Source organism: Alosa alosa, chromosome 15, assembly GCF_017589495.1.
Source record: "Alosa alosa isolate M-15738 ecotype Scorff River chromosome 15, AALO_Geno_1.1, whole genome shotgun sequence".
In the NCBI taxonomy this organism is placed as follows: domain Eukaryota; kingdom Metazoa; phylum Chordata; class Actinopteri; order Clupeiformes; family Clupeidae; genus Alosa; species Alosa alosa.
The window spans coordinates 16860992-16931288 of NC_063203.1; the positions used below are offsets into that span (position 1 = coordinate 16860992).

General features: G+C 40.4%; 5 protein-coding genes across 19 annotated transcripts; 1 reads left to right on the top strand and 4 right to left on the bottom strand.

Annotated features, from left to right (window-relative positions):
• Nucleotides 1-5421: 5421 nt before the first annotated feature.
• On the bottom strand, nucleotides 5422-9066 carry LOC125308826 (serine/arginine-rich splicing factor 1A). 5 transcript variants are annotated; one of them, XR_007195987.1, is made up of 6 exons: nucleotides 8606-9066; nucleotides 7698-7879; nucleotides 7313-7485; nucleotides 6813-7043; nucleotides 6304-6385; nucleotides 5422-5894 (listed from the first exon to the last, which is right to left on the bottom strand). XR_007195987.1 is itself a non-coding variant. In XM_048265437.1 (5 exons), exons 1-4 carry the CDS (start codon nucleotides 8800-8802, stop codon nucleotides 6849-6851), a joined length of 747 nt encoding a protein of 248 aa, XP_048121394.1. In that variant the 5' UTR covers nucleotides 8803-9066; the 3' UTR covers nucleotides 5422-5894; nucleotides 6813-6848. The 5 variants fall into 5 exon arrangements, 3 of the variants coding, with proteins under 3 accessions (XP_048121394.1, XP_048121393.1, XP_048121392.1); XR_007195986.1 differs by having other exon boundaries at nucleotides 6304-7043; XM_048265437.1 differs by lacking the exon at nucleotides 6304-6385.
• A 724-nt stretch (nucleotides 9067-9790) lies between these two features.
• aldoca (aldolase C, fructose-bisphosphate, a) lies at nucleotides 9791-15915 on the bottom strand. Its single transcript, XM_048264587.1, has 9 exons — nucleotides 15801-15915; nucleotides 14698-14828; nucleotides 14066-14277; nucleotides 13876-13930; nucleotides 11558-11718; nucleotides 11273-11356; nucleotides 11000-11174; nucleotides 10621-10820; nucleotides 9791-10486 (listed from the first exon to the last, which is right to left on the bottom strand). Exons 2-9 carry the CDS (start codon nucleotides 14807-14809, stop codon nucleotides 10391-10393), a joined length of 1095 nt encoding a protein of 364 aa, XP_048120544.1. The 5' UTR covers nucleotides 14810-14828; nucleotides 15801-15915; the 3' UTR covers nucleotides 9791-10390.
• An 11381-nt stretch (nucleotides 15916-27296) lies between these two features.
• Nucleotides 27297-40488, top strand: vwa7 (von Willebrand factor A domain containing 7). Of its 4 annotated transcripts, none has more exons than XM_048265044.1 (19): nucleotides 27297-27572; nucleotides 28806-29057; nucleotides 29414-29519; nucleotides 30585-30835; nucleotides 31205-31438; nucleotides 31684-31780; nucleotides 32026-32154; nucleotides 32285-32480; nucleotides 32995-33170; nucleotides 34171-34283; nucleotides 34690-34806; nucleotides 34948-35136; nucleotides 35610-35742; nucleotides 36155-36307; nucleotides 36549-36641; nucleotides 37075-37355; nucleotides 38673-38809; nucleotides 39262-39421; nucleotides 39542-40488. In XM_048265044.1, the coding sequence occupies exons 4-19, from the start codon at nucleotides 30602-30604 to the stop codon at nucleotides 40049-40051; spliced, it is 2952 nt and encodes a 983-aa protein (XP_048121001.1). In that variant the 5' UTR covers nucleotides 27297-27572; nucleotides 28806-29057; nucleotides 29414-29519; nucleotides 30585-30601; the 3' UTR covers nucleotides 40052-40488. The 4 variants fall into 4 exon arrangements, with proteins under 4 accessions (XP_048121001.1, XP_048120999.1, XP_048121000.1 ...); XM_048265042.1 differs by lacking the exon at nucleotides 27297-27572 and adding an exon at nucleotides 27924-28011 and having other exon boundaries at nucleotides 28795-29057; XM_048265043.1 differs by lacking the exon at nucleotides 27297-27572 and adding an exon at nucleotides 27932-28011.
• Nucleotides 40489-41676: 1188 nt separating this feature from the next.
• LOC125308494 (class II histocompatibility antigen, B-L beta chain-like) lies at nucleotides 41677-54005 on the bottom strand. 4 transcript variants are annotated; one of them, XM_048265046.1, is made up of 7 exons: nucleotides 53134-53304; nucleotides 45393-45644; nucleotides 44896-45171; nucleotides 44487-44771; nucleotides 43733-43880; nucleotides 43428-43456; nucleotides 41980-42081 (listed from the first exon to the last, which is right to left on the bottom strand). In XM_048265046.1, exons 1-7 carry the CDS (start codon nucleotides 53192-53194, stop codon nucleotides 42062-42064), a joined length of 1071 nt encoding a protein of 356 aa, XP_048121003.1. In that variant the 5' UTR covers nucleotides 53195-53304; the 3' UTR covers nucleotides 41980-42061. The 4 variants fall into 4 exon arrangements, with proteins under 4 accessions (XP_048121004.1, XP_048121005.1, XP_048121002.1 ...); XM_048265047.1 differs by lacking the exons at nucleotides 43428-43456; nucleotides 53134-53304 and adding an exon at nucleotides 53621-54005 and having other exon boundaries at nucleotides 41677-42081; XM_048265048.1 differs by lacking the exon at nucleotides 43428-43456 and having other exon boundaries at nucleotides 41677-42081; nucleotides 45088-45171.
• Nucleotides 54006-65278: 11273 nt separating this feature from the next.
• Nucleotides 65279-70108, bottom strand: LOC125308111 (major histocompatibility complex class I-related gene protein-like). Of its 5 annotated transcripts, XM_048264376.1 has the most exons (7): nucleotides 69996-70108; nucleotides 69572-69826; nucleotides 68831-68914; nucleotides 68639-68709; nucleotides 68080-68311; nucleotides 67295-67424; nucleotides 65279-66814 (listed from the first exon to the last, which is right to left on the bottom strand). In XM_048264376.1, the coding sequence occupies exons 1-7, from the start codon at nucleotides 70051-70053 to the stop codon at nucleotides 66802-66804; spliced, it is 843 nt and encodes a 280-aa protein (XP_048120333.1). In that variant the 5' UTR covers nucleotides 70054-70108; the 3' UTR covers nucleotides 65279-66801. The 5 variants fall into 5 exon arrangements, with proteins under 5 accessions (XP_048120333.1, XP_048120330.1, XP_048120332.1 ...); XM_048264373.1 differs by having other exon boundaries at nucleotides 68080-68361; nucleotides 68639-68914; XM_048264375.1 differs by having other exon boundaries at nucleotides 68080-68361; nucleotides 68639-68914; nucleotides 69572-70108.
• Nucleotides 70109-70297: the final 189 nt, after the last annotated feature.

The window sequence follows — 70297 nt, forward strand, 5'->3', positions numbered from 1 at the left end:
TAATCACAAAGTCAAGTGTATCGTGCCTGAACGTTCCGCATGGTGAATCAGAGTGTTTGTATGTGTTTATGTATCTATTCCTTTTGTTGTTGTTGTTGTTGTTGTATGTCTTGCTGTTGGGTCTAGAGCCTGTAATAAAGTTTATACCTACTTATGGGTCTATCAATATAATGTATAAACATCTACACTATAAGGGCACCTCAAAGCCCACTTGATGCAGTTTTGTGTAGCCCTGATGATCAACTATCAACTGTGGGACTGTGTACCACTGCAGAACAGTAGCATATTTGTACCAGATAAGACATAAGATTAGCGGAGAAATGACTATTTGATGTGCTAATTTTTTAGGTGTTTATAGCATTATTCCTGAAATAGTGGTAACATTACCACTGCAGTTTCAATAAAACATTACATTACTCAATCCAACTCAAGGCTATTGTTGCATTACTTGAGCCTTGAGCATGATAGCTTCCTGGCAAGATATATAGCTTAAAGATTAACTAAATTTTCAGACCAAAGTCCATAGCTATTTTTGAGAGCTCTGCAATATGACAGCTATCTTGCAACTGTTCGATGAGATGTTTTCATGTCCTAATCAGTACCCTTTTATTTGAGAACATGTTTTGTAGACAAAACCAGTCGACCAGCAGTGAACAGTGGTTTGTATGGAGGTCAGACAGGTAGGCTACAAGGAGCAACAGACCTCGTCAATCAAGGCATCTTTAGCATTCAACTCATCTTTTTAACTTTGTCAGTTTTTGATAGAAAAATATGAAGTCAACATCATCTAACTGATAATATGGGTGGCATTGTCTTTATAGTTCTATTAACAAAAGTGGATGAAGTATTGAAAAACTAGTTGAAATGTTACAGAAACCTTGATTATGCTACAAGACATGTCTCTCCCGATCAACTGTTGCTGTAGCTCTTAGCACACACTCCAGCACTTATCAGTTATTGCCAGACTACTTCCAAATGTAAAATAACACAATATCATTTGCAATTAATTTTTTCAGCATTTAGTGGTGAGGCTTACAACTGACAAGTTTTTTCCCTCAACAGACTTAATAACTCGGTGATCCTCCTCAGCTACACCAGTGAAACTAAAATGATGATGAACATAACCTTGTAACCATGGCACTCTTTTCGTCACATACAGTTATGTGACGAAAAATAGCAGTGTGCATTCAAAAAATTGAATAAAGCTCAAAATCCTCAGAATAGCTGTTAATTCCATAATATCAATGCATTGGGAACACTGCACATTCAATTTCAAATCAAAACATGACCAACATTGATCAAGTTTGTGTTAAGAGTGTGTCCATGAGAGGACCAGGCGGGGGTGACACATGCTAAGTCACCGATTTTGATGAAACTTGGACAGTTTGAAGGGTCCACCTAAAAACTCAAAAAGCCAAAATAGTACAAAATTTGAAACAACCCAGGGGGAGTTAGGCCCCCGTCCTTGTTTTAGGCCAAACAACCTCAAAAAAAGGCCCAAAATTGCATAAAATGTTAACATCCCTCCTGCTGTCAGATTTAAACACAGCAAAGTAACAATCCATGTCATCAAAGGTCCATCCAAGGTTAGTTTAAAACTGGAGTTACAAGGCGTAAGGTGTGACTGGTGTCAGTCCATGACTGCACGTGTCCACTATGTCACATGCCTTTTGGCGAATACCCAAAAAATAGCAATATTCAGACCTGAATATCTCCGATGAGCAACCTCCTTTTTTCAAAATTCTTTCTGCACATGAAAGGGCCATCTGTGGACTTCAAATAAATCAAAAAAAAAATGCTCCGGCCTTTTTTATTATTTTTTGTCGCTGTAACCCGCCTAAATAGTGTGATCCAGCCAGTGATTTCAAATACATATCTATTTCAATGATTGGTTGAAACATAATGTTTAGGTCATTTATGGTGGACAAATGGAGATATATTATCATCAATCATGTCTTCTGATCAAATCCACGCTAGATTTAATGTCCTAAGTGCAATATATTCCTTAAGGTAGCTCAAAATGACATCATTGGGTGACATACACCAGTATACCGTAGGTCATATTTCCAAAAGTGATATCTCCAACATATCTCAGGGCTAGAAACAGTCACTTGGATTCAAATAATAACTTGTAACATTTTGGTAGCCAAAGGTCAAAGTCACTGTGACCTTATGTATATCCCTTTGTGGTGGATAAATCTCAAAAAATCCCTGACATAATTTCATATGTGATACAAATATTCACTTTGACTCACAGATAACAAATATTTTAATCTGGTGGTCAAAGGTCGAGGTCAAGGACCTTGCATTCTTGAGAAAATTATATATCATAAATGCCTGTAGGGATGTTTTTTCAAATTTGGTACAAATATTCACTTGCAACAACTTGTACTAATAAGCAGAGTCTACAGACATGTTTTTACGATGGATGGACATCGAGGTACAGTAGGCTACGAAACAAGTAAAGCCCACCCAATACCCAAAGTAACCATCACGTCCTTGTCCAAGGGGGCAGTCGTGGCCTGCTGGTTAGTGCTTCGGCCTTGTAACTGAAGGGTTGCCGGTTTGAACCCCGACCAGTAGGAACGGCTGAAGTGCCCTTGAGCAAGACACCTAACCCCTCACTGCTCCCCGAGCGCCGCTGTAGTAGGCAGCTCACTGCGTCGGGATTAGTGTGTGCTTCACCTCGCTGTTATGTGTGTTCACTGTGTGCTGTGTGTGTGTTTCACTAAACAGAGACCAAATTTCCCTCACAGGATCAAAAGAGTATATATGCGTATATACTTGTTCGTAAAAATCTCCATTTTGGATGTCCACAGATCCAAGTAAACCAGCATTCTCTTTAGAAGTTTTAAAAAAATATCTGTGTGGGCTAAAACACTGTTTATGTGTGGACGAAAGACCATAACATAAAATATCTGGTTATGTGTGTACAGGGCCTAAGTTGTGCTAAATTTGAAATAACTCCCTCAAGGTGTTTCCAGGATATTGTGTTCAAGGTGTAAAAATACAGTAGGCCCATGTTTTTTTGAGAGGTCACAGTAACATTGACCACTCACATCTAATCAGTTCATCTTTGAGTGTGACTGTGTGAAGAATGTGAGGGCACAATGACCCTGACCTATGAGCTTTGATCATCAAATTCAAATTAATTTGTTATCTGTGAGTGAAAGGCCCTTTCCGAAACTAGCTACACTCTCTCCCTAGCCACTTGCACTCCTAACCAAGTGTTAAAGGAACACGCCAACATTTTGGGAAATTATCTTATTGTCTCTGCCAGAGTTAGATAAGATGATACATACCCTTCTCATCTGTGTGTGTGCAGTACCTCAGTCTGAAGCACCCACTGTTAGCATAGCTTATCATAGTTCATTGAGGTGAGCAGTTCCAACTAGCCCATAGCACCCAAAAGTGATAAAAGAACTCCAACATTTTCCCATTTACATGGAGAACTCGATTTAGCTGTAAGGGTGATTCCCACCTGAGTGCACACTGTAACTTAGGGGAGTGGGTAGGGATCAGCAGACATGATTGGTGATAATATATCTCCATTTGTCCACCATAAATGACCTAAACATTATTTTCAACCAAACATTTAAGTAGATATGTATTTGAAATCACTGGCTGGATCACACTATTTAGGCGGTTGCCAGGAAAAAAATAATAAAAAGGCAGAGCATTTTTCTTTTGATTTATGAAGTCCACAGATGTGCAGGAGGTTGCTCATTGGAGATATTCAGGTCTGAATATTGCTATTTTTTGGGTATTCGCCAAAAAGCATGTGACATAGTGGACATGTGCAGTCCTGGACTTACACCAGTCAAACCTTACGCCTTGTAACTCCAGTTTTAAACTAACCTTGGATGGACCTTTGATGGCATGGATTGTTACTTTGCTGTGTTTAAATCTGACAGCAGGAGGGATGTCAACATTTAATGCAATTTTGGGCCTTTTTTTTTTAGGTTTTTGCCCTAAAACAAGGAGGCGGTCCTAACTCCCCCTGGGTTCTTTCAAATTTTGTACTATTTTGGCTTTTTGAGTTTTTAGGTGGACCCTTCAAACTGTCCAAGCCCACCGCCTGGTCCCCCGGTGGGCTTGGACAGTTCCCCCGGGTGCATGTCACCACCACCTGGTCCTCTCATGGACACACTCTTAATACCTTTACAGAAAGTGAAGAAAAAGTAACGTTACGCTGTTCAAAAAAATAGCAGTGTTCGCATTTTCCTTAGAAAGTCATTTGCTGTATAAGCTGAAAAATATCAAGATCTTGCTTTACTTTGAATCACTGCACTAATATCTAGTTGCATTACAATTATTTCTGAGAATTGCTTCACATCTGTGTTGATTGGATTCCAGCCCAGGATGATTGAACTACATTCCACAATTCCTCTGCATTTCTGGGTTTTGTCTAAGAAACAGCATTTTTGATGCCACCCCACAAGTTTACCATAGGATTGAATTCAGTGCATGTGGGTCATTGGACAAACTGTCTGTTTCAAAACATCAAAATATTTGAAAAGGTCATGTTGTCTTATGCTGAAGAGGAAATTCCTTTGAAATGGGTGTTTCAACAAGACAATGACCCAAAACACACCAGTAAACAAGCAAACATCGACGTTATGGAGTAGCCAGCCCGATCCCAAGACCTCAATCCTATAGAAAACTTGTGGGGTGACATCAAAAATGCTGTTTCTGAGGCAAACCCCAGAAATGCAGAGGAATTGTGGAATATAGTTCAATCGTCCTGGGCTAGAATACCTGTTCACGGGTGCTAGTAGTTGGTCAACTCCATGCAACACAGATGTGAATCAATTCTCAGAAATAATGGTAATGCAACTAGATATTAGTGCAGTGATTTGAAGTAAAGCAAAATCTTGACATTTTTCAGTTTATACAATAAATGTTTGACTTTATAAAGAAAAATGCAAACACTGCTATTTTTTGAACAGCGTAACATTACTTTTTCTTCACTTTCTGTAAAGGTATAACACAAACTTTATCAATTTCGGTCATGCTTGGAATTAACAGCTATTCTAAGGATTGAGCTTTAGTCAATTTTTTTAAAAACACACTAGGCCTACTATTATTCTGCACACAACTGTATTTCAAATGGTTACAGGTTGCACACCTCTTCCGCACTGTTAGGTGTCAGCATGTGTCATTTGGGTTTGAAGTTCAACAGCTCAGCACCAATTTAAATATGCACCATTTTCTTAACCATCTTAGCAATGGCAGAGTCCTAAATCGGGAAGGTATAAAGGGAATCTGCATCAACAAATTAAAGCATCAAAGGAAAGAATATTCCTTGCTGAACTTTTGGTTGATGTTTAAAGTCCATTATTTATCTCTGGTTACTAACAAGGGAGGAAAGCCACAAGTTTAAATTTCACACTCCATACAAACTAGACAAAACTAAAGCGGTCACTTTAATTCAAAAACTTTATTGTGGTGGAATAAAAGGCCTTAATGGAAATGCTTTTAAGCCAGTTTTGAGATTCTGCTGTCTGAAAGAAAAAAGAAAACAGGAAAAAAAAGGAAAGGAAAAATAAACCCACGACAGACCCCAACCCAATTTACCAGACTTATGTTGACTCCATCCAATGCAACTGATCCCGCCTCTCAGTTCATCCTCTGCTTCCCTTGTATAAAAATAAAAAAATATCCTCCAACCATGTGCCATCTAACGTGTTAATCGAGTTGAAGAAAAACTGCCAATTGCAAGAAGTCGCTTGATCTAGATTTCCATTACTGGTGAGGGCTCCAATCCTACGATCCCAGGTAAATTGATCCCGCTCCATGCATCCAGCATTCCCTATGCTAATCCTGATTCTGAAATGATCCAACGATCCGGCTTCACGGATTGGGATCCACAGAGCCACTCCTCCATTCCAAACCTTTAATACCAGCAAAAACCAAAAAGAGGAGGCAAGTTAGAATCACGTCTGTCCCAATTCTTTTCTTCCTCAAATTTCTCAAAACATGCATCTATAATAAAGCTTAATTACGAGATTTCCAAAAGTGGAACTGAGAGCATTTGTAATAAAACTGTCGATCAAAATCTACCAAGTAATTTCAAGCAAGGGGAGGGGGAAAAAAAAAAAAAAAATCTTCTCCTATAACTCCTTAGTTTAAGGTCAGACTTATGCTCAATGGTTATTTACCATGGTCATGAAACAAACAAAAAAAAAACACAAAAGCCTACCTTACATTTAAGTCAAAAGACAAATTCTTAAATGACAAAAGAAAGCTTTTCCCTATTGTGTTACATGTACTCAAACTATTGCCTACACATAATACATCTACCTGCTACTGGGTTATCCTAATGAATGAGATGTGCTCCAAAAAACCTTTATTCCAAAGATTTTTAATCCATCTTGTCAGACATCTATAGGAAGACAGTAAAATCCACATTTGTAATAATGACAACCCACCAAATCCAAGGGACACAAAAACAGTGGAACTCATTACAGCTTAATATTCGAAACTTGCTGGATAAGAAAGACTTCCATTTTCTTTTATTAAAAAAAGAAAAAAGAAAACAAAGCTGAATCAGGTAAAACGCACTTTAAATAGAACCAGAGCCTGACAATTAGGGTCTGAGGACTAGGTGAAGGATATGGGACCAGAGATACAACATACCAAGATGTCCACCAAAAACCATCGAGGATATGAGGGAAGGAGGGAGGAAGGGAAGGATGGGAGGAACAAAAAAGCAAAAAAGGAAATTAAAATATGGACTCATTGAAAAAATGAAGTGGGTTAAAACAAAAGGGAAGGAGGCGGGAGGCGGTGGTTTGACAACAGGGCTCCACCTAAAGCGTCAGTGCTCAGCTCCGCTCAGGTGGCGTTTAGGAGCGGGAACGGGATCGGCTATGGCGCGGGGAGTACTGGGGAGACCCGCGGCCGCGGCGTGGGGAGTAGCTGCGGCTCTTGCTCCTGCTCCGACTGCGGCTCCTGCTCCGGCTACGACTGCGGGAGCGTGACCTTCCATAGCTGGGGCTGCGTGGGCCATCCACCTTCACCCGCACATATGCAGTTTCACCCTGGGGACACGAGAACAAACTGACGGTTGAGGACACAGGAAGGGAAAAAACATTATGCAGCCCAGATTACCATACAGGTACACATACCAGTGGTTTTGGGACATCCTATGACAATAGTTCGTCTGACGTTCCATGCTGGTACGTGTCTAACACCAGCGCGTGGTCCAATTAGAAAACATGGATGGCTACAAGTCCAACCGCTTCTGAAGCAATCGGCTTACCTTAACGACACACATCCCAAGTCTATTGCAACAAGATGCCAGACCTACCTCGTGTGAGCGGAATTTAGTGTTGTCCAGCTTTCGAACGGCGTAGGTCATGTCTTCTTTGCGCACAAATTCCACAACACCAGTCCCATCGCGGAATACATCAGCATAACATACATCACCTGCTTCACGCATGTGATCCTTCAGGTCCTGCCAGCTGCCACTGGGGGGAAGCCCTGTAGAAGAGACAGCACAGATTTGTAGAACTTACTGGGGGACCACACTTTACTCATTTCTTTCTAACACTTCAATTAAAAACAGATCCCAAAAGTCATTCAGCACGTGCTGTATAGTCTCTTCCCAATCCTTATCTAAACAAGTAATCACACCATACAAATGATACGTAGAAATTGAAACTGAAAAAAAAAAAAAAAAAGCAGTAACTCACCTGAAACTATGACTCTGTATTCTGAACGCCTGGAAGGGGGTCCATAGCGCCCCCTGGGGGCCCCACCCATCCCTCCAAATCCACCTCTGCCCATTCCCCTTCCACTCCTGGGAAACTCCACTCGAAGACGGTAACCATCGTAGTCGTAGCCATCGCGTCCGTACACAGCGTCTTCAGCGTCTCTGCAAGAATTCAAGGCACAACTGAGCACATTCCTACGTGGATATATACATAGCTCTACACTGCAAGTTTCAGATCAAGTAAACAATTGCACTTGTCTTAAGAGCCAAGCCACACTGCAACTAGGAATCTAGCGTTAACGAAGACACGTAGCCATCCATTTCATATTAACATTACTTGACGGACAGTTGAAAAGTGGCAGTGTTGAAGCGACACTAAAATGTTTAAGTCACAATGTTCTAACTTGACGGTTTACAACAAACAGGGTTCAAACACATTGCCTGCGATTGCCCAACAACGGACACTAGCTAATATTTAACATAATTGAATTAGCAAAACATTAGCTTACTAGCTGGCCAATGTTGACTAACTTTAAAATCATGCACGCGCGCGAAGAAACTAACTCAACAGCAACCCCACGCAAAAACGCTTTCTGCTAACCGCATGCGAATATACTCCAGGGTATCTACATCTCATTTCAAGACCATTCACAAAAATAAGCTTCCATGGTGCTAATAAAGTTTTATTAGTTTGGCTTAATCATACAAGTTAATACAAGTTGGCGCAATAGTTAGACATTATCTTATTTATTAGCTTGTAATGGCTAACGTTAGCATCGCGGTGATATTGGACTAGCAAGACTACCAAAAAGCTAACCTAGCCTAGCAACACAGATTAGCGCGCAAGCCATAGCTAGCTAACGTTACTACAGCAAATTAGCCCTTTACCTTGGGTCCTCAAACTCGACAAAAGCGAATGGAGGTCCTCCTCTGCGATTTTTAAGGTCGATGTCTCGAATTGCGCCGTATTTGTAGAACACATCTTCGACGTCTTTCGTGCGAATATCGGGTGGCAGGTTCCCCACATAGATTCGGCAGTCGTTGTTCCCAGCTGGGCCTCGGATCACGCTACTGCCACCAGACATGGCTTACAGGCCAATATTTTCTCAGCGGTAGAATACGATTAATGTGGTTGATGCGCAAAATAAAAATCTATCAAAGGCCGCAAAATGATCTTTGATAGCTCCAAACACTAGAGTTGCAGCACCAACACGACAAACAACCTTGGACCTGCGGCAATCTGTTCGCGGAAGGTACTCCACTAACTAGCTATCGGACTATCCGATTCAGTCAAGAGCGTGGCCACACACAACCGAACGTCAGGAACCGCGCTTGGTTAGTGCGGATGTAATGATCACCGGAAATAAGCCTTATTTTGACCTGAAGTACCTCCTATAGTATACATCCGATGAATAAAATAGTTCGTGCAGTTAATAGGCTTTGTTTATATACAACTAAGAAACAAACGATCTTGAACTATAGCCTAGGAAGTGTTTAATGTAGTCTAATATATAACTACGTGGGTTTTAAATGCGTATTTGCACGATATGTAATTTTAATGCAAATAATTAGAAATACAGAAAGATAATGATATGGTTACACTACTAGGCATGCTACCTTATTTCAAACAGTAATTATTTGTAACCTAACTTATTCCAACCTCAGTACACCCGTCCTTATGCGCAGTTTAGTGTGTGTTGCAAGGTGAGCTCGCGCGTCGACAACAATAGACCTACAATTTGCGCGGGAGATGCATGCGTATCATGATTCACTCTGCCCCTGTTGTGCTGGGCTAACATCACTGCTGTTCATTTGTGTTATCTTTTCTACAGCTTAATTACATAAAACTCTCTCTCTCTCTTTCTATATATATGTATGTGTGTGTGTGTGTCTATATATATATATATATATATATATATATATATATATATATATATATATATATATATAATATGTAGGCCTACTATATATTAAGTATATGCTATTACTTGTTGTAAATGTATGTTGTAAATGTAATCTCTAAAATAATCCACCAACCCTTAGATTCTACAATTTTATTAGTTGAACATTTTCACAATAATGTGTAATTAATTAACAAACAACAACCAAAAATTGGCAGTCACAATAAATCTATAGTTCCATTGAGGCCTGTGCCAAACATAGCCTAGGCTACCCATCAAACCAGGACCTGAAGCCATTAGTATACTGAGGTTATGGCACTATGAAAGATAGCATAAACCTAAAACAGCTCACCACTGGTTTCTTTAGTTGTACTACTGCTGTGCTGAGAGTGATGATTTGTAGGCTACCCTTACAATGTCCAATAATATTAATTAATTTCACACCTGTTTAATGCAACTCTCCATTATCATTTCACTGTTCCTGGTTTCAGACACCTGCTCATTTGTTTGTCGGCCATGGAAACTTCCGTGTCTCTTTTTGCATGTCTGAATACTACTTAGGCCTATAGGAAAATATGTGTAGAAGTGATCAGTAAGTGCTAACAGATTCAAGTCCACTCAACACAACACCAATAATATTGTCAATAATATTTCTTCTAAAGATATGGGGGGGCATATGAGCCTGTGCTGCAAGAACATGGTCACGATCACGGCAGTGAGGTTGTCTATTGGCCAACTATTTGGATTGTAAGTGTGTCACTGGCAGGCTTGGTCAGTATGCATGATGAGAAATGTAGTTTGATTGAGCAGCTCCTCCACTGCCATCTTCACCACCGGTGTATTTCCCCTGGGAGGCCAGGCTGTTGACCTGGACAGACAGACAGAAAAAAAAGAAGGAGCAGTTGAGGGTGGTAGAGAGGAATTCAAGAAAACAGAAAAGCAGTGAGTTGTTGTATAGTGAAGCAGAGCTTCCCAATCCAGAGCTGAGGGAGAAGAGCATACCTCTGCTCTCTTGATGAACTCCTCTGTGGCTGCGCTCTCGTTGTCCTTCAGGCCGCGCCAGGTCTTCAGGGCAGATGCTTGTAGGGCTCGGCCGAAAGAGAAGGTGAGGGCCCAGGGCTTCACTAGAGGACAGTTATTGATGGCATTCAGGTTGACAGAGGCCTCTTCCTCACTCTGTCCACCGGACAGAAAAGTAATCCCTGCAATGTGCGGATACCACAACCTTGTTCAAGGTTATATATATATGTATTGAAGAGGTGTGTGGGAAAAATGTATATGAGCATTTATGACTTACATTTGTCTAAAGTGGTGCCTATGAATGAAACGATTGACCTTTGACATAGCTTATAATCAAGATTCATGAACAAATAATTGAAACCTGTGACGGCAGGGGGAACAGTACGACGCAGGGCTGTCACTGTGGCCATGGCAACCTCTTCAGGGCTGAATTTGGTGAGGCAGCTATGGCCAGGAGTTACCATGTTGGGCTTCAGCAGTGTACCTTCCAGATACACATGGTGCTCAAACATTGCTTTGTATACTGCTGTCAGCACCTGGAAAAGTGCAAAGGTTTCAGTGCACATCACCAGAATGTGTGCAGACTACAGAGCAAACACAGGTATTGGGTTTGACATATACGACAGTTCCCAACCTTTTCTGTGACAAACTGAGAACATTTAAGGTCATGATCTCCATCGGGCAAGATTTCAGGCTCAACAATTGGCACAATACCATGCTGGAACACAAATGGGGAAAACAATCAGTTCAATGAAGCACTGGCAATTGAGAAACAGTGACAAATTGCCATAGGCTACATTACCACAAGGTGGCAGCATACATTCATATGGATATGTAGGCCTACTACGACTATGATAATGATGAATCTTAAGCCAATTAGCCTACAATTGGTTTGTGCATTTTGTTGGACAGTTCTTACCTGCTGACAAATGCTAGCGTAGCGGGCAAGAACATTAGCATTCTCTTTGATGGCCAGGTTAGAGGGGGTGCTATCGCTGATCTTCAACACACAACGCCACTTAGCAAAGTCAGCCCCATCCTTTTTGTACTGAGCACAACGCTCTGATAGGCCATCAAGTCCTATTGAAACAAGGACCCGTTAGTGCTAGGCTACAAATGCAAAGTGGTCCATTGTCATCTTTGAGAAACATACATATGAATGGTTCGTTTTGGGGATCTTCTCCTAGCCTAAAAAAAATTCACAAAGTGAACAGAATCTGACTGACTCTCAAATCTCAGTGGTGGACGAAGTACACAAATCCTGTAGGCCTACTTGAGTGAAAGTAGAGATACACATGTTCAAATGTTACTCCAGTAAAAGTAGAAGTCCTTTTACATTTCCACTTGAGTGAAAGTACAAAAGTAGCCTACTTGCCTTCAAATGTAGCCTACTTAAGTATCGAAAGTAAAAGTCCTGAAATGTATTATGACTAACAGTTGCATTTACTATTGTTGAAATGATTCGGCACAGACATAGGCAGTCCTTGAGCCTTTCTCCTTCATTCAAGGACAAAATCTACTAAGAATTGTTGTTTGTAAAAATAACTAGAAACAAACTAATGTGATATCTTAGATAGGCCTACTTCAAAGTAACCACGTTTTGCTTTGTTGAATGCTTTACACTTCCGGACCAAATCAAGATGTTCCCTTTTGTGTTTGATAGTGTCAGATTGTCTATCATCATTTGCTTGATGGCATCATGAGGCAAGGTATGGTCAAGGGGTCAACAAGGTACAGTAGGCCTAAATAGTGGATATAACAATAACATAGGTTAGGCAACGCCATTATAGAAAATACACATGTGAGTACACATGTATTTGTGTATTTGTGGCAGCCGTGGACTACTGGTTAGCACTTCGGACCTGTAACCGGAGGGTTGCCGGTTCGAACCCCGACCAGTAGGCACGGCTGAAGTGCCCTTGAGCAAAGCACCTAACCCCTCACTGCTCCCCGAGCGCCGCTGTTGATGCAGGCAGCTCACTGTGCCGGTATTAGTGTGTGCTTCACCTCGCTGTGTGTGTTTCACTAATTCATGGATTGTGATAAATGCAGAGACCAAATTTCCCTCACGGGATCAAAAAGAGTATACTTATATTTGGACAGTCTTTTTTTCCAAATGGAACTTCAGCTGTAGCCTACTTCAGCTGTCACAAAATGTAGTCGAGTAAAAAGTAAGATATTTGGCCTAGAAATGTACTTGAGTAAAAGTAAAACAAAACAAAATAAAACAAAACAAAACAAAATTGAAATACTCAAGTCAAGTACAAATACATAAAAAAGCGACTTAAGTAGGCCTACGCTACAGTAAATAAACTAGAGTAAATGTACTCAAGTAATGTCCACCACTGCTCTCGATTGGGAAACACTTGCATCGCGATGGGCACGAACTCTGAAATCATTGGTCCACATCCTTACCCATCACATTAATCAGAGATTCCTAACATTACTTCCTACTTCGCCTAAACTTTACAAACTGACAATAAACAGCATGAACAGGAAGGAAACTATGTTTGTGTCCACCTTTGCTGTAAATGCAAGTGTTGCTGCTTTCTGTGTAGGCCTACACAATAAGTTTAGTTTTTGTCTCTCGTCACTGATTGGCCTGACATTTTTCTTGTCTGAGGGAAACTGTTATGAACGGTGAAGATCTAGGTGGGCAGGGCCTGGCTAATCTTCGCCAATTAGCCTTACAGATTTGGTAAAATTTTATTGTCTGCCATTTTGAAATCAATCTCTTTTTTGACCAAAATTGTTGTCCTGTCTATCAGTCTGTTTTGTCTTTCTGCTGTTTTTCTCTAAAATCTTCCTTAATTGTGTTGTCTCTGCATGTGGTTTTCTTAGGGCAACATTTTTGTGTTTCCTCTTGTTAACATCTTTCACTCTAAATAGAACTCTGAAGATTGCCTACAAAAAAGCTGCCATCTTTGAGATCTTTCCTATGGGAGAATAACATGGGGATTTTGAATTATCGCACCTGTTAAAGTCTCGCGGGGACGAAGAAGTCTGAAATGCAGACGTTTTGCTCAACACACTTTTATCATCTGCCTTCGAGTGGGTAGGCCTACTGTGATCTTCGGTAGGCTATGTTAAGACAGCGAACTTAGATTTTTGATAGAGCTAACTTGCAATTGCTGCCATAGGTAGTTAGTTTCAATTAACACCCGGATCTCCTTATATGGGCAAAGATGGCAGCTTTGGTTCCTTTATGTAGGCGATTTTCAGAGGTCTATTGTCTACCTTGTGATGTCGTCTCCCCATTTGTTCCGGCCAAAGGCACGACACCCTTGTCAACCTGTAGAGAAACCTTAGTTATTCTTGAGATGACTGCATCTCATTTATGAAGAAAAAAAAATGCCATCCTCTCTCCTGAAATGTCTGAATATACTGTCAAGATGCATCATGAGCAGATTGTCTAGGCTATATGCACCTTAATTCCTACAGTGATGGCCTTGTCCTTGATCATCTTGACAAAGGGTGTGCCATCATCAGAGGTCTGGTACAGTGTCTCATGGAAGAAGATGACACCGCCAATGCAGCTGTCGATGCGATCATCAGCGCTGAAGAGAACCTGGCGGTACTGACGTCGGTTCTCCTCGGTGTTCTCAACACCGATCTGGTTGAGACGTTTCCCCATGCTCCCTGTGTTAAAACATCACCAGAGAAGATGTTTATGTCAACGCAATGGTGCCACATGCCATAAATATTTTTAATATTACAATATATAGATGTATCATGGTGATCATATGGCTCAAAATTATTTCAGTCCACAAATATATCCATGTCCATATTCATCCAAAATGCACACCTGTCAAAATAAGTTACTTTATTTGTCCTGTAGGAAATTTGTGTACACACACACACACACACACACACACACACACACTTGGAGCAGTGGGCAGCCCTTGACCCCACGCCCAGGGAGCAGTTAGGTGTTGCCTTGCTCGAGGGCGCCTCATTCGTGGATGTAGATGTGGGAAAGCAGTGTTCAATCACTCCTCCCCACCCAAATTCCCTAACGGAGTGGGCCACGGATGCCCAAATAGAAGTGGAAATACTGACCCACAGACTCATCTGCAGCCAAAATTCCTTTCCCAGGGGACACGATGCGCAGGGCAATCTCATGCAGCTCTTTCTTCTGCTCCGTTGAAAGGGTGGGAAACTGGTGTGCCATTTTGATGGTCTTTACTAATCTAAAGAGCAGGAAATAGATTTATGAATTGGTTCAATTAGGGAATGACTAGAGGAGTAGGTCAATCTGTCTGACCTAATTAGCACTAAAGCAAATTCTGGAACAATTTTTTAGGGTAGTTTGAAACAGACTTCAGCTGCCAACTAAATTCACAGGCACCATGAAGACACAGACACCATGAATACACAAAATGGTGTGATGGTGTGGTTAATGTTATCTTGACAAAAATATATAAAAAACAATATTGTTCATATTGACAGAAAAGCAAACTGGCCCATGCTGACCAGCTCAGAAGGGTATTGCCTGCTTAGCGTTGAAAGTATGCATTGAGTGGTCACAATGGATCTGGTTGGACCCCCTAAACCCATATCTATTATTTAAAAACCCATACAAAAGACCCAATGACATCACTGTCCATTGTGAAAAAATATTGCCTAAACATTGCCTTCTTTACACCAGTTTAAAGATTTTTTTATTATTATTATTATATTATATTTTTATTATATTATATTTCATTTTACCAAACCAATTATAGCTTAATTAACCGCAGACAAAATAAAAGAGATGATAGTCTGAGGGGTGACTAATCCACTGACAAAATACTGAAGTAAAGCAAAGTAAATTCTATATACCTACAGATTCTTTTGGAATATGCAACTATAAACACTCAACTCAATATGTATCACATCAATAAAGAATAATGAAGTCTTACGTGGAACAAGTCATGAAAAACTGAATGTCTTTGCACATATTTACATTCGCCATTCCGAAAAATGTTGCACATTATATGTGCAAGACTGTACCACCTGTGGCACATTAGGTCTCACATATCCACACAGTAACCTAGTCATTATTAGCATCAGCATCCAAATATAAAGAGCAGAAACATACCCAAATGCAAAATAGAAAAATAAATAAAACAGAAAATCAAGAATATTCAATAAATGTTCTCATAGCGCAAGTAAAGGCTTACCAGACAGCCAAGAGAAATGGTTGGTTTTGTCCTCTCCAATTGAAATGAGTTGACTTGATCTCAGGGTAATGATGCTCCAATCTGAAATGACAACTCTAAAGCCCCTGTCCTTTTGGGCGGGGCCTAACGTCACAACCTCATTAAATTCCTCACAGGAGAAGGTGAGTCGTGCTATGATGGGCAATGTAATTCATAGCTCACAAAACGTTTCTACACATGTGCTGATGTGACAAGCATGACATTACCTGTTATACAGAGTTCAGGTCTCCCTCTCTCTCTAGTGTGACAACTCTCTTTGTGTGTGTGTGTGTGTGTGTGTGCATAATAATGTGTGTGTGTGTGTGTGTGTGTGTGTGTGTGAGAGATAATGCTTTTGTGTTAGAAACCTCTGTAACCAGTGTTAAATAGTGAATGTCTGGTTTAAAACCAGTTGGTTTTAAAACCCTTTCACCAACGAGAATAACTTGTCTGCTGCTCACAGACTATAAACACTTGTGGTTACTTTCCTTAAGAATTCCTAGTTGTCAAGTGGTGTTAAGCGGTGGCATACATTCAGTAGAAAGAGATCGAGGCATCTGATTAGTTTATATTAAATTGGACGCATTTTTCAAGGAACAGCTACAAATAGTTTTCGCCGGAGTCTACCTTTTCTCTTTTAATCACAAACCCCAAACATTTTAAGTTCCTATAAATAATTTAATTGGTTGACAATGCTTCAGGCATAGCACCAAAATCCCTGTTGATTAGACCTCTCTCCCACTTGCACTCCCTCTAAAGAGAAAGTCTCAGAGCGGTAGAGGCTCATTTCCATATGACGTGGTCTCTAGTTAAAATGTGATTAAGGAGAGCAGGAATAAGATTTCCTGGTTTGTACCGGAGGTGACAGAGATATGGAAATAACTTTGTGATCCAGTTTTCAAGGACGCAAAATGAGGGACCAGAATGATTTAAATAATTAAACAATATGGAAAAATGGATGTATAATGGATAATGACCCAGAAAAGACGCACACAGAGATCCATAAAAAAATCCATGTTCCTGTTCCTTACTTCTCAGATGTGATTTGTTGACCTACGCTGATACAGTGCATGAGTTTTATGCTAACAGGTAGGTTTAAGCAGTGACATACAATACACCCTAATGACAACTCAGTGTAATTGAGAATGTGATGATATGGCAACATATCACTGTTGGTGAATACATATTTTTATGAGGCCTTGGTGACATCCAGGTGTAACAATGAATGAAAAAAACACACAAGAGCTAATATTAAAAGTAAGAGAGAAAGGGAACTCAGTGGAACTCTCAGAAGAAGTTGGCAAAACAGCGTGAGAGAATGAAATATAAGTCTGTCACTTATCATTTATCAGATACAAAGTGATGTGAAAGAATCATAGAGGAGATTCTGATTATATTTAGCCACCTTCCACAGGGGGCTGTGGTTTTTTCCTGTTACCTAATTAAAAACACTTAATAATGCTGCTTTATCTGGTCTTCAATTTTCAGTTCTATTAAGGTTGCTCCCTTTAGGGTTTGTCTTTGTTCTCACAAATAGGTCACATCGAGGTCTGAAAGTTGGATAGATGTTCAGGTGTGGTACACTGTGCACATATATCACACAAAGCCAATATTGGAAGAAGCATATCAGGCAGATAATGTGCTGTATTAAAATACAGTACAAATAGACATCTGATAAAATGTACAGTTTATGAACTCATGACCTGAACAGTTTGTTAAAAAGTCAGTATCTCCACAGGTCTACATATTAAAGAAATAGAAGAGAGCTGTTTTTCATGGCTTTCGTGAGAAATCTATAATAGCTCTACAAGGCACCATCAAATTTATAACCACTTACATTTTAGCAAATATGAGAGTGGATTATTGTTTTCCTTTAAGGCCTTGTTAATAAAAATAATTATTTTACAAACTCTGATTCCTCCTCATTTTCATCACAAATGAATCATGGCAGTAGTAGCTGTAAATGTACAACCCCAAAACAGAAAAAGTTGGGACGTTGTGGAAAATGAAATAAAATAAAATAAATACAAATAAAAACAGAATAATATACAAGTCTCGCAAAGCCATATTTAGTAGCAAAAGGACATAGACAACATATCAAATGAAAATTTGGACTATTTCATGGAAAATATATGTTCATTTTGAATTTGATGCCAGCAACATGTTTCAAAAAAGTTGGGACTGGAGCATGTTTACCACTGTGCTGCTTCACCTCTTCATTTAACAAAATTATGTAAATGTTTAGGAACTGAGGAGACCATTTGCTAGAGTTTTGAGAATGAAATGTTGTCCCATTACTCCGCGATATAGGATTTCAGTTGCTCAATATATTCTTAGTCATGTTTTTCATTCCATTGTGCAACTAATTTGCCTAGAGAAATACTATTTAAATATGTGCAGAATTAATTTTGCCATTGTTTTCCTGAAATATTCAAGGTCTTCCCTGAAAAAGACATTGCATGTATGGCAGTATATGTTGCTCAAAATCTGTATACATACTTCATTTAGAATTGATTGTGCTTTGCCAAATGTGCAAGATGCCCATGCTGTAGGCACTAATGCTCCTCCACACCATCATAGATGTTGGATTTCGAACTGAGCACCAAAACAAGTTGGATAGGTTGGATACTTGGATAAGCCCTTTCCTCTTTAGCCCAGATGAGTCCATGATTTCCAAAAAAGAATGGCAAATTTTGATTGGTCTAACCACAGGACCTTTTTTCAACGTTACCTCAGTCTTTTTAAACAAGCTCAGGCCCAGATAAGACGATGGTATTTTCTGTATCATGTCTCAATACAATTTTGGCTGTTTAGGCTGTTACAATTTTGGCTGCAATATTTGAATTGATTATCAAGACAATGGTTATCAGAGGTTTTCCCGAGCCCATACAATGACAGGTCTGGAAACAGGTCATGTGTTGATGCAGTGTCATCTGAAGTCCAAAAGACCACAGCCATCCAATTTGTTGTTCAGCTCTTTCCCTTGTTTGCAAAGATTTCTCTGAATGTTTTAATTATATTATGTCCTATAAATGATGAACTCCCTAAATACTTCACAATTTCATGTTAAGAAGCATTACATTGATTCATCATTTCTGCACACAGATTTACAGAGTGATGAATACCCCTACATCTGCCAGTTGCCAATTACACTAAATTAGTAGTGAAACATTCCCCTTTTTGTTTTCTTTATCATTACACAACTTTTCCAGCATTTTGTAACCCCCGTCCCAACTTTTTTTAAACATGTTGCTGGTATCAAATTTAAAATGAGCATATATTTTCCATGAAATAGTCAAATTTGTCATTTTCAACATCTGATATGTTGTCTGTGTCCTTTTTGCAACTAAATATGAGTTTAAGTTGTTGCTAGGGAAATTAATATGGTTGCTAGGGTGTTGCTAGGGTACATATGGTGGTTGCTATGCTAAATAACACGGTTGCTATGGTGGTTGCTAGGGTAAAATGTTGGTTGCTATGGTGGTTGCTGTAACATCATTTTAATGGTGGTTTCCAGGTTGCAAACAAATCTTTTAATCTACAGTGCTAGGGTACATGCCTGTTTACATATTGTGGATTGGCTTTAAAACATGACCCGTGTAACTAGTGCTGGCTATACAAAAATTCTGGTTTAAAGCAACACCAAAGAGTTTTTGTACCTTAAAATAATGTTTCCAAAATCGTTTCAGTGGTTCATCAACTTCGTAACAGGGTGAACAGCAATTCTGCATTAAACCAGCGACCCTCTATCGGCTATAACCGCACTATGTAAGTTTGCCAGATCGGTAAGCGGATCTGTAGTTCGATGGAATGAGACATAAGAAACTACAAATTTGACTTGCATCTGATGTCATAAATACATCGTTACTTTTTTATAAGTCATGCAAAATATTCTACCTTGTCTGTGGACATCGTTTTTTGCAAAGCCGGTGCTGGATAAACAAATAGCGTGCGTGCGACAGAGGGAAAGTTCTTTGGTGTTGCTTTAAAATAGAGAATAGAAATCTCTTTTTTAATTGTGTGTTTGCAAGGGCATTGAATTAAGTATATAAGTATAAGTATATATACTTTTTTGATCCCGTGAGGGAAATTTGGTCTCTGCATTTAACCCAATCGGTGAATTAGTGAAACACAAACAGCACACAGTGAACACACAGTGAGGTGAAGCACACACTAATACCGGCGCAGTGAGCTGCCTGCTACAACGGTGGCGCTTGGGGAGCAGTGAGGGGTTAGGTGCCTTGCTCAAGGGCACTTCAGCCGTGGCCCACTGGTCGGAGCTTGAACCGGCAACCCTCCGGTTACAAGTCTAGAGTGCTAACCAGTGGGCCATGGCTGCCCTGAATTCGGCTTCATTCAAGGATTCCAACGGCCCAACGGTACCTCATTTTTGAAAATCAGAAATACGGGTCAAAATTTACATGCACACACCTTCACAGACAGACAGCCCAGCCCAGCTTCATAATTATTATGCAGTTGCCAGATGGCTATCAAGAGTCTGGCAGTTAGAGCTGTAATGTCATAATGGGTGAGCATTCCACCATTAATTTCAATTGCAAAAAAATCCAACGAGGAAAACCATTTATACAGGGACAGTCACACCATTTATACAAGCAACCTACACTGGTTCGGGCCAGAATTTTTAGAGTTGGAGCCATGTCGATATCTCAAAAGCCCTAGGAGCAGTAGCGACTCCAAAAAGTGAGTAAAAAAGAATAATAAGTAAACTTAAGAAGAACAATAGTGGGCATGCTTGATCAAGTCCACTAATAAATATATAAACATCAGATATGACAGCATACGTTTAATTTAAGGTTTGGGTACTTAGCAAAGTTTTTAATCCAAAGTGACATACAATATAACACTGAAAGTGCACAATGAGCAGGACCTCCAAACTCTCGTTGAGCACTGTTCACCTTTTCATGACCTCACAAATAGTGTTGAAAAGAATACCATGGTCCCTGCAGTCGCTGAAACTCTTCCCTAAAAAACATGACTGACCAAAAAAGACACTGACGAGACAATCATAAATGATACAAGAGAAAACACATTCTCAGGTTGAGCTGTGGTGTCAGGGGCTACAGTGTCCGTGCCACATCTGAGTATGAGTGTGGCCCGCGTGATTTCCTGGTCCATACTTGATTCCTGTCACTCTTCACTGTCCTTGGCAAAAAGCAGAAAAATGTATCACACTAAAAAAGGTAACACACTCTGCAACAAGGCCACTGCATTCAAAGTAAATCTAAATGCATGCAATGCCACTGATCATAAGTCACTGCTATTGACACATGCGACCTAGATACATCATAGCAAACAAAGCATTGTTTTACTAAATGAAAGTGAGATACTTGCACTAAAAAAATACACCCAATCTTGGTATGGTTCAAAGCTTTTTGCCAAAGAAAACATCAGATCTGTTCCTGAGGTTTCTGCCTATAGAATGTGCTTGATGCCATAAAATGTGCATGCTGTATGATGTTGTATAGTCAGGAGGGTGCATGTATGCATGTCTTACCCTGTGTATTCAGAGGGTTTCAGGAAGTTTTTGAGAGCTACCTTGTGACTGGTGTCTCTTTTTCTTGCTCTGCCTTTGCCTTTGCCCTAATCAGATGTGCTCTTCGCTGATCCTTTTTAGTCATGTGGGACCTGACAGAGAGAGAGGGGGGGGGGGGTGTCAAAGGTCTGAGTCACTGCTCTGATTCTCTCCTGTCTCTAACAGGAGATGATGGAGCTCCACAGAGAGAAATTTAACATTTCCTGTGAGCAGGGCACAGAGTGGGGCCTCTTGACCCTGGAAGACACCAAGTATGAGTGCTGAAAGGGGTTGAACAGTCACCTCTCCTGGAAGAGTCCATTTTATTGATATAAGATGAACTGTATGTCAGAGGTGGCTGAAGGGCAATTTGAAGGGGGTGAATCACCTGGGTGAAGAAGGGACAATGGTGTGTCAAATAATGCTGGCTCCCATGCCAAATTACAAACAGCCTTCTTCAAGAAGGCCCGAGCTGCTACACGTGGGCATTTTTAGGTCCTTTTTGGACACGTCCAAAAATACATTTTTATCTTACATAGTGCCTTGGTTGGAAAGATTTCTCTTTTTTCTCATATGAAACTACTAACCTTGGACAAGAGCACCCAACAATAAAACATTTGAAAGAACAAACAGGACTGAGCATGCCCCTAACTCCAAATATATACAAACAGCCTCTGTTTGTAAACAGAGCACCACCGGTTCACATGTCACTAACAAATAACATGAATCACTCGATAAGATGCTATAAACCACTCACTCAATGAACATTTGTTTAGGGGTGATTGACGAGAGGAGCTTTATCATAGGAGAGAGAGGGAGGGAGTCTGCCTGTGATGGGGGACACGGCTGCACTTTGCTTCTGACAAAGATTTCCAACACCTGAAGTCAGGTATATTCTGGTATGGATACAAATACACCCTTGCATTGTGCAAATTAATTGAAAAAAGGGATTTTACATAAGTACAATAAAATCCAATTTAACATGCTGAAATGAAATCAGTCAATCAACCAATCTATCACTCAATATTTAATTGCCCCATTTATGATTTAATGTATTACCTCCACCAAGAAGGTTATGTTTTTCAGTCAGTATTTTCATATCTACAGTGCCCTCCAGAATTATTGGCACCTCTGCTAAAGTTGACTAAAAACAGGTATAAAAAAATAATGATGATGTTTCATTGTAATCTCACAATGAAAACAATGAGGAAAAATCCAACCTTTATTATTATTATTTAAATTTATTTTGAGAAAAAGGACACGTAGCTCACAATTATTGGCAATAAAACAGCATGTAATATTCTCCTATGACACCCCATAAAGTTGGAGAATACAAAGCAAGGGACTAAGGGCCCGTCCACACGGAGACGCTTTATGGGTTAAACGCAGAGGTTTTGCTTCGTCTTGGCCGAGCGTCCAAACGAATCCTGTAAATGCACTGCCCGAAACCGCACTTTTTTGAAACCTGGTCCCAGAGTGGAAAAATCTGAAACCGTAGCCCTTTTGAATTCGTTTGGACAGCGAAACCGCACATCCTACTTGCGTATCGATGATGTCATCGCCACACCTCAGCTGCCCTGGACTTGACACTTATAGTATTGCCTAACAATACTAGTTTTCATACATGACATTACCTACAATTACACTCCGTGGGATAAATATCAAAACTGGTGCTTTCGAAATTTCGATAGCTTATGACTTGGTGGACTGAACACTGTTTTTCCGGTGTTTTTATGCATTCTAGCTACTGTCAGTGGCGTGAGAGAACTTAAGTTATTAGGGAAGTCTTGCGGTGTAAGTTTACATTAATTTGTCGCGTAGTGCGGTGTCATTTATTTATTTTACATGTCTTACAACATAAATAAATGCATTCATAGTGAAGTCATATATGAGCATACAAAGATGCTTAGAACTCATGTTAAGCCTATAGATGCGCACTAAATGCGAATCTGTGATTTGATGCAAGCAAAAGTATCGACTGTTACTAACAAAGGTATTATAGCAATATTATAAATGTAGACGGAATAGCCTAAAACTTGGGTGCATTTAGCCTTTGCACTTGCGGTGATAACCAAAACTAATGTGAATCGCTGGACTATCCTACAACCAAAGAAAGTAAAGGAGATCATTTTTTACCTCGCGTTAGCCAAATAAAGGACGGGACTGCACCTATCACAAACCGTACAAATTAAGTTTATTAGTTTTACAGTTGACTACAGTTGACAGTTCACTATAAGTCCACACAAATAATTCTGGTTTTCTTGCACTAGCCAGTTTTGTCGTAGCCTACTCTGTCTGTTGTATGGCCTACACAGCGCGCAAGCTTTGGTCAATTTCTGTAACAAACAGTGCCACCTATAGGCCTGGGATATGAAGTAACGTGTTGAGTTGTGTTGAGATGGATCCGTTTTGACGCAAATATTCTTGATACGGTTCCAGGGAAGACGGAGGAAAAAAGGTCGGTTTGGTACGTGTGGACTAGGCCTAGATTAGATTCAACTTTATTGTCATTTAGCAGAGTACAGGTACAGAGCCAATGAAATGCAGTTGACATCCAACCAGAAAGAAAGAAGCATTACATAGGCTACCAAGTGCATTATGGTTGTGTAGACAATAGAGATCAATAATGTACAGTGTATAGTTGGATAAATACAGGTTTTCCAGATGACAAGTCTACAGAGATAAATAGAGTATATATGTTGAGTATACATAGACATTCTATATAACTAATATATATATATATATATGGTAAAGGTGAAGTTTTGTTCAGCAGTGTTACAGCCTCTGGAAAGAAGCTGTACCTGAGCATGCTGGTGCGGGAGCGCAGGCTCCTGTATCGCCTGCCAGATGGGAGTAGACTGAAAAGACCATGGTTTGGTGGGTGGCATCCTTGATAATGGATTTGGGTTTGTTTGTACAGCGTTTAAGATGTGTCGTGGATGGAAGGGAGTTGGGAGCCAATATTCCTTTGGGCAGGATCAGCAGCGTTGCAGTTGCCGTACAATGCAGAGATGCAGTTAGTATGCTCTCAATGGTACAACGGTAGAAGTCTGTTAGAATCCTAGGACATATACTGTAGGTGTGCTTTTTCAGGGTTCGTAGAAAGTGAAGGCGCTGATACGCATTCTTCACCAGACTGGAGGAGTTTTCAGTGATGTGTACCCCAAGGAACCTAAAGCTAGACACACGTTCCACCTCAGCACCGCTGATGTGGAGGGGGATGTGTGCCCTGCTCTTGGCTCTCCTGAAATCCACAATGATCTCCTTGGTCTTCTGGGTATTGAGTGTTGGGTTATTGGCCAAAGCTTGATTTTGTGTTCAGTAAACCATTTCCATTTTGATCTGGACATTTGTTTTGGTTAATTGACCTGATGAATGATCCAATCATGACCCACTTTTAATGTTTTGGTAGAGATTGACAGATATCCTTTGAAAATGTTTTTCTTGGGGTTCATGATACCATGCACCTTAATTAGGTTCCCCAGGCCTTTGGAAATAAAAATAGCCCCACCATATTACAGCCCCTCCACCATAATTCTCATTATGCATGGAGTTCTTTTCAGTATAGTCATTATTTTATGTACACCTTGCCAAAGAACACAATTTTCATTTAATCTGACAATGGACCACACTTCCAGACAAAGTCACTGTACTGTGATTTTTTGGGGGACTTGGTGACCCCAAGATAATACTTTTTTCTGCAACTCTCCAACAGTGGTTCTCCGGCTGTGCGTAGGAGCAAGATAACCATGGGTCTTTAGCTTGTTTGTCACATTTCCAGTTGATTAGAACCTTTTAATCAGCATTTTAACTGTAAATAGGCATTTTCAACAAAGTACACTGGTATCTATCTGTTTATCTTGTAATGGCTGGTGAAATTTCCATACAAATTTGGTAAAGGTGTGTCGTGCATAGCCCAAGGAAGAACCATTTAGCTTTTGGACCAGATCTGTGAACCGACAGATCTGGTCCAATGTTGGCTGTTGGCTTCATGTTAGCTGTTCGCCTGTTGATATAAATTCTGTTGCAGTTGCTGTAGGACTTCCTGTGCACATGTCTATAGATTTGGCCCTGGCACAGAGTGTATGTAGAGAGCCATGCCATACCAGCCATGTCTGTGTCCATTTCCCACAAGTCAAACAGCATTTTCTTCACGCTTTCACTTGTGGCTTTCACCACATAAAGATATTGTTTTAACGGAAAATAACAACTTAGGCTGATAAAACAATGAAAGTGATTTAGTTTTTATAGCCTACTTTTTTTTTAAGCTCACGCCTGACCTAAGTAGGGTCACACCTTCTTATCCAGAAAAACATAATAATTAATTCATTCAATTTCATTACTATCCAGTCTAATTTTGTTCTATATTTCATGTATTAAAAGAAGCGTCGGTCTACTTATAGAACTTGGTGGAACAGTAGCCTACACACATGGGACATGCATTGCGCCTAAAGATCTTCAATGAAATAGAAGCAGCGAATTAAACCTCTCAGCAGAGTTTTTACACAGAGAGAGATGCACATCCACCCCCATGTGGACAGCATATTAGGCCTACACATGAAGATGTTCAGCCTGACAAAATGTCATGTAGGCCTAGGCCTAATGATGCTTGGCCTTGATTAGGCAATGCAGCTTAAATTAATAGGCACAGAGAGAGAATTGAACTGAAATAAAATGTTGTGGATAAACAAGATGGTCAGGCTATATGAGTGGAAGTAATGACCCCAGAAAAACCACTGCAGGGGGCTGGACACCCACACGCACACACACACACACAGATGCACTCACGCGCGCACACACAAACACACGCACAGACAGACATTCACACAAATACACAGAAACACACACACACACATAAACAAACACACACACACATATACACACCCTTATACTCACCCACAAACACACATATACAGACAGCAAAACATGTGTAAAAACACATGCACATATTACCTATAAATACATACACAAAAAACACACACACTTAGACAAACACATGAATAAACATATTCACGCAAAAACACAAACACACACAGACACACACACACACACACAGAAAGAGAGATGCACACATACCCTGTCACACAGAAACACCACTTAATTTATTTTCTCTCTCTTCTTCTCTACTCTATCCATCATCATCAGGGGTTTTCTCTCTTTTCACTTTGCACTTTCCCTCTCCCCATTAGGCTTCTGTGGGGAGATTTCTTTGAAAGTCTCTCTCTCTCCCTCTCCCTCACTCTCTCTCTCCATCCCTCTCTCTCCCCCTCTCCCTCTCTCTCTCCATCCCTCTCTCTCGATCCCTCTTCTCTGTCTGTCTGTACCTCCGTCCTTCATCTCTATCTCTGACACATTACACTAATGTGGTGGTGTTGAGCATAACCACACAGTGCTGTTGCCTAGTGTTATGTAATATAACAAACTCTATGCTCTATGATGGTCAAGGTATTTCCGATAACAAAATGCTGCTCTCTCATTCAGCACGCGCACTGCAGCTAGGGGCTTCCGCCTCTGATAGTAGCCCACCTAGGATTGTGTATGGAGAAGGCTATACTAATAATCTTTATTGATATAATCTATAACAGACACAGCATCATTAAGCTGAAACAGGTCTGTCTAGGGTTAATACACTTCGCATAGTCTAGTTGTGCGAACTGCCCTTGAAAAACGCAGTTATGGGACAGTTAGGCCTTCTGTAGGCTACAATGCAGTAAGCTATAATATTTTCGTGTCCAGAATATTGCAGTAAGGCCTATAGTGCAATGCAGTTTTCCCATGTCCAAAACATATTGCATTTCCTGCATATGAACAGCAAATAGTTCCTCCAAAACTGCAAAAAATAAAAGAAAATGTAAAAAAAAAAATCCTACTGCAGGCTAATGATGGCTCGCGCAGTAGGTCTAACAGAGTTTATCAGTTCGAACGGTAGAGAATTTGCTTCTTATGCTAACGGCTTATTTCAGGGAAAGTTAAGAGCAGGTAGCATACTTAACGAAACAACGTTCTAACTTTGTTAGACCCTTGTTGAGGTAGCAGCTAGGCTACGTTAATTTATACAGTTGCCAATACAAAGAGAAAGAATAATCCGCTGTAGTCTTGTGCTGCATACCATTCTGATGAGTAGGCCTGGCCTAGCAGTAGGCTAGCTTTCAAACAACTGAACCTGCAGTGCAAGTCGGCAAATTGATGAAGGGTAAAGACTGTGTGGTAGCTACCCAGAGGTGCGTAGAGGACTGTGAATTATAGCCTAGGCTAATCATGATTTTGGCAGATAGCCTGTCCACAACAGTCAACACAGACAAATGTTTCTGTGTTTGTTTGTGGCATGGGGGTTTACTGAAGCAAGTGTCAGTATTTCCAATAGTAGCCTAAAGGTTGGCATTGGCAAGGGTAATGGGTATCTGCCCTACAGCTATATACAGACTTGGCACAATGGTAAACTCAGTCTAGACCAGCAAAAGAGCAGCAGCAAAAGTAGACCAACAAAACAATAGTTGTCTTGCCTATTGACAAGGGATCTCCTTATGCTCAGGTTGGACAGCTAAAGAACTAATAATTAATGTATCAGCCTGTCAACAGCCTATCATGTGATTAAGCCTACCTTCAAGCCAAGTGGTTGAGTTTCTAGAAACATTACTGTTGATGACCTCACACGGCCTGGTAAGCATCCAATCCCATTTCAGCTCTCTAGCATGCATTGTAGCATGCTGCACTATGACTCCTACTAATATTATGATTGGATTTTTGGTTTAAGATTGTTATTAGCAAGTTTGGCCATTTCATTTTTGCCTTCATTTACAATTAATTTCTTTACTAGTGCTTAGTCTTACAGTATGTGCACCCCCCACCCCCACACCTGGATCCTCTTTCATACTACAGTTGCATCACTTGAAATAGTTACACACATAGTCTTCCCTATTGTCCAGTGCTGTGTATTCTATCTGTTCAACCTCTATTGAGACCCTCAAGATTAATGCTTCTGCTCAGGTCAAATCCCTAAGACAAAAGAACACCAAAGTTTCTGTCTTATGTCTTGTTCTTTTACACAGGCTATGTTAGTGAAGTGCAGTGCTGAGTCTCTTGTTGGTTAGCAACAGGCTTGCCCTCTATTTTTGCATGGAGTCATGATATAAGAGGACCACTGGGGGGATGGGGAGGGGGAGGGCACGAGGTGTCCAGCATTGTGAGAGCGAGCCCAACGGTTTTTCTTACCCAAAGAAAAGGGAGCTTGAAAGAGGAGTCGGGAGAGTGGGGGCCTTGGCCCAAACATCCCATCCGTAATGTATTCAGGCCTATTGTGAGCAGCCAATGCACCATGCAATAATGGGGGCAAAGTAGAAGGAGGAGGAGGAGGTGGAAGAGACTGAGAAAATAAGGGGAGAGAGTGGGAGGTTGCGGGGGAAAGGGAAGCCTATGCAAATCCCGTCGAGTCACTCCCCATAGCTTTCTCACAGACAGACAGACAGCGTCAGTGTCCCAGACTCAGGGTGCGCAGTCCGCAAGAAAGGATGCAAAGGATGTGGCGTGCTGAGCGTGTGTCTCGTGGAAGCTGAAGCAGAGCATCAGAGGCTGAGTTGCTTTCCTTCGCAAAAAAAAAACGATCTGCGCAACATGTGGTTTGTGTGTGCGTGCCTGTCAGTCTCACACACACTCACACATAGACTGGACGTGTAGGCTGAAGCGGAGCCTATGTCCAAAGAGGACTGGTAAGATAACAAGGATCTACATGCAGACCACACCCATTTTTTATACTCTGTGTACAACTATTGTTTATCTTACTACAAAATTCTAAATGCTTAATAGTAAACAGTAGCTTACAATGTATTAAGATAGTCATTATATACTTGTACATTGTCTACATTATAGTTTTATAAGACAAATAAATCCTCTGTACACAGCACAGGGTTTTGCACATAGATACACCATTAAATTGATTTAAAAATGTCACAATTCATACTCTATAGTAATGTTTGTGTTGTAATTCTTAGAATAACAGTGGAATGATTATAATTAATTGATAATAAAGATGTATGCAGTAGTGTAACTGTAACATAACCCACAGCGCTGGCAAATAATGCTGATCACTGGACTAGTCTACTACTGGAACTTGACACATTTAGGACTCAGCATCAACCACCAAGAGTTTAAACAGTATCATAACTCTTTTGGTAAGTACAAACAATTTGATTTGGATTGGAAAAGTTATGATAGGAAACGTGCTGCATTTTTTACCATGAAGTTATTTGTGATATTGATAGGAAATTTAGTTTGTTTCTTTTCATAAAAAGCCATCAGTTAGGATTCAAACTGTACAGAGACATGATCCATGCTGTGTATTATTTCCTCAAAAGTAATTCATTCATCCATTCATTTTTAGTACTTTGTTGTAAATCATTAGTCATACATGCATCTCTCTTCGTAAACTCCCCTGAAGACAAAAGCTTACGCGAACACGTGTGTGCTTGCATGCGTGCGTGAATGTGTGTATGTGTGTGTGTGTGTGTGTGTGTGTGTGTGTGTGTGTGTGTACTGTGTGAGAGTGTGTGTACTGTGTGTGTGTATGTGTGTACTGTGTGAGTGTGTGTACTGTGTGTGTGTGTACTGTGTGTGTGTGTGTGTGTGTGTATGTGTGACTGTGTGTGTGTGTGTGTGTGTGTGTGTGTGTGTGTGTGTGTGTGTGAGTGTGTGTGTGTGTGTGTGTGTGTGTGTGTGTGTGTGTGTACTGTGTGTGTGTGTGTGTGTGTGTGTGTACTGTGTGTGTGTGTGTGCTGTGTGTGTGTGTGTGTGTGTGTATGTACTTTGTATGTGTTTATTTCTTTGCTTATTCACAACATGCTTCTGGTACAAAAGATAAGCAGAAGAAATGACACACATTCTACCAAAGGAACAGTTCTTTGACCCCGTCAGTCAGTCTCTCCCTTGTACCACATCCTGTAAACAAGTGTGGTGTCAGACACACAAAGTGTCTGCACTCTTTTATAACAGTTAAGAAACATTATTAACAATGATTTAGTATAGCCTAGTAAGGACACAACACACATGTAATACCCTACTTGTATGAATATTTTATACTTAAGATTTAGGAGAGCACATTGTGTTAGCACTAAATGTATTTTGTATGAAGGGTGGAGAGGGAGCAAATGGGGACAAATTTGCAGTGAGTTTAACGCAAATATATATATATCACATCCAATACGCTTTATGTGTAGTGTTATCTGTTATGCTTCATACAGTGCACTGACATTGGCAAATGGTGTGGAGAGGTTGGGAGGCCAAACCATGGATTAGGCTGTGTGTCCTGGGCCTGCTGCTCATGGCACTGCCAGGATGCCAGTCCTTTCTGCCCAACTTCTGGTCCCGGGTGCTGACCCTGTCTTGGGACTCCTACACGCACCAGTACATGACTGAGCAGGCCATCCTCAATGTAACCATGGAGACGTTGAAGGGTTTGCCAGGACAACACCACTCAGGCAGCCAGAGACATGTAAGCGACAAGGGCACAGCAAGTCCTAGTTAGGCAAAAGGCTTGATGCCCAAATCGAGAAAAAGTGTTGACATGCATAAAAAAATGACATCCCATTTCAAATTGCACACCTACAGGATTTAGTTGGTTGTATATAGTGTGGTACCTAAAATCACAAGGGTCCTGTAATTTTTGTAGAAATGAGAGGAAACAAGTAATTTCACTTATATGCAGAAGAACATAAGCATGAATGTGATACAAAAATGTAAATGTGAGTCTGTCAACAGTTATCCAGTAGAATCTAGATCCATAGACAACACAAAATGTAAGGCAAAGGCAGAGATGTAACAGACATTTAACAACAACTTAACATTCTCATCTGGCTCACAGGAAGGACTGGGCCGAGGGTTCTGGCGAGCCGTCGGGGAGGTGGTCCGGGCCAACGCAGAAATGGACTTCCTCAGTGCCACGCGCTCTGACCCCATCTACCACTTCGACTCGGAGCGTGTGGATGCTGCCACAGAGATGCTGCAGGAGTTCTGGAACCAGAGTGTGCTGCTGGCGAAGGCCCGGGAGTATCAGGGGGCTCGCCACAATCTGGGCCAGCTCTTCCACTCACTGCAGGTAAAGGATGGCTACTAGGCTCCAATGATATCGCACTTTATATCTTACCATAGCATTTTGTACTCATTTTACTATGAATACCACAACATTTTAATATAATGTTAAGATCAGTGGATCTTAAATTAATCCATATTAATATGATTTAAGACTGCGAAATCCCATTGAAACAGTGGTGAACAAGTAGACTCAAATCAGCAAAATATAATGAATTGAGTGTGTTTATCTGTTCATGTAATTGTGTGTAGGATTTCTACAGTCACAGTAATTGGGTAGAAATGGGACAGAAGACAATCTACCAGCATCTGTTAGATCCCAAAACTCCTGCAATACCAACAGCATCAGGTCAGCAACTTCCATGACGGTTTCTGAAGCAATAGATAGTTTCGTATTAACCACTTCTCACTGTTAGTATTGTCACTCTGTCTCTCTGTCAATCTTTCCATCGCTTAACAGGAAGTGATACCTCTAAAACGTGACATACACGTGTATCGCTCTGTCAATGTGAAACCACACAAATAACAGAAACCAATTCTACATTGTAGAATACTCTTAATTAATCTGATTTCCATTCTTCTGTTGTCTTATAGAGGATATTCATACCTGTGAAGAATGCCACTTGCCCACCTGTAAAAATAATATCCTCAAAGTGATGCACAATCCAAAGTTCCCTCTTCTTACTACTGGCTACTTCAGTGACTATCCCATGAAGCCACCAGGTAGTATAGATTAAATATTATACTATGTGTGTACAATACAGTACTATATTACTGTCCTACATTGATTGATCCTAGTTGTGCATCATCTCAGTATGTGAGTTTGTAGTGACTGTGAGGTGTCTCTCTCAAGGCAAGTGTAGCCACGGCGGGATTCTAGACAGCAGTCGTCACCAGGGGGCCCGGGGAGGCATCAACAAGGACAGCACGTCGCCCTTCTTTTCCCCCCATCACTATTTACATGCCGAGGCCGCCAAGCTCGCAACCATGGCGACGCTGATGGTCTTGCGTGATCTTCGGGACATAGTGGAGCCCAAAAGCTTCCTAAGGTCAGGGGTCAGCCCTCTTAAACGTTTTGTTTGGACTCAGACTATACTTTAATCTCCTGAGAATTCAGACTGTTAAATTGAACCAGACATTACAGAATTATGTTGAATGTAGTAGAATGAAATTGATTTAGTTGAACTAACTGAAGTAACTGTTGAAATTGATAAATTGATCTTGCCTGAACTGAAGTAGCTGTTGAAATTGATCAATTGATTAGGTCTGAACTCAAATAGCTGTTGAGATTGATAGACTGATCTGATCTTGCCTGAACTGTGGTAACGGTTGAAATTGATAAACTGATCTTGCCTGAACTAAGTTTGCTGTTGAAATTGATAGACTGATTTTGCCTCAACTGAAGTAGCTGTTGAAATTAAGAAATGAATCCTGCCTAAACAACTGAAGTAGCTGTTGAAATTGATAAACTGATCTTGCCTGAACTGACGTAGCTGTTGAAATTGATAATCCGATCTTGCCTGAACTGATGTAGCTGTTGAAATGGCATTCGTGTGACTGCAGACTGTTCAGCGTGAGGCAGCCACCAGCTCTGGTGTTTGTGATTGACACCACTGGCAGCATGTTTGAGGAGATCTCCGCCGCCCGCTTGCGTGCATACTCTATCATCCAGGCCCGAGCACGGGATGGTGGCCACGCCCAGCCAGGCACCTTCCTGTTGGTGCCATTCCATGACCCGGGTATGTGCGACGTCTTCAGTTCCACAGGGTTGCTGACAATGTTCAGGGCCTTGTTTAAACCAATATCTTAGTTGTGTAAGTGAGAATGTAGTATTGACATATAATGGGGATCTTTCTAATAAAGTCACTAGTAGTTCATCAGTCCATAAAATCAGTTAGTGAGTAATTGAATAAGTGAAACGACACATAATGTACTGTATTATCAACCATGTGTGATATATTCACTACGAATGAGATGTACCTTGCCTTAACTTACCCCTGAAAACATACCAAAACCAATTAATTTAAATTAAGGGGCCCTTAATTTGTAAAACGGGCCCTTAACTTTACCTTAAAATGCCATTTTAAGGTGTAAGTGTGAAACCCCTTAATCTTACATTTTAGGTGTCAAGTCAGGGGTTCCCTTTATTTGTTGTGATTAAGGGGGTAATTAAGGACAATTAAAATTTTATGTATATTTTAAGGTGTTAATTCAGGGATTCCTAGATTAAGGGGGTAAATTAAGGAGAAATCAAAGAAGGGGATAAATTCAGTAGGCTTTTCTCCTTAATCGACCTTAATCTATGCACATTTCTACTTAAAACCGACTTAATTATAGAAGGGTTTTAAGGTCAAAAGTAAGGAATTTATAAGGGGTGAAATTAAGGGGTTTTGTTTTGTAGTGATTACTGTACTTTATTTGTATTATCTGTGTGTCTGGTTGTTTACTGAATGTTGTCTGGATGTCTAACTGTGGCCTGTCACGGGACTACAGATGTAAGGGTAACACTTGTACAATGCATCAAATGACAAAAAGTATGTTTAAAATGGCTCATGGTCCCTCCAAAATAAAATGAATAAACAAGTCAATTAAACAAGTAAATTTTTTTGCATAGATCTCTCTTGGAAGAGCCTTCAGCTCAAAGAAACATGTACAGACTGCTTGTACAGACTGCATTTCCTGGTGTTGCATGATGGCTGTGACAAATGTTATGATGAAATCATGGTCATTGTGTCCCAGGAGTGGGCCCTGTGTATGAGACCGATGACCCGGCCCAGTTTCTGCGCTACCTAGAGGACCTCACTGCACTGGGCGGAGGTGACGAGCCCGAGATGTGTTTCACAGCCATCCAGGTAAACCCTGGAGACCCTGGTATATCAGTGATTACCCCAAATGTAGTGTCATTTACATTTACACATTTTAATACATGCAGGAGCACTGATGTAGTTGATGAGGAGGGGAGATATTACCATCACTGAGCTTGAGTTTCATAATATGTGTTTGTTTGCTGACTGCGTAACCACTGAATTAATTACTCCAGAGGGTGCGACCTCAGAAGTAACCATCTGTATTATTTCTTCACTATGATCATGGTGACTTTTAGATTGTGAGTGAAGACCTAAGAATATGAGTAGAGGTGTGAGATATTACATTCTAAATACAACATGGGTTTGTTTAGTTTGCATGTTTTACTCCTGATTTTTGCCAGTTGTTACACTCTGTGTGTGTGTGTGTGTGTGTGCGTATGTGTTTTTTCAGTTGGCACTAACAAACAGTCCACCCTTGTCTGAAATCTTTGTCTTCACTGATGCCTCTGCCAAGGACCGGCACCTTTACAACTCTGTGAAGGCTTTGACACTGGAGAAACAGAGCAAGGTAACATAATCCACAGTCAAATGAAATACTTAGTGGTCAAAGTCTAAGATGATGATATCACTACATAAATATTTACAATGCCACACCCTCCTTATTAAGCCACCTGCAGATGCAAACAAGCCATTTTATTGTTGCTGCCAGGTGACATTCCTGTTGACAGAGGACACCAAAAGAGGCATGAGGAGGAGAAGGGAAACTCTCTCTCCTGACCGCTTCTCTCTCTACACCTCTCTGGCCTCAGTGTCTGGTGGCCTGACCATCTTCACCTCTAATAAAGACATTGAGAAGGTCTCTGCCATTGTTCAGGATACCATAGCCACAGCCAGCAAGGTATGATGTAAGTCTTGAGCTGAGACGTGTAGTGGGACCATCCAGTGAAGGGCATGCTGCAGATGAGGGTTCCACCTTGTGGCTATTTATTGCCATTGCATGTTTTCAAAAGTGTCAAAGTTTATTACAGGAATCACCCAGTATATATATGTATGTATATATATTTATATATATATATATGTTTGTGTGTGTGTGTGTGTGTGTGTGAATAATTGTGTGTGGGGATAAGTCACGAGAAGTTTGCTATTTACAACAGCAGAGGAAAATATAAATATATCGCAACTCTAGAGGGAGCTCTACAGTCGCCAAAAGTACCTAAACCTATATAATGTACCTTTAAGCAGCAGTCCATTATATTATCCTGTCCTCCAACACATAGTGTGTAGTCACAGAATAGCAGGAGAAGTCATTAGACATGGGAGAGAGAGAGAGATTAGTCTGGGACTGATGTTGCCTTGCGCGTCTGTGTGCAGGTGACTCTGCTGCATGCTGAAAGCCACGTGGGCTCGGATTGTTCCCATGCTTTCCAGGTGGACAGGAGCATGAGCAATGTCACGCTACACCTGGCTGGTGCTATAACGGACTGCACTCTCATCAGCCCTAATGGTGACATATATATATATATATATATATATATATATATATATATATATATATATATATATATATATATATATATATATATATATACACACACACACACACACACACACACACACACACACACACACACACACACACTCACACTCCACAGCCCTAATGGTGACACATACAAACACACGTTGAACTAAAAGTATTTCTCTCTTACTGTGTCATCCACACACACACACACACACACACACACACACACAGCTTGCACAGATTCACACATGTAGAAATCACACAATCTTAGCAGATCCCACATCACGCAGGATGATAAATGTCACTGAGACAACACAAGAGTGAGGCCTGTGAGGATGCCCCACTGTGGACACCACTGTGATCTCTCCGGCTGTGTCTCTCTGTCTCTGCCCCGCAGGTCACACGCAGCCCCTGCTGGGGCCCCCCGGCCCACTGGCGGAGCTCCAGCGTCTGCAGGGCCTGTACCGGGTCACACTGTGGCTCCCCATCCAGCAGGGCCAGTGGCACATCACAGCCAAGGCTCGAGGAAATGTCACTTTCAGCGTCATCGGTAAATTCACCCCGAAGGCGTTGGCATCATTTTATGTGCTGCATGATTCAATTATGTTATGTATTACTTTAAAATGGTTAATGGAATGGTTTTAATCCTGTTGAGTTAAACTATTTGTATATATTCAGTGAATAAAAGCTGAACATCAGCTGTTTTTTTGCATTTATAATATTCATATGGAGTGCACACATACTTTATTATTTTAGGTTTTATTTATTATTTCATATTTACTGTCTCCTAGGTGACAGCAGCTTGGACTTCCTCTATTACCTTGCCACAGAGGCAAATGAAACCCATCCTGGACTGTCTCGAGTGGAAGGCAGCCCAATAGCCGGTTTGTTTACAGTCTGGATACACTTATCCCACAGTGCTCAGTTTCAGAATGAAGAGGAACACATTTAGTCAACACTGTGCTTGTACTACCTACCTCACTGGCCTCATACAATGCTGTAAAAGTACTGAACAGTAACCCCTAAAAGTACTGAACAGTAACCCCTAAAAGTACTGAACGGTAACCTCTAAAAGTACTGACAGTAACCCCTAAAAGTATTGAACAGTAACCTCTAAAAGTACTGAACGGTAACCCCTAAAAGTACTGAACAGAACCCCTAAAAGTACTGAACGGTAACCTCTAAAATGAGTGGTGGTTTGATAGATCATGAAGATATAGGAGAGAAGAGCAAGTTAATTATTTCTAAACTCAAAAGGTGATGATGATCAATATTTCTTTGTTTCACCTGTTTCCTGGCCAACCGTGTCCCCTCCAGGTTTACCGGTGTTCCTTGTGCTGGCCGTAACGGGCCTGTCCCCGGCTCAGAGGACCTCCTTCAGTCACGTGACGCTGATGGGAGCTGGCGGCAAGGGCCTGCAGAACGTGACGCTGAACTCCACGTCGTCCCTGTGGACGTCGGAGCAGGAGCTGGTGGGCAGGATAGAGGCAGTGCCGCACACCCCCTTCTGTGTGCACCTGTTTGGCAGAGACGGTCACGGCAACACGGTAGAGAGGGTCTCCTCAGAGATGATCCAGCCCACTCATGTGCAGATACAGGTACACCAGCCAGTCAGAAGAACATGTGGCATCACACTGAATATCATTAAATAACATTGAACTTAGCTTAGCAACGCAATTCATTTTTTTCAGCTTTCCATTTTTAGGGCCGTGAAATTCCTTGGGAACAATCCATTTACTTGCAAATATCACTTGCTAAGAATACTGTATTACTGGATTTAATACAGCACAGGTGCATCTCTAAAAAAGTTTATTTCAAAAAGTGAAACTTTCACATAATCTAGATTCATTACACATAAAGTGACATTTTGTTTTCATCTTGATTATACTAATCTTGATGATTACGGTTTACAAAAATCCAGAACCTCAAAATATTAGCATAAAGAATTTATGATACAGAAATAGGGAAGTAACGATTACCGGTATAATGGTAAACCGCGATAAAAATGTTGACGATAATAATTACTTGTTCATGATTATCACTGTTGATTACCGCGGTGTGGAAACCGTGTGTTTAATCCTTCCCAGCTTCATCCCAGCCTGCTTTTGACATACAGTAGGCCTGGTACAATGGAACAAAACTGGTACCCTACTTATTCTGTTGTCTAATTGATGGTTTTAACTACGATTCGGATTAGGCTACACCTGATTTTAAAAGGCGGAACTTTTTCACCGCAAATTTTGCACTGTATCATGTAGCCACTCTATGCGTTTTTATGTTCAAGGCCCACATTAAATCCATTCCACTCACGTTATCAGGAGAATACAGTAGCCTAAAGTTTTATTTTGAACGCTTACTTTGGTCTCACTCATTGCATCCAAATAACACAAATAGCAAATCCAAGTTATGGTAGGGTAAGTTAAGCTATAAGCACATAGCCAATTAAACATGAAGAAAAAAGTGAACGGGACACTTTTTGAAACTATTTCAGCTTGTGTAGGCCTATCAGTGCTTTCTGAACATATTGAACACACTTTTAGAAATACCGTGATAATACCGAAAACCATGATCATTTTGGTCACTATAACCGTGAGGTTAAATTTTCATACCGTTACATCCCTATACAGAAATGTGGACCTGAGATGAGCTCTAATCAGCAAATTAAGTAAATAAACACCGGTAATACTTTCCCAAACCTTTAATCTCTTAGTCTGTGCAGGGCAATGGACTTTTCCCTGATGTTGTTTGAGATGCATCTGTATTCTTTTTCATATTAGGATGTCCTAATATCTGTATATCTTCAGATTTTTTCCCAATATTTTTAATTTTTTGGGGTAAACTAGACTAATTTCAATTTGTCTTACCATCATAGCATTTCAGTGCAAGGTAAATGTCCACTCTGTTGTCTCTCCCAGGTTCTGTCCTCCTCTCACCTGGTTCCTGGCCACAGCACCAGCGTGGCATTTGAGGTGTGGAACCATGGCCCTGCCCGCAGTTTCTCCTTGTCTGCTATGGACGACCATGGCTACCTCTCACCCACAGGACCCTACAGGTGACAATACCTACAGCGGTGGGGTGGGAGATAGGGTCTATGGCAGAAGCGGTTCATTTTAAACATTTCAGTGGTTGCATACAATTTCATGGAAGCAAATTCATATTATACAGGTCGTATATGTTATGAAATGTAACACCTGAAGGTTGTGAATATAATTCTAGGCTGCTACCATTGTAACCCTTAGGTTTCTCCAGGGGGGCTGTCCATGTAGTTAGTTCAATGTAACCTGTTTGTGGACGCAGATTGGATTTGATCCGAAAATCCGTATCAAAACTGATTCGGACTAGTGTGGACTTAAGTCACCTTGGACAAGAGCAAAAGCTAATGACTAATAATCCAATATCCCACTCTTTATCACTGATACAACAACCACATAACTTCAGTGAAGGTCTGTGAATTCTGGTGTAATCTTGAATCGTGAACTCGTTTTATGGTCCACTGGTCAACAGCTTCCACATCAGTGAGAGAAGCTCCTTTAGCAGGGAGGTGGTGCTGAAAACCCCCAGGAAAGCTGCAGCAGGAGAGGCCATCACCTTGACCCTAATGGTCCACGCACGGGACTCTGCAGACTCCAACTACGCAGTGGTCCACCTGACTGTTATCCCACAGGTGAGTGTCACAGCAGGTCAAAAATACTGATTACTGCAAATAAATGGCTTTGATTCATATACATCTATGTGTGTAAGATGGTCTTCCTTTGTCATCATCTCCTGTTTGTTTTTTGGCCAGGACAACGACACTTCTCCTCCCTCCTGCTCAGCCATGCTTGTGCAGGCGTCCTGTCCTGCACAGTGCTCCCTGGGCAACTGGAGTGTGTCTCTAGCTGTGAAGGACCGCGGGCACTCCGGCCTGGCTGCGGTCCAGCTCTCCCAGGGCAAGGGCACACTGCAGGTCCTCCACCACGGCGGCAGCAAGGGCAGGCATGGACGCCCGCCAGGGGACTCTCAGGAGGAGGGTCATGGCTCGGAGAGAGACCACATGGTGGCGGGGGAGCCTCGTCTGAGCGTGACATCCTGGGCCGGGGGGAGGCCCGTACGCCTGGGCTATGTGTCTGCCTGCTGTGCCCCCACGGCAGAGCTGGTGGTGTGGGACAGGGCGGGCAATAGCCGGCGCTGCCACCTGGCCGCCCGCCAGCAGAGCGCCAGCCCGGTAGAGACAAACAGGGCTTCGCACCAGCCTGGTCACCCATGCCAGGGCCTGGGTCTGTTTCTGATCAGCCTGCTGGTAATCAATATGTAATCAATTGCCCTGTATAGGGCTAATACCTCCACTAGCCTAAATGCTAGTCAGAGGTGACTTTGCTGTTGAAGGATGTAGTTGTTTTAGACTACTGGCCCCCCTTTTGAGTCTTCATTGAAACCGTAATTATGGCCCCATTTGGGGGATTGAGAACAGCATTTGAGGTAATGTTAGATTTTTTTTTCTCTGTGATGTAGTGAGTGTTTCTCAAGAACTATAGGCCTACTGTATAAGAAACATTTCTCAAATAAATGAGTAGCATTTGAGTGAATGTTACAGGTGGACGTTGGATAAGTATAGGAGGAAAATAAATAATGCACTGATTTTGAAGGAGAATAAAAGAAAATCAGACTCAGGGAAAATTGTGATATTTGGTTACAATGTCACCATGTTTAATTTTATGACTTCATTTTCCAAATAAACAATTACTAAAACTATTATATGCAATTTTGTGTATTTCTACAGACTTACAGACTATAAACATATTATTTACATTTATGGAAATGGACTTTAGACCAGAGTTTTTAAGACTTGATCATGGTGATTTTCTACCAATTGTTATCTAGAAACTAGTCCTAGAATAGCACATGCAGGATGACAATGAAAACTCTCATTATATCATCTTGTTACAGTTTTTTACAATTGTTTACACACGTTTTTCAAAACTGTGTCTATTTTTCAAAACTCCACACACAAAACCCACAACTGCTCACACAAAATGCAAAATACCCCAAATCTCCAGCAAAATGACACACAACATTCAAAATGTCAAAAACACATGTTTAAAGCAAACATTCGCCTCACATTACAAACACTTTTGTCATTATATGACATTTTGGATACATCATGTACACACTGTTGCTCAAAATCTAAAGCTCTTCTGTCTTAGGCTTTCTATATGTATTTCCATACAAGAGTGAAAGTTACGGTATCAACAAAGAGAAGTTGAAATACACAGTAAAAATGCAAGCAATATTGAAACCAAAAATAGTGATTTGTCCCAAATAATTTGCTGTTGTGAATACAGTATTTTACAGCAAACAAGAAAAAAAGCAAAGAAGAATACAGTGACCACCAGATGTACATGGAGTTTTGAAAACACTGATTTTGTTTTTTTCTAAAGACAAGTGTGTGTGTGTGTGTGTGTGTGTGTGTGGGGGGGTCGTGTAAGACAAATTTTACATAAAGTCAACTTTTTGTAGAACATTACTGTAAGCTAAAGTCCTATTACTGTATTTTCTCTATTTTCAAAGTATCTGCATTGGTTCTGAATATTTCAACCGGAAATCCTCTAGGAGCAGATTGAAAGGGTCTATACCTACAGTATATAGAGAGTATATCTATTCATAGACCTATACTAAGGCAATGATTGGATGGTGTTCAGTAAAGTAAAGAGTGTTTGCACATGTGAAGAGAAAGAGTGAAGCACTGGTGATTTAGTGTGGCATTTTGATGGGTTGTGTTTGAAGAACGAAATCAAGTTACTTCCTGTTAGATTTTTGTGTGTTAGGTAGAAAATTGTGTGTGGTGTTTTGCAAAATGTGTTTTAGTCAATTGAAAACTGAGTCAAACACTGAGAATTAGTGTATGGTTTTGCAGATTTGGTGTCGGGTTATGATGTTTGGAGGACATGTTTAGAAAATTGTGTGACAAGCAAAGATTTAGTGTGTAAGCAGTTGAAAAAAACTGTAAAAACAACTACCTCACATATCGTACAAAAAGGGCATGTGAGTAAAGCTTTGAAATGGATGTAGATGGAGGTATGCCAGCACAAAAAGAAAATGAAAGGGTGCAGCAACAGTTCATTTTCTAGAGGGTGGCTGAGTATCATCAATGCATTGTGTACTGAATATCATGAATGCATTGTGTACTGAGTATCCTGAATGCATTGTGTACTGAGTATCCTGAATGCATTGTGTACTGAATATCATGAATGCATTGTGTACTGAGTATCAGGAATGCATTGTGGACTGAATCTTTCTTGCTCCGTGCTCTGTTCAGATGGCAAGTTCAAATCCGTCGTCGTTCTCCTGAAATTGTTTAAAGAAGGTAAGTCTTGGTGAAGTAGGTCTTGGTGTTTGGGCAAAATGTACATACTGTAACTGGCCAATTTGTACCAAGAGCTGTCTCTACTATTATCAACCACTTATTCTGTCACGATAAGACATGTTATGGCCAATGACTAAATTAATGTGTTGATCTGCTTTAATAAACATTTTCTGTTATTTATTCGATGTGGGCCATACTACAACATTTTCAAATATAAGCATATGACTCATATTAAAATGATTTCCTGAATTTATAATGGATTACTGATTACTGTTTAAACACTTTAAATTACAGCTTGTGAATTACAGGGTAAGTACTAGGTAAGTAAAGCATAACAAAAATATAAGTGAAGTATAGTATAGTATAAGGTTATGATTAGAGAAGGAAGTGGCTATTACCAGGTATTTGGTGAAAATTAAAAAAAAACAATATTTCAGGAAACTAATGTTTCGAATCTATAGGTTTTAATACTCACTCAAATCTTCTTACGGGTATGGTGGAAGAAGTATGTATTACTGAGTAAATTACAAACATTTTACAAACTAGATGTACAGCAAAGTGGTACAAAATATGACGCTGCTCAGTCCTGCACATTCTCTCCGCAAAAATAAATCACGCTTGTCAATTTGTCTCCATCCCCTACTCCAGCCCCTACTCTTGCAACTTTTGGGGTGTTTGTGTGTGTGTGTTTATGTGTGTGTGTTTATCTGTGTGTGTGTGTGTGTGTGCCTACTTGCCTGCATGTGTGTGCGTTTTTGTGTGTGTGTGTGTGTGTGTGCGCGCGCGCACATGTGTGTGTTTATGTGTGTGTGTGCATGTGTGTGAGTGTGTGTGCATGTGCATGTGTAATGTGTGTGTGTGCCTGTCTTTAGGTGTGTGTGTATTTAAATGTGTTGCGATATGTTCCCCAATGAACGGAATTCCATGAAACTTGGCATGCATTTAGTAGGCAGGCCGAGGCCAGGCTATGCATTTAGAGGGTGTCAGGAACAGGAGTAAGCTCCTAAGTAACATGCTGTGCAATAAACTAAAGTAAAGCTTTCTCCCTCTATTTTCTTCAATAGCCACTGAGTTTAGTGTAAGTCCTGTTAAATACACTGTAACATAGGCTAAAAGGATGTAAATTAAAGTAAAGCTTTCACCCTCTATTTTCTTCAATAGCCACTGAGTTTAGTGTAAGTCCTGTTAAATACACTGTAACATAGGCTAAAAGGATGTAAATTAAAGTAAAGCTTTCACCATCTACTTTCTTACAATAGCCACCAAGAGTAAGCGTAAGCAGCCTACAGTATAGCTTAGTACGTTCTAATTAAAGTGAATCTTTTACCCTCCAGTGTCCAGCTTAGGTTTAGGTATCTGTTTGAGAAACAAATGGCTAGATGTTTTTTGTTGCTCTTATATTGTTCCATTAAGTGGTGGTGAAAGTGTGGTGAAAGGCATGATCTGTAAGGTACAGGATAATACACATTTGTGGTATAGTAGTAAATGTTTCTTGTTTACGCCTTTTTATAGCATTGTATTGTTGTAAAAGTATCTGAAATCCAGAATGATGTATGTGTATGATGTAGTTACATATGCAACAGAGTTAGTGTTCCTGTGCTACTCCATAGATACCTGTGCAACTCTACTTACATGTATGCATCTCTGGAGCGTGGAGTGTTTGGCTTTGTCGGCTTTTGTTGGCATTGTCGTCTTCTTACTATTACAAGAATCAGCACAGTCACTATAATTAAGCCAATGGAGCATCCCACTATCAGGGCTGTGAAGCTCCTCTTACGGTCTGTAAAGGATGAAAGAAATTATGCCATGAGATTCTACTCAATACACAGGTCTATATTGGATGTTCTAAAGGTTCCCAAAGATCCAGTAGGCTATCAAGCTCATGTGTACTTGTTTTAGGCCGTTTACTGTACAACTGACATATTACTATATTCACTTCAATTCAAGCCATTTCTAAAGCCAAGCAATGATACAAAACAACACCGTAGTGTACATCCAATGCTTGGCTGACCCAAAACACTAAGGACTGGTTAGTCGTAGTCCATTTTCCAATGGGAATCTCCATTGATGTTCTCTTTCCACCTTCATTAACCCTTAAAGGTGTAGGTTTTTGAACATTCTAAGTTCCGCAACAATTGAAGGTTCTAAAATTCTATGTTGAATTCAATGAACCCAGATATTCTTTAGAACGTTCATTTCTCAACATTCCCATCACACCGGTGTGACGGTACTCCTTTAAGGGTTAACACTCTCTTTTTATCTGGGAGTAGGCTTAATTCATGAACAGGAAACCGGCCTTATGATTTTTTCCCATCCCGACACTAATCACATATCCCACTGTGGTCACTATCGTATCAGAACACAGCTGTGTTGTAACTGGTCTTACCCCATACCACAGTGATGTTCCCAGTCACACTGCTGTGTACGACCTGACACCTGTAGATTTGGGACCATGGGGCTTCATCTGGAACTTTCAGAGTGCGCCTAACCTGGTACGTGCCATCTCCATTGGGCAACACTTCCTCACTGATCACTCCATCTACCAATTTGTGCCCCCTCTCATCCAGCCACTCCACATGCACCTCCCGAGGATAAAATCCAGTCACGTGACATGTGACCTTGAGATTAGATGTACCAGGGGAAGACTTTTCAACCAGTTCAACATTAGGAACTGCAATGAAAGTCAATAAGAATGTTACTTACATGTGCATTGAAATTTGTGTTGTATGTCTGTATACATGAGTGATTGAGGCATCACTGAATAAGATGCATTAGTAGAATTATAATATCGTTGCCTTTCTCTTTACGCTCTTCATGGCTGAAATTTAGCAGCTTCTTCAACCACCTGAAACACCTGTATTCATAGCTGTGGATCATTCCCAGAAGATCCTCAGACTTCTCCTCTCTTTTCCTTTTATAGAACCATGCTTCAGGTACTGCAGCTACCCATGTTCTTGATTTAACATCAAAACTTACAAAATCTTTACCGTTGTAACCATGGCTAACAGCTGCTGACATGTACTCATCCTCTGGATTAAACTCACACTGAGAATAAGCTTGATAGAAGTGGGCTAGACACAAGACAAGAAAAGAAGAGTATCAGTCATGAGTTTCTCAATTTCAACATCGGTATTTCTCAATCTCAGTGTCAATTAAGTTTTTCTAAGTTATTTTATCTTTCTTTTTATCTTCTCTTTATAAATAGATATTCACTTTCTCCTTCATGTCAAAAACTTGCTCTGATCACACTGAGAATAAGTGCCCCCCACCCCAAACTGTTAGAGAATCTTACCATGTGTATTGCTGAAGTGTTTACTTGTAAGATTAACAGCCTTATCAAGGACAAGGCGGTTATGTTGAAAATCCCACTGGATCTCCTCCCACAACAAAACACCATCTGAACTCTTCAGCCATTTCGGCATTGGGGTTTCCTTAAGAGGACTATAATAGTAGACCACAATGTCGTCTAATATTAACATATTAATGCTCTTGGGAGATGAAGTTCCCAGACTGGCCAAGCCATGAGCATGAAGAGAATGGATACCTAAAAGAAAAAATAACAAATATCAAAATAACCGTAACACAAGTTATCCATTAATACAAAACTATTACCGTAAAACTTCAAATAATCGCCGAGTCCCTAAGAGACGCCTGTCTCTTTTAAACGCCTGGCGTGGCTACAGGTTTGGGTTAAAGGCCGGTCTCCAGTAGAGGCCTGGGCCCAGTTCCCCGAAAGTATCTTAAGCCTAAGACCGTCGTAAAGTCCCTCTTACGAACGTCTTAAGATTTGCCGACTGTTTCCCGAAACCTTCGTAGCTTAAGAGCGTCGTGAAAACACTCGTAGATCTACGAGTGCTCCAGAGTACTCGTTACCGGCTAAGAGCATCTTAACACTACTTCTCACTGAGGTCACCAACAGGACATACAGAGGAATTACAACTTAGAATACATAATCCAACGTTCCCATTCTTTATTGTGTTTACCTGTGATGAATTAGATTTTAGCGTGCACAACAGCATAGCCTACATTTAATGGTCATAATAATGTCATGAAAAGCGGACAAAAATGCAATCAAGTTATGAAACGAGACGTTGCCAGAATAGTTTGCCATTATCTTTGCTAAGTGAGGGCTATATTTTATTAGGCCTATAAGGGTACAAGCAGAGAAAGGAACATGTGGTTTAGTCTGTAGGTCACCTGACATCACCATCAAATCAGAGGATATTTCAGAACTATTAACGTGGACAGCTCCCCTTAATGAAAGCTCCCCTTATGAATCGTAGAAAACCATCTTAAGAGCGTGTCTCCGCCCCCAGTTTCCCGATAACGACGGAGACACGCTCTTAAGAGGGTTTTCTACGATTCATCTTACGATCGTTCGTTTGGTTTTTCCGACTGTTTCCCGAACATGCTCGTAAGCGTGAGCGCCGCATGCACTGCTCTTAAGATGCTCTTAAGGGGAGCTGTCCACGTTAATAGTTCTGAAATATCCTCTGATTTGACGGTGATGTCAGGTGACTGCACGTCACAGCTATAGGCCTACCATTTAAACCTCGGATCTACACATTAATTCACATCAATACGAAAATAGAAACACTTTGACATCTGCATGTAGGTTATATACCACACAGAGACATAAATAATTGTAATTATTTTAAGATTAGATTGTTGCACCATGCAACAATTTTTCTCGGTGCCACTTAAGAACACGCTTTGAAGATAAGAAAGAAGTCGAGTAAGAAAGAGAGGAAATGTGTAGGCTTAGATTTTGATGCAGTTGGCTACAGACTAAACCACATGTTGCTTTCTCTGCTTTTTACCTCATAGGCCTAATAAAATATTCACTTAGCAAAGATAATGTCAAACTATTCTGGCAACGTCTCGTTTCATAACTTGATTGCATTTTTGTCCGCTTTTCATCACATTATTATGATCATTAAATGTAGGCTATTTTGCACGCTAAAATCTGATTCATCACAAGTAAACACAATAAAGAATGGGAACGTAAATTGGATTATGTATTCTAAGTTGTAATTCCTCTGTATGTCCTGTTGGTGACCTCAGTGAGAAGTACTGTTAAGACGGCTCTTAGCGTAACGAGTATTCTGGAGCACTTCGTAGATCTACGAGTGTTTTCACGATGCTCTTAAGCTACGATGGTTTCGGGAAACAGTCGGCAAATCTTAAGACGTTCGTAAGAGGGACTTTACGACGCTCTTAGGCTTAAGATGCTTTCGGGGAAGTGGGCCCAGGTCTGTTTTTTAGTTTCGGGTTGTATTTAATCTTCTAAAACCCGTCAGATCGTCTGTTTAAAGATTCGCAATGACACGAAACCGTTACAGAAAGGAGGTTACAGCAGTGTGAATTAGATGTTGCACGTTGTTACAAGCCGTCGCAAAGCATTCACATGTCTGGTCAGTTGCAAGGTTTTAGAATGTTGGATCAAGTTGCTGCTCACCTCGTTGCGAATCTTGGGTGTGATTTGTACGACGGAGTATTAGGGCCACACATGAAGAAAAAAAATATTTTTGCCATGACGAGATTAAACTCGACATGTTGACTTTAAAGTCGACATGTCGACAATAAACTCGACATTTCGAGAATAAAGTTGAAATGTAATGTCGACTTTAATCTCGACGTGTCGACTTTAAAGTCGACATACTGACATTAAACTCGCAATAGGCCATACTGTTTAAACATAGCCTACACAGTTTAAGCTAGCCTACACTAATACACAATATGTTACATGAAAAATGGGCTTCAAATAGGTGTTATTTCAGATAGATTGCTAGATTGCAGATATTCAGATAGATTGCGTCTTGTCTGTTAACTAGCCTACTCATTGCAGTCATCGTGAAGTGCTCGCGGTTATGGAAATACCATGCACTATGCTGTTTAGGCTAAATAGCTAGAAAAATATATGTATCCAATGATATAATGTTTCTATACAAAATGTTATTTCACTCTGTTTTACGTGGGTAAGGCCACTGCACATCCAAATAACTGCCCTTCATGACCCACAGGCCGTCACTCTCCATAGGATAACATGGCAAAACTCATTTTTCTAAAACTGCTTTTCCATGTCTCACCTGCAATACGTAGCCTATAGGAGGCTAGAAACACAGGTATAGCCTAAGCATATTGATCCCGGGAGAGAATATGTGTGCATGCACTTTATTTATGCACTAGGCTATGTGTGCATATGTGTGCATGTAGCCTAGGCTACTAGCCTACATGGGGTGGTCGGGAGGACAGCTTCATTCGTCCCTCCATAGACATTCAGCAATAGGCTGTTTTGCATCCATTACAAACAAGCAACGTGAAAGTCTACGATTGGGGAGAGCGCCTAGTATGCAGTTCCTTTAGATGAAAAACAACACTTTAATAATGGGCCTACAATAAATACTAAATAAACCGCTAATGACGTTTAGGCTTTTGACCATCACATTTATCGCCTGTAACTCCGTGATGGGACCTACTGTAACAGCAAAGTATAGCCTATTTGGCTGAGCAACGTAGGTTAATATGTTCTATGTTTTGTCCACATGATGTCTAATCATTGTTGCACTCGAACACTCTGAATCATTGTTGCACTAGTTGCATTGTTTCATTCGTCCTCCCTTTCAATCGTCTCGATCGGTCGTTCTCTCTCCAAACTAACTTTATTCTCAAAATGTTTAGTTTAATGTCGACACGTCGAGATTAAAGTCGACATGATATTTCAACTTTATTCTCGAAATGTTGAGTTTAATGTCGACATGGCGACATTAAAGTCGATACGTCGAGATTAAAGTCGATCTTACATTTCATTTTTTTCTTGAAAAGTCGAGTTTAATGTCGACATGGCGACTTTAAAATCGACATGTCGAGTTTAATCTCGTCATGGCAAAAAAAAAAAATCCTTCATCTGTGGCCCTAATACTCCGTCGTAGATTTGGGCTTAAGTATGGCGCAGACTGCGCACGTTATGATTAGATGGCGTTAAAAGACTGCGGTGGGGAGAAGCTAGAGTTCCAAATTGTATAACTTTTTTCCCAATATGAACTATGCCTATATGTCCGACTTCGTCATCGTTCAATTCATCCCTTGTGTTTAAAATTTGCGGATAGGCCGATGGTAAGCTTGTTTTTATGCTGGCAACAAAACCAGAACGGTTCGCGAACGTTAGCCTATTCTTTATTCTAAATGCCATGGCGATAAAGAGAAAGAAGTCAGAAAAGGAATTTAACTTAGACTATATCAGAGCCCGTCTACGGACATTCTCTGGCTATATAACCTACTGAAATAGGTTAATGATGTAAAGTCAAGTGCGCTTCTATGGGACTGGTGTGTGCGCGCATAGTTGCAGTGGAATGTGGCTGCCCAGGGCATTATAAAACTTCTCACTCTTAGACCTACTCATACACGGCGGTGAAATGGCGTATTTAGCTGTCTAAATTCGAATCATATGCTGGGGAAGAAATCGTTGGACATCCATGATTATTTTGTTATTCAGCACCCCTGGTCAAAAATATGTTCCCGCGTGCCTGGAAGTAGGCTATGATTTCAATGTAGACTGTTGTCAAATTTGGCAAATACAAAACGGGAGAAACAATATGGTTCATGCTCTCTCATGCTGTTTCATTCGTGCTGAAAAGGAGGGAGAATGAAACATTAAGCACGTTCCACTTTTGCATAAATAATTCCTGAACGGTTTTGGTCAGGGCTGATAATGCAACTGTATTTAATAATAATAATAATAATAATAATAATAAGCTTTATTTGTATAGCACCTTTCATACACAGAATGCAGCTCAAGGTGCTTTACATTTGAAGCATATAACACAATAATAGTCAGTCAGTCATTATCAATCACTTTTCTTCCTTGCTAGAGGCCGTTTATGATCCACTCAGCAACATATCAAAAATATAGAAAATGACATGTCATAAGACTGGCAGCCTTAACCCTCTTACCCCCCACAAGCACGCCAAATGGCAACTGTGGCAAGGAAAAACTTGAGCAGAACCTGACTTAATAGGGGGAGCCCATCTGCTTCTGGCTGGCTGCGCCCAATAGCAGCAGATGTAGAATAATCTGAAAAAGTAGTCTACAGGATAAGATGAGTTAACTAAAAGCTTTCCTGTACAGGTATGTTTTCAGATCTTTTTTGAAAATATTTACTGAACTCGCCTGCTTGATGTACAGAGGCAGGGTGTTCCATAGTTTGGGGGCATAATGGATAAAAGCAGCTTCTCCACTTTGTTTGTGGAGCTCTTTGGGTACGATTAAAAGATTAGAATTGGATGATCTAAGTTTCCTTTGTGGTTGATAAGATATTAAAAGCTCAGAGATATATGAAGGTGCTATGCCATTCAGAGCTTTGTAAGTAATTAACATAACCTTAAAATCAATTCTATAGGAAATAGGGAGCCAGTGCAGTTCAGCCAACACAGGGGTGATGTGTTCTCTCTTCTTAGTCTTAGTTAAAAGTCTAGCCGCAGAGTTCTGTATGAGTGCCAATTTCTTTAGATGTTTTTTGGGAAGACCAGTGAAAAGTGCATTGCAGTAGTCTAACCTGCTAGTGATAAAGGCGTGAATTAGTTTTTCTGCATCTTATTTGACAAAGGACCGATATAGGCTATTTGCTAGTGACAAAATATGAGTTTCAGTGTGATACGATCTCTTTGTAGATTATGGTTTAGTTAAAACGTGTTCCATCTGTTCTGGCTATCCCCGCTATTTGGATTTTACTGTATCTCACTCAATGAACAACATCTCAACACTAAATGAATGATGATCCGTAATTGTCAACAGATAGCCTAGTCATATAGGTAGACATTCAGTGTGTTTGAAATAATTAATTTGATATTATTTTCCATCTTTGCAGAGGAAAAGTTTTGTGTAAAGGGAATTAAAGGCCTGTCTCATATACGCCTGTCTCTAATACTAGCCGGTGCAGTTTGGCGATTTGGGAAAATAAAAGCCCGGGTTATTATTTGGAGTTTTACAGTATGTGTATGCATTACAGTTTTTCCAAAATCTATTTTGGAATTTCAGCCAAATACAACAAATGCTATTTCTTGATTGGATGTCAGGTGGCTATTTATTTTTTTGATTGGCTGGTGAGTGGTGAGCAAAATCTGAACCCTGCGAGAAATCCTCTCCATCTGTGCCTCGTCCATTAATTATGTGGGTACAGGCAATGTTTGAGAAGTAGCGGAACGCAAAAAAAAGTGTAGGAAATAGGAATGCTAAGGACAAAAAATGTAGAACACACGAACACACACACACACACGCACATACATAAACAGACACTTACACACACACGCATACACACACAGTACAAATGCACACACATGTACGGACACAAGCACATGCACACACACACTCACACACACACAGGTACGCAGGCACGCACGCACACACACACACACACACACACACATAAACACACCCACATGCACAAACATAGCACACACGCACGCATGCACACACACACACACAGACATTTAAAAACACATACATAAAAACACACACACATGCAAGCAACCAGGGAAATGCGCACGCTCGCAGGCAGGCAGGCAGACACACACACACACACACACACACACACACACATAAACACAAAAGCAAACACACACATGCACACACTCATTTACATACACAAATGTTGCAAGAGTAGGGGATGGAGACAATGTGTAGGACTGAGCGGCGGTCATATTTTGTACCACTTTGCGGTACATCTAGTTCTTGGTAAATCCTTAATACAGCTTTTGCCCATTGCTTGAAAACTACATGCATAGACCAAAGTAACAAAACGCGAAGCTTTTGTTACTATTTAAACACAGTGTAGCTATACCTTAAACAAAAGCGCTGCTTTGTACTTTAGTTGCAATTCTGCAACACACTTGCACCTTTCTGCAACACACTTGCTCCTGCACACTATCATACATAAGACACTTCGTTCATAAATGAAATCTCATGGGTACCATTGGTACAACACTATTCAAAATACAAAACACATTGGGTGATTGAAAACACTTCCACCACGCCTGTTTTTCCTGTATACAGAGGTGTATTTTTGGTTTTACAGTAGGCTATTTTGTTTTATTTCTGCGTTACTGCAGAGATATAAAGCCTATCATTTTAAAGCTAAGCATGTGGACTGTCAGTAGATGTAGGCCTATCCAACAAACAAGGAGCCAATTGTTGCTCTATGCTAGGCCTATTGTAAAGTCTGCAGAGCTGTAAAGTTCAGTGATTTTTTTACAGTGAGATCAAAGTCTGTTTCTGTATGGCTTGGTGGCTTCACAAAGTTAGGTTAATTTACACAACACTAGAAACAGCTTCTGAAAACCTTGGGGAAACCATGTAGGCTAGGCAATTCGTATTATGCGAGCCAAGAGAAATGTTGAAAATGTGTCTCAAGACAAAGAGACAGGTAGGGCCTAAGCAAACCGGACTGTTCCGTTTTTGTGCCAGTCTTGCCAGCCACATCTGGGCAGCGCTGGCAACACACATTGACGTAGCCTGTGCTGGTTTGAAAATGCATTTCATAAGTTGATAAGTTACTATTGCGTGGACGGAATGCCTTCTGTAACACAACACAATAATTATGTGGACGAAATTGAAATAGGATGCACAGAATGATGCGTGTAGATGCATTCCGTATTTACGTAGACAGAATTACTTTTGACCAAACATTACGACAGTGAATACTGCATTCAGCATTATGTCCACGAAAGGAAAAGGCCACCAGTCAATTTCGTCCACGAAATGATGTGCTCTCTTCAGTGTTTCGTGGACACAATGCAAACCAATTTGTGCATTCAGTGGACAAAAGGCGTTACGATGTAACATGGTTTCGTAATGAATATATGTATTTCGTCACACGAAAGTCATTCTGTCCACGAAATAAGGCATGTTACATTTGGCGCCCCATACAGTTATAGCCTACAGTTATTCCATGTTGTGCAAACTACTACATTTTCATCAAGTTAGCTTAATCGTAAAGTTAATAGGACTACACATAGGTCTATAATATATCACCTACCTGCTAGACAAGATTGGTTAAATAAGAGTATCATCACCGCAATCGCACAGTAAACAAGCATTTTCTCCACAGGGCAGGCGGCTACAGGCTTCGCATCGAAAGTGAAAGTCCACGGCTACGGTGAGGGAAAGTGAAAACCAGCGCCCCAAGTTCCTATCGAAGAGCAGCTCCAATGTTAAGTCCCATAGACATATTTAAAAAAAATATTGTGAAGCCAAATCAGCGATGTTATCCACCAAAAATATTTTTCAGTGTCTATTAAGGTTTTGCACCGTTTGTTTACAACTAGAGTGGTAGGCAAGGCACTGCAGAGAGTGGTATCGGAACTCCCCCTATTACCGTCGGTCCCGTATTTCCACCGTCTTGCGTGTATGTGTCGCTTAATATCCATTTCTATACAAACCAAGACAGCGGACTCCTAAAGAAACGCAACCACCCACACCATAGGTGTATCTAAATTAGCTATGTAACAAAAATGACATTTTACCGTGACTCTAAGAGCTGTAAACAGTGTTGTAAGGCTGTATACACAACCGCTTAGAGCTCCAGTGGAATTTTAATTTCATGACGAGAATTCTCGGTCTAACCGTTCATGTGCCGTTGAAACCAAAGATTCTAGAGCGCTACGCGCAAGATGGATTAGTCTACTGGCTGGAAAATACGTTGGATATGTTGAAGTACGTTCTATGACTCTATGGGCGCCATTTTAATAAGCTCAGGTGTCGTCACAGACGCTGGCTACCGTGGGAATCCTATGGCGCTGATCCTAAAATGTTATCAATATTTGTTCTTTAAAGCTGTATGTTGAAATGACGAGAAACCCAATAGACCACACCATGTCTAGACCAGTTAAATATATTGTATAAAGACAATGTCGAATTATTTCCGAGGGTAAATTAGGCTAGGGCACTGATCTGTCCATGCATCATCCACCAAAACTAAGTTCAATATGCCTATCAAAGATCCTTGATTTAGCTCCGCTTTAACCCTCTCTGTGCCTATGTTTGGGATATAGCGTCGTTAATGTAATTTCGTTACTTTGTTGGGAAACGAAGTAGTCTAGTCTAAACATTTACATTTCATTAATTCGTTACAGTTACTGAATAACTGTAACGTCCATTCCTGCATTAGGCCTAGGCCTATTCATATAGCCTATTTTTGTGTCCATGATTGCTTATTTAAAATATGGATTAGCCTTGACAGGCTACATTATTTCATAGAGATGTGTGTAGGCTACAGCACGCATTCTCTCCCTGCGCCTCTCTCCCTCAAACGGGTTCAGCCTGCATCTCCCCTAAGCAAATCAAAACGGTGGCTTGTGCAATAACTGTACATGCAGACTTCAACTGGCGCGGTAGCCTACACAACTTTGCAAAGTCAACTTGAATGTATCAATTTTGAACAAAGTTAGTATTACCCTATTTAACACAACGTTGTCTGTCGCGTTGTTAATCGCAAACGCAAATTTATTCAAACGGCTAAGGAATTAGCTTAATTTGTGGAGATCGAAGAGAAAGCATCTGTTTGACATAGGCCAACGCGTAGCCACGGACGGCACGGTCTACTTGTCAGTCTTGCCCGTCCGATTAGAGGGCTTTCCTTCGTTTACGCTCACCATCTTAAAAAGACGCGCATGCAAGTCAACACTGCGCTGAAACCTCAAGAATCAGTCAAATCGCGAAAAGCCACAGCTCCGTTTAATTGTCAGGTGTGATGAAATGCGTTCATAATCCACTTCTTAGGCTATGTCATAAACGTTGAATGCCTATGGAAAGGTTTTGTGGTAGGATTGTCCAATGGTCAGTGTTGCTTCAGTTTGTTTTGATTTATGCGACGAACCGATGCTGGGTTCATAAGTTTTGCGCAAGTTTAAAACATTTAGCTGCCCGTCATTTTCGTTCTATAATTTCCATTTCTCATTTCATGAATGTAACATGCCTATGATAAGGCTTTGCAGTTGTACAAGATGATCAATCTATTGTCTCAATTGTGATTCATGTGATGCGCACACCAATGCTGGGTTCATGCACTTGATCAGCCTAGAACAGGAACATTTTGGAGAGGGAATGAGAGAACGAACGCACGCAAGAAACACTTTTTAATTAAACGTAGGCCTAATTTACAAAGACATCGTAAAACACTGAAAGTTAATATTTACACCAGGGTCTCACGTCGCTCTCAAGATAAGTCGCGTGCTGCCCTCTTTTGAGCTTGCGAGAGGCTTAAGATGCACAATTGCGCAGCCTATAATAAAAAGTAAATAATGCTTAATTAAATAAAGGCATGTGCTTACGCAGCCTATAAGTAAAGAAAAGACCCCTGCCATAATTTGAGGATTTACAGTAGGCCTATATGAGTAGGCCTAAATAATAGGACTACAGCTATTTTATAACTCAAGCAAATTGTTTTATTACATAGCCTAATTGCACAAATTAAGTCCAACAGTTAGATTCATCTGGACGTGTTTAAGCTGCAGCCTGTAAATAGGCTAATGATTTTTGAAAACGAACTTCTGTGGTCATATGCATTTTACATAGGCAAGCAGGACAATTTGGGAGTTTTTTTTACTGCATGGAAACGATACAATAGACTAGTGTCAAGCACGGTTGTGTTTAGCCTAGGCCTACCATTTGCATTTAGCCTATTTAAGTTATGAACATCAGACGCTTGAGTGAAATCTCGACCTTATTAGTGATTGATATAGCCTATCTTATGCGCTGTGTTTAAGCAGGCCGTGAACAAAGTAACTTATAGCCTACAGGTAGAAAAAAGAAAAATGGTGATAATATAACTAACGTTAGCTAAGTTAGTTTGCCTGCTAGCTAGCTTATCAGTAGGCTATACAGTCTCTCAATGGGAATTTATGTGATCTATTTACCAGTGCAATAGCTACTTCTGTCTAAATAATAGGCCTATTTACTAGGGTTGGGCGAATGAAGCCCCATGAGGCTTTGGAAGGTTCTTCCTGATTGTATCGTAAGTGTTTCGAAGTGTCAAAGCATCGAATACAAAATAGTGACATCTGGTGGTTAGCAGACATAACGGCGGCTCTCATTAGCGATTAAACAATCACAGACAAAGCCACATGCCGACCAAATGGCCCTTCTCTGACACTGGTAAAACAAAGCAAACAACGTGTTCTGTTCCCTTGTGAGTAAAAACTATTAGGCCTACAGTCATTGGAATAAACATTATAGTTTTGATATGCTTCTAATAATTTGAATTGAAAATGTAATGTGCTTGGTTTTAAATAATGCTGTTTCGGTGACAATCTTAAAATGGCCTTGGGAGGGTGGTAGCGTGTTCGTATACTGCACGCGCGACCGCAGTTCAAATCCCGCCATGTTCATAATTGCCATGAGATAGCATTATTTGATATTGCATGCTTCTCTATTGTGGTTGTGTTTAAGACTTCATTTGATGTTTTGCAAAAACGAATGGCAAAATAACGTAGGCTAATTGCTGTAGATGACCACAGTAGTGTCAGGTACAGAAAACATACTGTATAAAGGGCATTGTGAAAACATGGGGCAATGTGTACAATGGGGATTGTGAAGTGCTTGTGTAGGGCTACAATTTTAGAAGGGTGCTTGTGCAACAAAACATATGTGTTGGGGACTTTAAAGGTTTATCGAACCCGTAACGCTTTAGGGGTTTGATACAAGCACCGGTGCCCCTGTGTCAAATGTCCCATTTAAACTTTTCAGTGACATCCGAAGCTTCGTACGTCATCAGTCACGTGACCTTACAACTTTGATACGCGCTCCGATACATTGTGCCGAAGCAGATTGCTTCGCGGAAGTGATACGAGCTTTCGGTGCCTCGGTGTCAGACTTCCCATCCCTACTATTTACCTATCTGTAACAAGACTTTCATTTTAAACGACCGCTTCACGTGCTTCACATATCTGACTTTCTCCAACTTTTGCACACTTTTTATTTATTATTTTTGATTTCTCCTCCATCTACCCATGTCCTTGATTGCCTAGCCTTTCTGCCCCCCCACCCCCATCCCCAACACACACACTTACATCATCACTGTCATCACTTCACATACATACAGCACTCCTCTACATACTTGCTGCACACTGCCCCCACATACACAGCACATTGTCTTCAGGATCCTCTCCAACACACATCCTCTACATACTTACAGCACACTGCCCCCACCTACCCACCTACACACTACACACACACACACACACACAGTCACTGCTCCACTGTCCTCCCGCCCACACACACATCTTCACTGTCATCACTCACATACATTACATACAGTACTCTGCTTGCAATAGTAAGTCCCTGCCCCCTACATACACAGCACATTATTTCATCAGGAAGCTTCTCCAACACACATCCCCAACATACTTACAGCACACTGCCCCCCAATACACAGCACATTGTCTCATGAGGAAGCTTCTCCAACACACATATTGCACACTGCCCTCTCCCCACATACACAGCACACTATCCCATCTCCCCTGTCATCCCCCAACACACACACCAAGACCCTGGCAGTTGGGTTAGCCCCTTGAGCCGTGGATCTGCCCAAGGTTTCTTCCTTGGTAAGGGAGTTTTTCCTTGCCCCTGTTGCTCTTGGGTGCTCCTTGTTGGTGCCCCCACCCAATCCCAATCCTCCCCCACCTTTTTATGCAGCCCTTGCCACTTAATCTACTAAACCCCTCTTCTACTGCACTTTTTACCCCCATTAATGCACAAATAGGCTGACACCAGACATAATTTCACTGCATTTCTTACTTCCAGTAACTATATGCATGTGACAATAAACTTCCTTGTATCCTTGTATCATCACCTGGACTTTTTGTTTATAACGGAGTCTTGGCACAGCGGAAATGACGTCATTCCACTTGGTGAACTCTGCCCTCCTCACTGCAGCTTCATGAATTCCCCTAGGGCTACTGGTCGTGGAGGTGGTCTGGTCACTGTTTATAATAACAACTTTAAATGTAGAATTGTACAAATTGATATGTTCTCCACTTTTGAGGTACAGCTTGTAAAGATAAATGCCTCCCTCCTCTGTGCATTAGTTTACCGACCACCAAAAATTAAGCTTAATTGTAATTTCATTCAAGAATTTGCTGATCTACTATCTTTTATGGCCTCTCGCTCTGACAATTTCATGATTTTAGGGGATTTTAACATTCACATCTGTTGCCCATCAAAACCTTTGGTTAAGGACTTTTTATGCCTTGTGGACTCTTTCAATCTTGTGCAATCTGTTATGGCCCCGACGCATCAGAAAGGCCACACATTAGACCTAGTATTGTCTTATGGTTTCAATGTTTCCAACTTAGAAATGATGGATGTTGGGGTCTCTGATCATTTTTGATTTTATTTGAATCTATTTTGTTTGGTCCCCTGTATCTCCCCTAAGTCCTATTCCTTTGCCCGTTCTATTAATTCCACCACAGCCACAACATTCTCTAATACTTTCATCCTCTCTCACTCACCTAATATCTCTGTTGCTATTTCCACCTGCTCTGACATTGAAAAATTAGTCACTCTCTTTAATGCATCATGTCTTGAGACCTTAGACTGTGTTGCCCCACTAAAACAAAAGCGTGTCAAAACTATCACCACTCCATGGTTAAATGCCACGACCCGTTCTGTCAGAAAATCTTGCAGGAAAGCAGAGCGCAAATGGAAAAAAGAGAAGCTTCAGGTCTTCTATGACCTTTTCAGAGATTCTCTAAAGACCTACCAAAACTCTGTTAAGGCAGCAAAGGTTGAGTATTATGCTCAGCTTATCAACAATAATGCTCATAGGCCAAAAGTTTTATTTAATACCATTAACTCTATTATAAATCCTGCCTCTGCGTCATCTACTCTTGCCCCTTCAACAGAAATCTGTGAGAAGTTCCTCAACTTCTTCATCGATAAAATTGACAAAATAAAATCTCAAATCTCACCTCCAGATTCGGATCCCTCAGTGATAGAACTTTCACCTAGCTGCCTCCAACAGTTTCAGGCTATATCTTCCTCCCAGCTTTCTGAGATTGTCTCCCATATGAAATCTACATCCTCCCACTTAGATGTTTTACCTGCACGCCTTTTTAAAGAAGTTTTTACCATCATCTGCCTTCTTGTATTGGCCATAATTAATCACTCACTAACCAATGGAGTGGTCCCCTCAGGTTTTAAACGTGCAATTGTGCAACCTTTACTTAAGAAACCTAACCTTGTGACCTGAAGAATTATAGGCCTATTTCTAAATGACCTTTTCTGTCAAAGATACTAGAAAAGGTTGTCCTCTCTCAGGTTTCTTCTTATCTGAGTGAGTTCAATATATGTGATAAATTCCAATCAGGTTTTAGATCTCTGCACAGCACTGAATCGGCCTTGCTTAAAGTCCAAAACGACATTCTCTTAGCAGTTGATTCTGGATCTTGCGCCCTCTTGGTGCTTCTTGATCTGAGTGCAGCATTTGACACCATTGACCATAACATCCTATTAAAACGCTTGGAGGATGAAGTAGCATTTCTATGGATGCTGTGTCTCCCCATTAGAAATTCTCTGGGCTACAATACAAAAACCAAGTCAAAAGCTGGGCCAAATATCCAGTCAAGAAAATCTGGTTGTGTACAGGTTTTACACATTATTTACACAATTCAAATATTCTTTTTGCAATCAGTGCAGATTGTATGGTCTTTTATTTCAGATGAATCCGTTCCGCAAGCAAGAAAGCATTCCAGGATGGTGCGTGTGCCTGGAAGCCCTGTCTGTAAGTTAACATGTATTTAAGAAACCAGTTGAGTCATATTTCCTACCATGGAACTTCTGACATTCATGTTTATTAACCTGGTGCATATCATGTGGCTGTTCTGATGTATTTGTCTCTTCCTGCCTTTTTTTAGGTCAGCAGATGTCACTGCCTCCACCACCTGCATGTGAGTTTTTCTTTTTAGCGATTGTTTAATGTAACAGCATAGGTTTATCTTTTGCAAATGTCATGTGCAAGAAACCTACCATAAATGAACTGACCAATATTCATATGTACTTTCTTTTTAGATGAGTCAACACCACACAGGCAACCAGCTCATTGCCCAGAGCTGGATGGGTCTATTATAACGCCTGCCACTTCATCTTGGGACCCAGTTGAAGGTACAGTGTCTTTGAATTTTCCATTTCCAAGTAAATACAATTTCATGACAAGGAACTTGAGAGTAACTAATTTTTTTTTTGTTGTAAACAGCACAAGTGACTCATCACACAGAGGGAGGTGGCTTGGCCATGGAGACGGAAATAAGAGGTAAGAAGACTCACTTAATTTGTTCACATATGCAGGTATATAATGCATTTAACAACTACAACTAACACCATCCATTTTTCCATAGCAATAAGGACAACCATTACCGCATGGCACAGCGAATGGATGCATTTGAGGAGAAGATGGATGAGCTGCTCATGCTCTTAAGGAGCTCCCGGTCACCTCCCTTTGCTCCAGTCGATGACGTATTGCTGTCGTCCTGCTCAACAGTCACTGAGCTGCAGGAGAGGAGGAACCAAATGCCCTCCCTCCAGGACTTGTACTCTGGGACCTAAGCGGGCAGAGACCATCACCAAAGACTCCACATATCCTGCACACACACTCTTTAACTTCCTCCCCTCTTTTCCCACTGCCGTCACTCTCCTGAACTGCAGATAAGTGGGGTCATCCCCACTTTGACCATTCACCTGCACATTACATACTTTATCATTCCAATATGTGTCTTGCACACTACATTTGCACTATTACTTTGCACTCTACATCACACTCCATGTGTACTTATATTGGTATTATGTCTTATTTCTATAGTTGTTTTGTATATTATTGTGTTGGTATCTGCCACAATGTATATTGTTGTCTCTATTGTACAGTATGTCTGTCTATTTGTTGAATGTATAGAGCACCTAACAAAGTCAAATTCCTTGTGTTCGTATATTTGGGTAACATGGAGTCTGATGGTTATATATATTTTTAGACCTTTTGTATTTTGATTATTTTATTTTAAAGTTATAAATCCCATCAATTTTGCCTGTTCATTAATTCCTGCAAATATATAATAATGCATTCCTGCTCATGCAGTTTAAAGTAATAATAAAATTGGTATGCAAATTGCAATGTTAGGGGAAGGTTCCCTAAAGGTTACAACGTTTAGGGAACATTATGGGAATGTTCCCTAAAGGTTGCAACGGTTAGGGAACGTTAGGGGAAGGTTCTCTAAAGGTTGCAACCTTTAGATAACGTTAGGGGAACGTTCAGGGAACGTTTTATATAACCAAGAACTAACGTTCCCGGAACATTCAGCAAACTTTCCATGGGAACCAAAACTTACTCAAAAACTAACCTTCGGGGAACGTTTGGGAACCAAAAACTAACGTTCCCGAAACCAAAAACTATGGGGAACCATAAATTGTTAGCTGGGAAAAAGGCAACGAATGACCGTTTAGCCTACCTATCCTCGTGGTTGTGGAGGATGATCGTTAGCAGCTGTGAAGTCTTTTATTCTCAAGATGGCTAATGGTGTAGCCTACTGTCTAAGAAGACGTAGGCTAAAATACAACTATCTACAGTCATCCAAAAATGAATTGCCAGAGATAGGCTATGAAGGGAAAAAGTGCAGCATTTTAAACATGGCAAGATTATTTTTACCAAAACAGTTTGTTCTAATTTGTCTCGTGATTCGTGAAATTCGTGCTTGTGGACATCAATCACCTATCTTCTGTCCTTCTATTTCAAGTTATCATGAGTGTCATTTGATTATATAGGCTAATCACAAAATAAATGAAAACAGAATAGTGCTATATATAGCCTACAGCTCAGTTAGGCTAACTCCCATATGTCAAAATAAACTGATTTTTGAGCTGAACTTAACACAGCAACCTCAAACACCACCGTTGAACCTAGGCTACTGCTTCAGTCATGTAAGAAATAAGCAGTTTATGAATTATCTTTACCCGTTTAATCAAGTCCACATGACTAAAATAGCATATTTAAAGGCTAGCTAGCATAACAGCCTAATATAGCCGATGCTGCAATGAATTAGTAAAAAAGTTTCATACAATTAATAAACTTTATCACTCACATTCTGAGTTTTTCTGGGTGGTTATATATCCATGCAGATCGTCTTCGAATGAGTCATCGCTGTTAAATGTTATAATATGTTACAGGATTCATGACTTTAACGACATTAATGTTACATGATGCTGACTGACGCTGGCTATGTAGGCTACCGTTTTGACGTCTGCTGAGTCTACTGCCTACCAAAACCTGTCCTGTTCAGTTCAAGTTAAATGATCAAATATTGTTTGATTTTGTGTCAACTTTCAGAGGGAAGACATGTTCCTCTCTGGCCAAATTTCACAGCTTCTAAGAAAGTCTATCGTCTTCGTGTAAACCGAAGTTTTGAACAGAGAAAAAAGTTAGGCTACCATAGGCTACATGCAGGTTCTCCCATAACGTTATCAATACAGATCAATGCACCAAATCAGAGCGATTTTAGCGAAATAACGTTCCTGTGACAGGATATCAAATATTGAACAATGGGATAACGTTTCATCATCACCTTTATTGATGCCTGAAATGTTGACATTGCTGAAATACAGAGATGTAGCCTAATGAGAGGCAGCTGCAGACAACGATGTTCAATGGGTTCAACTTGTCCCTTGCCTACCAGGTGGATGTAAACAAAGCTATAGAACCTAGAATACCTCACATGAAAAACGTTAATACAGTAATAATCTTCTAACTGTGAAAATGTCAGACCCTATTTTGCCTTATTTAAGAAAATCGAAATTGCTCCTTTTGTTTCATAAACGAACTACAAAAGAAGTCACGTGACTTTACCCTTCGACGTTACTCACGCTAGCATGGTTTGTTTATTAGCCTGGTTAGCATTAACACTTAACACTTACAGCCAGCTCTTCATGTGAGTAGAAGCACAACACCAGTTATCCAGACAAAAGGTTATCACCACACGGTTTACATCACGTTCCGTTATTACAAAAATATGTTAAGCCAGTTAAGCAAATTGCCGTATTGATCAGTTAGAGATTAAGCGCCCAAACATGTGACGTCCCATGCAGCTGTAGTTCCTTATCACCGTGTTGACAAAAACTCAAAACAATTCAACTGATCCTAAAAATAAGGTATGACCACTTGAAGCAATAGAGGTGACCCCAGTGCCTAACATATGGAAGGCATTAAATTAAGATCCCAATGTGCACCGAGATATATTTTTTCTAAAAGAAAAATCCCATCCACTCCGCTAAACTCTAGGAACGCAACCACTAGATGGCGATGAGATTACTTTCCCTCCCTATACAGACAGCACTTTTAGGTAAATGATAACAACGTAAGTAATAACGTCACTATGGTTTTAAAATTACGATTAGCCTACTATGCTCCTAACCATGGTTATAGGCTACTGTACATTGCACCTAGTAGCTGAGCGTGGTAAAGTTGGTTTTATATTGGACGTTGGATATTCGACACATTCGAAAAATCTATTTAGCACCGACTATGAGGGTCGAGTTTGTGTCAAACCAACTTTAATGTGTTTGAACAAGGCCTGCCTATATTACTCAAAGCTTCTTTTGTCCAAAACCCATGTTTTGATTTTATGAATTTTTTATGCTGATAAAAGATTTCAATCTATTATGCGGCTTCACCTTTTGACTTATCCATACTAAACATCTCCTGAACTCGGCTTACTGCCCTTTCTAGTACACAAAGCTCCTTTTTCCCTAAAACATACTCTTTGATTTTATACAATTTTTAATGTTAAATGTTTCAAATCTATTATGCGGCTTGCCCTTTTGACCTACCCATGTCAAAAATACTGCTCTATATAGTACACAAAGCTTCTTTTTCCCAAAAACCCATTCTTTGATTTTTATAAATATTTTTAATGTAAAAAAAAAAATGCTTTAAATCTATTATGCGGCTTGACCTTTTCACCTACCCATGTCAAAACACATCTGTTGCACTCAGCTAACTGCCCTTCATAGTGCACAAAGCTTCTTTTTTCTAAAAACTCACTCTTTGATTTTATATAATTTTTTAATATTCAAAAATGCTATAAATCTATTATGTGACTTGACCTTTTGACCTACCCAAGTCAAAACGCATCTATTGCACTCAGGTACCTGCCCTACATAGTACACAAAGCTTATTTTTTTTAAAAACTCATTCTTTGATTTTATATACATTTTTTAATATTCAAAAATGCTATAAATCTATTATGTGACTTCCACTTTCGACTTAGCCATGTTAAAACACATCTCTTGCACTCAGCTAACTGTCCTTCATAGTACAAAGCTTCTTTTTTCCAAAAACTCCCTCTTTGATTTTTTATATAATTTTTTTACTGTAAAAAAAACCTACCTGTAGGGGGAGGGCGTGACTATTTGTGAATGAAAGACATAGATAGGCTGTATATGAATGAAAGAGAGAGCAATGCAAATTCGCTGTAAACACGTTTGAGGCTAGAATAAGAAAATCCCGGACAACTTTGAAATTCCGCCCGGACACATTTTTAGGTTTCAAAAAGAGGACATGTCCGGGCAAAAGAGGACGTCTGGTCACCCTAACGTATAGCCTGTGCTGGTTTGAAAATGTATCGATTGATAGACAGTTTTCTTTCATTTACTGAGGAATTTAGTATAGGCATATTATTAACTTATGATTATGAAAGGCCGTGCATTTAAGTGTGTATCAGTGGGTTTTCCATATAGGATTATAGCCTATTGTCTATTTCAATTTCTTGCTGTGTTCACATTCACAAGCCATTTGCCACAGCCACAAGCCAAACATACCATAGCCATTTGAAAAGCCACATTTGCCTATATAGTCTACCTATAGGCTCTTACAAAAATAACTGCAGAACAAAAAAATAATTGCAAATTTATTATATTTATTAATTATTTGCACTGCAAATAATTCCTCCAAAACTGCAGAAATTGATACTCGGGAAACTGCAGTTTTGACACTTAAAATAGCCTAGTGCAGTTATTACAGTTATTCCATGTTGTGCAAACTATACTACATTTTTTATCAAATTTAATTGAGACATAGTAAGATTAATCTGACAATGTAAAGCACTATACAGATTGTACATGAAAAAGAGTTCAAGCTTTTAAATGGTGTATAATATTACCATGCTACATAGCAATATGGTGCATACAATTGATTTAGAATGTTGGGGGGAGGTGGGGGGCACCCGAAGTGTTAATGGTAACTGTGGTTATAGGCCTACTAGGTTTAACCATAGTGAAACAATGATAAACGTATATTCATAAACCATGGTTACCCAAACAAACGTTGTAATTTCATGAACCATTGTTAATTAGTCTAGGCCTACCAAAACCATGGTTAGCTTTTAGCCCGGATGCAAAGCCAGCCTGACAGAGCCTATTCATCAAAACTCCTTTCTTTTTTATGTATTTTGTATAGGCCTAGGCCTACTATATATGTGAAGCACTTTGGTAATGTAAAAACAAAGCAACTTGACTTGAAATATGCTCTGGAAAACTGAAGAAAGACATCAGAGGGAAATGTCTTTAGCATTTAAATACATGTAAAGCATCATAACCTCCCCATCAGAACAAGTCAGCTAGAGAAGATACTTTTCGAAAGCAATAACAATGTAGCGAAACAATAAAACAATAAATAAAACAACGTAACAACAATACAAACAACATAAACATCTAACATCAAAATATACACCATTGTAGGGAGAATTTAAATACATGACCATTAACAAATTAAGTTAATTATTACAAATACAGTACATTAGATAGTACAACCAAATATAGGTGGAGCTGAGTGATGATGGCAGATATTTGTTGGCAAGATCAGGTGAACTGGAATGACTGTTTAAAAAAGAACACCTCAATTTAGTGACTGTTGGTGCTGCCGAGCAAGTTCTTTTAAAATGTTTCTGTTCAATAGGTGGCAATGGAGCAATGTGCATGCCAAAAAGTTTCCGGTGTGCACTAGATATTTTGTCATGTACACCACTAACCCAAAGGCCCTGAAAGGACATGGGCATTTTTTTGGTAAGTTGTTGGTCCGCATTAGATTTCTTGTGTGTACCAGAGACTTTCTCTCATATCATGTAAACAGGAGTCTCAGTAAAATAAATATAATACATTACAAGAAATGTAACAGCCTTAGTCTGGACTAATTTTACAAAAATATTTACATAAGATCTGTTCAATTTCTGAGCCCCTTTTCCCCAAATAAATAATGATAGTACCAAAAAAGTAACAAGACAAATAGATAAATAAAATAAATATAAAATAAATATATAAATAAGACAAATGTATGAATACACAAGCTTAGCTATCTGAGCACATACTGAATGGCTAAGAAAGCAAATTATATGACCTGGTAAAAACATCAAAAGTACCCTGCAAGAAGCATATCTGAGTAGAACTAAACTGAAGCTGTTGATAAGGGTATAACGGCAAAATATGAACCCATCAATCAAAAACAATAGCCTATAACAAGTTTGCAACAGTACACAAACAGAAGATGGTTATTATAACAGATTCATGTGCTTGCTGGTGAAGCTATGCCTCATTGTCCCATAGTCTGTTTATCGTTGCTTAATGAGTGGAGAGGTTGGTGGATTGCATGGCTCCGTGCTACATTGAGGTGGCAAGTTCAAGTTGTTCTCCTGAAATCGTTTACAAGAGAGGTATATTTAGGCATCTGGTCAACTGTAGCTGGCCAATATGTGCCTAACGGCTGTACCTTCTACATCAACTACTACATCACCTTCTACATTACTAGTAACTTGTAACTTGATCGGTCATGGTAATTCAAACTCTTCACCATGTTCCACTGTATTTCTCTGGAAGCTTCTCTTCCAAAACACTATCTAAACAGACCAATGCTACTGTGTTTGATAAATATTAAAGATGTGAATTAACAGAACATTTAAGACATTCACACTACCATTAATATGTCGTGAAACAAAGGCATCACCTCCTAAGGTGCATGGTAATTCAAAGTTGTAGAGCTAAATGTGCCTACTCTATTAGAACCCCATATTGTTGAAACTTTCATTAGTGTTTTAGAAAGGAGAAACAGCCAGAATGCACAATAAATATGTGACTCCACTGAGCATTTAGAAATCGAGCTCGAATGTCCTTACCAACATAACTCTGCAGGGTTTTGATGACATTTTCCTCTTTTCAAGCATACTATCACAAAAAGCACAGTCACGGCAATGGATCCAATGGTGCTTCCCACTATCACAGGCAGGAACAAGCTCTTCTTGGGATCTGAAAAGGATGAAAGAAATAGTATTGTATGCTGATGCTTAATACACGGATCTAGTGTGTTGCACATAGCTTCCTGTATGTCATCTGAATCTCATTTGAGCTTTATTACTGACTTTACCTAGCCTGGCGAGCCAGACCCACATTAAAATGTAGGGTCTGGGCACTCACTGCTCGCAGTGCTCAGTCCGAGGGGCGGGATAATCAGTTGTCTTTCAAATTCCCTCTGCACGCAATAGGATATTTGTTTTCAAGTAGCAGGGAATTCAAGCCAACCCGTTGCAACTCTGCCATCAATCATTATGTTAAGCCCACCAAATGACTCTGTACACGATTTAAATGCCTGATTAAGTTTCGATTTCTGGAGCTCACAAGCCAACGGAGAGTTGCTAGACTAGCCCTGGCAGCAAATGTAATTTGCTGCCGCTAGGGGCGCGTCTAGATTTCTAGGCTAGACTTTACCATATTTGCACTTCACAACCTAAACAATCTTCAAAGCTAATTATCAATAAGTAATAACACACTATGATGTGATGTGTGTGTCATCTTCGGGTTAATTAGCTGTTGAATGCAAACATTTTATAACACAATCAGTAAGTAGGCCTGCATACAGGCAGAGTGATGTTGGTGGCTGACCCCAAATTTACTTTATACTTACCCCATACCACTGTGATGTTCCCAATCACACTGCTGTGTATGACCTGACACCTGTAGACTTGGGACCACTGGGTTCCGCCTGGTACTTTCAGGGTTTGCTTAACCTGGTATGTGCCATCACAATTGGGCAGCACCTCCCCACGGCTCACTCCATCCGATAAGTGGCCATCTTGATTAAGCCATTCCACCTGCACCGCCCGAGGGTAAAAACCAGTCACGTGACATGTGACCAGCTTGTCAGAGGAACCAGGGAAAGACTTTTTAATCAGCACCACATCTGGAACTACACAGAAAATCAAAACGAATGTTACCTGTGCATCATTGTGTGTATGTGTGTGTGTGTATGTATTTATGTAGATTTATGTCACTACAACCGCATTACTGTATCTCTATACTGTACATCTCTTTTCATTTTGCATTGTTTACAATGTTCTTCATGGGGTTGTTAACGGCTGTGTATGTGTTTGTGTGTGTGTCTATGTGTTTAAGGCATCACAAACATAGATTTATGATTCATGAAATATATTTTAGTCCTGCTCCTTGAATTAAGATATATTTACCTTTCTCTTTCCTTTCTTCCTTGCTGAAGTGCAGCAATTTTTCCAGCCAGTCAATACACCCGTGTTTGTAGCTGTAAATCAGTCGATGCAGATCCTCAGTATTTTCCTCTCTTTTAGTTTTATAGAAGACTGCTTCTGGCACTGCAGCTACCCATGTCCTGGATGTAACATCAAAACTTACAAAGTCTTTACCGTCATAAGCATGGCCCAAGGATGCTGAAACGTACTTATCCTCTGTATCCCACTCACACCGACCATGGGCCTGGTAAAAGTGGTCTAGATACAAAGACAGAAGAAAGGAAAAGGTAAATACGAATCTCCATTCTGTCCTGTTACCTGTTACCTTTTAAGGGCAGCCGTGGCCTACTGGTTAGCACTTCGGACTTGTAACCAGAGGGTTGCCGGCTCAAACCCCGACCAGTAGGCACGGCTGAAGTGCCCCTGAGCAAGGCACCTAACCCCTCACTGCTCCCCGAGCACCGCTGTTGTTGCAGGCAGCTCACTGCACCGGGATTAGTGTGTGCTTCACCTCACTGTGTGTTCACTGTGTTTCACTAATTCACGGATTGGGATAGATGCAGAGACCAAATTTCCCTCACGGGATCAAAAGAGTATATATACTTATACTATACTGTCCTTGTAGTGAAGTGGGTTTTCAGCACAGTTTGCATGTCCACTAGGTGGCGATGGAGGTTTGGTGGAGACAACCATATTATAGCATCAGAGAACTTGTGTGTTCAGAAGATGTAAGGAGATGTAGTCTCTCATGTGAGAATTCTATGAAGAATAACAATAGCCCAAACCTTTCGATGTGGTGTACTATAGGCTACTTCTTCCACTAGGCCTACTAAAAGGCCACATGAAAACCCTTGCCAATTCAATACAACATTCTGAATTGCATTTTTATACTGACATAAAGCTTGACAAGCTTACCATGTGAGTGATTGAAGCGTTTGCTAGTCAGTTTTATGGCAGTGTCCATGATGAAACGATTATATTTCAAATTCCTCCTGATCTCTTCCCAGAGTAAAACACCCTCGGAATGGTTCAGCCACTGCGGTATTGAGAATTCCTTCGAAGCAGTCATGTAATAGTAGACCATAATGTCATCTACCATTAAAAATTGTATGTTCTGAGGAAATGAAGTCCCCTGAGTCGCAACGCAACGTCGATGAAGAGAGTGGACATCTTTAAATTATACAACAAGAAATACATATTTGTTATTTTAAGATTAATGCGCTCACAACTTGCGACAAGGCCGTCTTCTAGTAGGCCCACGGCGTAGATCAATAGCCTATAAAGGCTACTAAAATAAATGAGTAGCCTACAAAAGACCGGATTAGGGATGAGAACATACCTGCGAGACATTGTTCGTTTACCAATAATAACACCATGCCTAAGAGGAAATTTGGCATAGTATAGAATTTCCAAAGCCTATTCACAGTTTGAGGGCTTAAAGCACCATCATACGAAAATGAAAGTAAAATACACTTCCTGCCATGGTTGCGCAACGTGCGCAACACTGTAGGCTTATGTTTTTTACGCAACACTGCATTAAAAAAAAATACGTACATTAACCATTTAATGTTGTGCGTTCAGATGGGACACGGGGTTTAAAAAATGACAAATTAAAAGATGATTGCATGATGCCAAAAATAG

What these genes read in the sequence shown, in the direction of transcription:
- LOC125308826 (XM_048265437.1), bottom strand. Translation starts at nt 8,802, where the DNA reads ATGTCTGGTGGCAGTAGCGTGATCCGAGGCCCAGCTGGGAACAACGAC. An exon ending in ATACAGAGTCATAGTTTCAG is followed by an intron (nt 7,486 to 7,697) that starts GTGAGTTACTGC and finishes TCTCTTCTACAG; the next exon opens with GGCTTCCCCCCAGTGGCAGC. An exon ending in CTAAATTCCGCTCACACGAG is followed by an intron (nt 7,044 to 7,312) that starts GTAGGTCTGGCA and finishes TCGTGTCCCCAG; the next exon opens with GGTGAAACTGCATATGTGCG.
- aldoca (XM_048264587.1), bottom strand. Translation starts at nt 14,809, where the DNA reads ATGGCACACCAGTTTCCCACCCTTTCAACGGAGCAGAAGAAAGAGCTG. An exon ending in GGCTGCAGATGAGTCTGTGG is followed by an intron (nt 14,278 to 14,697) that starts GTCAGTATTTCC and finishes GTTTTAACACAG; the next exon opens with GGAGCATGGGGAAACGTCTC. An exon ending in CCATCACTGTAGGAATTAAG is followed by an intron (nt 13,931 to 14,065) that starts GTGCATATAGCC and finishes GTTTCTCTACAG; the next exon opens with GTTGACAAGGGTGTCGTGCC.
- vwa7 (XM_048265044.1), top strand. Translation starts at nt 30,602, where the DNA reads ATGGTGTGGAGAGGTTGGGAGGCCAAACCATGGATTAGGCTGTGTGTC. An exon ending in CTATCCCATGAAGCCACCAG is followed by an intron (nt 32,155 to 32,284) that starts GTAGTATAGATT and finishes GTCTCTCTCAAG; the next exon opens with GCAAGTGTAGCCACGGCGGG. An exon ending in ACCTGACTGTTATCCCACAG is followed by an intron (nt 39,422 to 39,541) that starts GTGAGTGTCACA and finishes TTTTTTGGCCAG; the next exon opens with GACAACGACACTTCTCCTCC.
- LOC125308494 (XM_048265045.1), bottom strand. Translation starts at nt 53,194, where the DNA reads ATGCTTGTTTACTGTGCGATTGCGGTGATGATACTCTTATTTAACCAA. An exon ending in TAACCAATCTTGTCTAGCAG is followed by an intron (nt 45,645 to 53,133) that starts GTAGGTGATATA and finishes TTTTTCTTTTAG; the next exon opens with GTATCCATTCTCTTCATGCT. An exon ending in GAACATCACTGTGGTATGGG is followed by an intron (nt 43,881 to 44,486) that starts GTAAGACCAGTT and finishes CATCCTTTACAG; the next exon opens with ACCGTAAGAGGAGCTTCACA.
- LOC125308111 (XM_048264373.1), bottom strand. Translation starts at nt 70,053, where the DNA reads ATGCCAAATTTCCTCTTAGGCATGGTGTTATTATTGGTAAACGAACAA. An exon ending in ACGCTTCAATCACTCACATG is followed by an intron (nt 68,915 to 69,571) that starts GTAAGCTTGTCA and finishes CTTTGTATCTAG; the next exon opens with ACCACTTTTACCAGGCCCAT. An exon ending in GGAAGAAAGGAAAGAGAAAG is followed by an intron (nt 68,362 to 68,638) that starts GTAAATATATCT and finishes TTTTCTGTGTAG; the next exon opens with TTCCAGATGTGGTGCTGATT.